The sequence below is a fragment of the Tursiops truncatus genome, chromosome 4, assembly GCF_011762595.2.
Source record: "Tursiops truncatus isolate mTurTru1 chromosome 4, mTurTru1.mat.Y, whole genome shotgun sequence".
Lineage (NCBI taxonomy): Eukaryota > Metazoa > Chordata > Mammalia > Artiodactyla > Delphinidae > Tursiops > Tursiops truncatus.
The window spans coordinates 119926205-119998293 of NC_047037.1; positions in this window are offsets into that span (position 1 = coordinate 119926205).

The window sequence follows — 72089 nt, forward strand, 5'->3', positions numbered from 1 at the left end:
ATGTTTTTCTCACCAGTCATATATAATATTTAGAACTCGTTTATTTTTAATTTCCAGCTGCTCAGAATGCCATATTTGTTATTTGAATGTGGTAACTTCTCAGTATTTATACTAATATTAATTAAATTTATGATGTTGATTTAAGGGTTTGTTTTGCTTTTTTGTTTTGTTTGCTTCTAGAATGATCTCTATGTCATTGGGTCCTGCTGTTTATTTTGTTTTTTCACCAGGTATATAAAGGTCCCACCAAATGTTTATACTTTCCATTCCTGTATCCTCCCAATTCTATTTCTCTTCTCTCCTCCAGAATTTTTAATCACCTGTTTGTTCTGTGCCTCACCCCCTCCTAAATTCTTTTTTTTTTTAATGTCTTTTATTGTTTGCATTTCTGCACAGTGCTAGTTTCTTATGAAAGATAAGGGGAATACATGTGAGCCTGGGCTGCCATCTTAATCTAAATGTTCTATGCTTAGTTTTTTATAAAAAAACATATAAAGAACAATATAATCTTAGCATATCTATTGAGTAAAGATAATATAGTTTATGGCAAATGGATATGCAGTTACCTAATATTAATTTTATATGATTTATGTAAGTATATCTGTACTGTTACTTAGTCTGTAAAAATAAAGGAATTTAAATCTTTTAGAAGATCTCAAATATGATGGACTATAAGATGTAAATGCAGGATAATGTTTAAAATAGTAAAATAAACAAAATATATTTGCCAAAAAAGGGAAATTTTTTGTGTGATACAATGATCAACTCTGCACCATTAAAAATATGTCTCTTTTGTGGGCTGAACTGTGTACCTCCACAAATTCATATACTCCAGTATCTTAAAATGAAATCTTATTTAGAAATAAGATCCTTGGAGATGTAATTAGTTAAGATGAGGCTGTAAGGGTGGACCCTAATACAATATGACTGGTATACTTGTAAAAAGGGGGAATTAGAACACAGACACATACACATGGGGAAGATGCCATGTGAAGCCTGGAGCCTTGTTGCCTGCCACAAGTCACAACCAGCAGTCAGGAAAGAGGTCTGGAACAGATCCTTCCCTAAAACTGTCAGAGGGAACATGGCCCTGCCAACACTTTGATTTCAGATTCCTGGCCTCCAAACTGTGAGAAAATACATTTCTGTTGTTCTAAGACACCCAGTTTGTGGTACTTTACTGTAGCAACACTAGGAAATGAATACATTTTATTTGTCCTCATGGAATATCATCCTTGCGTCTGTTAATTCCTATTTGCTAGTTTTTATCTCATCGCTGTTTTATAAAAATAAAAATATTATTGATAAATTCGAAGCTGTGCATGTTCTGGCATCTGCCATCCACTCAAGCTTTCCCTTATAATCTTCCATGACTTAACCTTCCCTGTCCTCTACTCCCTCCAGCCACACTGGCTCCTGGTACTACTACTGATTCTGCATCCCCCTTCTATCACCATTATCATCATCTGCTCCTTGAATGGGTCATTATTTTTCCTGTTAGAGTGTCTCTTCAAATGTTATTTTTAATCTGCTTAGAAAAATTTCTTCTCTACCCACTCATTTCATGTAGTTAACTACTATCTCTCTCTCTCTTTCTATCTATTGGCTTAATTCTTGGTCAACATCTATAAACTTTCTCAGAGCACAGCTGTGTCTGTTTTCATTCATCATTGCATTCCCCTGAATCAAAGAGAAACATTAACTGTTGTAGCTGAGGCTGTAGGAGAAGATACAATAAAATTACCTCATTTTGGTTACATGGGCTTTGAACTCTTTATATGTGAAAATAAACATACTCTAGCTACAAAGAAATAATAAATTAAGCATCATTAAAATTAATTAACTGCCATGATCTCACTGATAGCTATCATATTACAATAATGTGTCGTGGGCTGCAATTTAGGTAAATATAAAAGGCTTTGTAGTCAGAGCAAAGAAAATTTCATGTTTGAACAATGTTTGAGGAAAGATATAATTTTCCAGGAAGAGAATGGAGAGTAGGCAGAGACACTCTTGAAAGCAAGAGCAGAATGAATATTCAAGGCTGGCTCTTCCTCTTGAATCATCCCCACCAGTGAGCTTCCAAGAGTGAATGTTTCTTATTTCAATGATAGCCAGATATCGGTCATGTCTATGTCAATGAAGTCAACACATGAAAAGTACTTTAGTCAATTTCCTACATTATTGAATTAAACAGAGTATCTCTTGTGAGGATCTTCTATTCTGTTAAATTCATCTCTACCTGACATTTTAGTTACTTTGTACTTCTAAATTGATCACTCAGAAAATGTATGTGCACATCGTCTTTCATGTTTCTTTTTGATTTAGCCATTTTCTGGATGGTGATTTCACTTTTCCATATTTTGTTGTCACATATGCTTTTTGGAGTCAGAGTAACACCAGCAGATATACTTCCGGGGTCATGTAAGAACAATACAGAATGAAGATGGCACATATTTTTAAGGAGATGGATGGAAGGTATCAGAAATGCCTAACTTTTTTGATTCCTCCACATATTTATGCTTCAATATCCAGGCTTCTTGTATTTGTAACCAGAGAAGCCTCAGGCAGTAGAGAATTCAAGTCAGGCTGCAGTTAAGCAACATGTGAGAGCACTATTTGGGCCAAGTTTTCAGCAGGCTCAGAGCTCTGGCTACACCGGGGAAATGTTTCAGCAGCAACAACAGCTACAAATTTTGTGTGCTTATTATATGTCAAGCCATGTTTAAAATTTTCATATGTATAAACTGGTTTAATTTAAATATTTCCTTATCTACTTATAGATAGATAATATAAAACTAAACTGGTTTGACTTCTGCTTCAAATCACTTAATACAATTTAAAACTCTCATTCTTCTTTTTTTCCTTAAATTGCTCTAAAATCACCAGCAAAAAAGGTCTCTAGGTATCTAGATCACAACTGATAACCAGCAAAAGCTTTATTAAGTCCATCAGCAACACAAACTGTGGCACCATCAGCCTGGTCTCCTGGCACTGGAGTCCCTACAGTCTGCTGCTTTGGGCTGTAGACTTGTTCTGGAATTCCCCCCCTTTCGATAAATTCACTTTTCTGACTCTGAGGACGGACCGATTATGTATGGGAAGTGAAAAGCTATTGTTCCCATAAGCTTGGGTGATAATTGGAATCAGAAAACTGTCAGGGATTGAGTTATTAGGACCAGCTTTGCTATTTTTTCATTTTTACCAGTTGGAAATGTGCTTCATTCTGCATGTTTCCTCACACTATACTTGTTAGCTCCCTTCACAATACTTAGCTACTAAATGCATAGTTCTGAACCTTGAGTAGGGTATTATAACCTGGGCAATTTTAGTCATGGGGCAAGTTGGGAATTGTTACAGCAGTGATGTACTTGCCCATAAAATTAACATATGATCTGCATGATTCAATTACTGTAGTTGCTCTTCTTATAAGATATAAAATGCAAGTTTAGGAGTCATGCTTATCTGAAATTAGCAATAATTATTCTTTATTCCCAAAATTGCATTTTAAAAGTAAAAAAAAATTGTTAACAGTTAAATAAATCGTACACACATCACCAAGTATCAACTAAAGGTGAATACTGTGTTAGTCTTATACCAAAATGATTAAAATATAGATATTACCCATGTGATAATTGTTTGGAGACTAGAGACATACATAATGCTATGTTATTAATCATTATATGCTTCTTTTTCCCTTCTACTACTGTCACCTATAGAAGAATAGTGAGACAGAATAAGTGATGGAAAAAGAGATATGGGTCATGAGGTAGTGCTGGAAGAGGGAGAGACAAAGAAAGACTTTTGTTTTGGTAATGTTCACAAATGATTAGAGTTAAAAGTAAAGAAAACAAAACTAATTAGATCTGAAACAGGGAATTAAAAACACAGATCCATATGACAAAATGTCTTTGTTCATTCAGGCTGCTAAAAAAAAAAAAGTAACATAGACTGAGTGACTTAAACAAGTACAAGCTGAAGGATCCTTCAGCTTTGGTGTCTGGTAAGAGCCTGCTTCCTGGTTCTTAGGCTGCTGTCTTCTTGCTGTGCCCTTACTTGGCAGAAGGGATGAGAGAGCTCTGTGGGGTCTCTTTTATAAGGACCGTAATTCCATTCATGAGGACTCTGTTCTCATGACCTAATCACTTTCAAAGGTCACATCACCAAATACCATCACATTGAGAATTAAGTTTCAATTTATGAATTTTGGGTGGGGGGATATAAACATTCAGCCTAAAATACTCAAGATACAAAAGTAAGCAAAGATCAACATGAACACACATGATTATTTGGGAGTTGAGGAGAATAGCAGGCTGGTAAATACAGTAAGAGGTAAGGATTTTATATCCAACCTAGTTATCCTTCTAATACTAAGGCTATAAAAGCATACAGAAAAATACAGAACAGCAAACACAACAAATTTTAAAATACAACACTCGGAATACACTAGCCCACAATTCTTGAGAATCTACAAAAGGATGACCTTCATTCAAAGAAGAGATAAAGGAGGAAACACTGGCAAAAGTAATGATGGTTAACATTTCATATAGTTAAAAGTAGTTCTAAATTGTTTTAAAGTGGATACATATATAGAGGAAAAGTATATAAATATTATATGTTCTAAGAATTAATATAATAGCAAAGGGAGATGAGAGAAAGAAAAAATAAAGTAGGTAGGGCCCATTATCTGATGCATAGAAAATAGGGGTGAGTCAAAAATACCCAACAATGCAGTGTTATCAACTATAATTACCATGTTTTACATTAGATTCTCAGACCTTACTTATCTTATAACTGAAGTTTGTACCCTTTTACCAACCTCTCCCTACTTTCTCCAGCCACTAGTTCCTGGCAACCACTTTTCTACTTTCTGTTTTTATGTTTGTGTAAGTTCAACTTTTTTTTCACATATATGTGATACCATGCAGTATTTATCTTCCTCTGTCTGGCGTTAAACCTGACTAACCAGATATTCAAAGGCTAAATAAAATAACAGGAGTCTAAAGACAACTTTAAAAGGAGTCAGAACAGAGGAAAAAATTAGAACAAAAATGCAAACTTTCTTAAATATCAAAATTATTTTTAAAAACTATGTAAGAAATCACATTGTACAGAGAAAGAAAAAATAAATATTGTATAATAAACACAGTAAGTATAACATAAAATAATGTAAAACTTGAGCCCCATATTGGGGCTAATCACCTTATCCATAAATGTTAATGGGCTCAACTCATTTATTGAAAGGGAAATGAATCTAACTGTAAAATAAATAGACTGACAGATAGATAGAAATAAATTTTAAAAGACATGAAGCATTCAAATTGTGGGTGAATTCCTCTCTAACCTGAATTATGGGAAAGAATCTTTAAATCTGACTCGAAATCTAGATGCAATAAAAGAAAAGATTAATATATCTGAGATGAAAATTTTTGAAAAAGATTAAAAAAAAAAACTTGCATGTCCTAAATAACACAAAAACAGACAGAAAACAAATGACAGAAAGTAGAAGAAATTTGCAACATATATCAGAAATAAAGAGCTAATATATGTTTAAATTGTATAAAACATTCTTATAATTGATGGAATCAAGACCAACAACTATGTAGGAAATATGCAAAACATTTGAATAGGGATTTCACAAAATAATATAATGACCTTTAAACATATCAGAAGTTCTCATTCTCACATTACAAATCATGCAAATCAAACCTACACTGAGATACCATTTCTCATCTATCAGATTATGAAATACGAAAAGCTTTTTAAAATATTCTATTGGTGAGGCTGTGAGAACATGAGCATTCTCACAGATTCACACAATATGAAAGAAAATTTGGCTATATTGATTGTTTATGTATGTGTTTACATTTTGACCCAGAAACTTCACTGATGGTAGCCTTCTAATAATATGAAAATATATATTACATCATTCTTTCTAATTACAAAATTTTGGAAACAAACTAGATGCCCATACATAGGGAGATGAAGTAATCTGCAGCAAATCCTCAGATAGGAGTAATATGCAGCTGCAAAAAGGAATGTGTAGCATTTCCATTAACTAACTAACTGAGTGATTTCTAGGATATACTGTTACATAAGAAAAGCAAACTGCAAACGAGAGAATGTATTTTACATTTTTTTCTGTAAGAAAGAGGAATAATTAAATATTCATGTATCTGCTTAGTTACGCAAAAAGCAATCCGATAGAGATAAGCCAGACAAAATTTTAATTATTTATAGTTATTTATAGTGAGTGGGTGGAAAAATGTTTGGAAGTGTTGAAGCTTATGGTGTGAAACTTCTTTAAATATACCTTTATTGTAGTCTTTAATTTTGGAACCCAACCTACAAAATTAAAATAAAATCAATTAGAATGGAAAAAACCTGTCTGTATTTCAAATGACTAATATGACTACAGTAAAGAGGAGGAAAGAACTACCCAGAGTAATTTAAAAAGCAGAATTTTAATGATAATGTATCATCTACAAATAGAAAGAAAAAAAATCCAGACAAAATCTAAATTATAATGAACAGGCTTGGGTCTGGGGACAGTGATATGAGAAATAACTGCCCCCAGACCCAGTTTTGTTTTGTTTTTTCTTTTTTTGTTTAGTTTGAGCAAAAATAATTTTATTATGGATAAAGGGAGCCAGCTTTCTCATTGCTGAAGTAATACCTTATCTACATAGTAATGGAGACAGAATAAAACAACACCGGTGGTGCTCTACTGGGATTGGGGTTACCAGTGTGAACATATGATCTAAGGTTCCTTGAATAATTGGCTGATTTCAGGACTGGAGAAGTAAAGTATAAGATGAGCCTGGAATAGCTTTTTTTTTTAATTTTTATTTTTCATTGGCCAGAAAGTAAAGATGTACTCAAAGAAAATTAGGGCATGTAAAAGTAGGACACTGAAGGACACTGGATCCAGTTTGAAGGGGCTCCCACTGGATAAATCTGGGACTATCAAAATAATAACAATACCTATAAATTACAACCAAATAAATAAAATGAGAAATGTACTCATATTTAAATAAATAAATGGGTGATTATGTCAAGAGGGAGAAAAAATATTCATTTAGAGTTGACGTCCACCTACTAAATGTATGGGGATGATAGAATGTCAGAGATTCTTTAAAAATATCTTTAGTGACTATGATATTAATAATTGTTTCAGGTAAGATTCAGTAATGGATGCCAAGACTCATTGGAAAAAGGCTGATGAGAACCAGGGTACAGTATGTATTATATACCTATATACTACTCTCTCTCTCTCTCTCCTCTCTCTATCTAGACAGAGGAGAGAGAGAGAGAAACCAAATGTGATAACAAAGTTACCAAAATGGCAAACTGTTTAACACTTGTGACCTCCATTTTATTCAATACAAAATGGGAAATAGAGTGTAGTTTTGATTATAAAAATGATGTAGGTAAGTAACAGTACATATCTGAACCATTAGAGTGTAGATTCTAAGCATATAAGTTTCCCCCTCTTCCTCAAAAGTGTCAATATGGTTAAAAAACTGTCAACTCATGAATGATACATCATTTTATGTCTACAGTGGGTGCCATTACAACACTAACACATAAAACAATAATGCTTCTCTGCTTAAAAGCGAGGGTTATCAGAAATACACTTATACAATGGCAGAAGGTGTATGGCATGAAAGTAAGAACTAGTTTCTAGAAGCAGCAGACACAGGTTTAGATTCCATCTCAGCTGCTTTGAGCTCCTCGATATTAGAAAAGTTACTTAGAATCTCTAAAGTTTTGTTTCCTCATCAGTAGCATGAGGATAATTATAGTCCCTTCATGGAGTTGTCATAGGGCCCAAAGGAGAAAATTCAAGAAAATACCTAGCACAATGACTGCAACCATAGTTAGTTTTTCATACATGTTAGCTATTGTAATTAATAAGGATTTCACATAATAGACAGAGGTAGTTTGGTAATGCTTCTTCTCAAACCCTACATGGGAAACACTTCCATAGATTTGAAATCTTAACCAATTCAAGATCTAAAATTAAGTTGGTGATTTATTTCACTCACACATCAAAGAGAATGAACTTGGACTTCTTTTTCAGTACCTTTCTTGTAGAAGAAAAAGCAAAACAAAAGGAAAACTATATCTAAAGTAAGTTCCTCGAAGTGACACTTCAAATGATTTCCGCTGCTTCCCGTTGCTACTTTCGTTAGATATGCTCTGACAACATTTCACTTCCTCAACAACCAACCACTTGAGAGTTTTATATAAGTGCTTTTTCATATTATTTGCAGGACAGAGACATATTGTGCAATTGAAAATTTCAAAGCCTTTTACATTTCTTTTACTTGCCACTCTACAATTTTCTAAATGTCAATTTTAAAACATTTTTATTGTTATTTATTGGGCTTTACTCTGGAAGCTCAAATCCTTTATTTTATTATTGTTTCTCTTTGCTAAATAAAGCTAGTAGTGCAAGAAGAGCAGAGAAAATCAGTTTTCTTCTCAATTTTTCAGGTTTACATGATTGGACTGCTTCTCTGCCTCCAGACACTGCACACTCTGATGAATACTGACTTCAGGAGTTTTAGAACAAAGGTAAGTTTAGTCAAAAATAAGACTGGAAAAGAAACTCTATTTTAGAAACATCAAAATTATACAAAATGAAGAGATAACAGAGGTTTGATTATTAAGTTAGCAGCTATGAAACTAACAAACTGCTATGGTGCTTGGTTAATTTGTTGATTTAATTATTCAACACCCAATTATAGGAAGAGAACAGTACTATTTCAAGTGTTTTAAAAAATGAAGGTAGCATTTTTTTGTTACCATATGTTGCCATTTTTTTGGTAACAATAAGATAATGAATATCTTTACTGTTTTAATTATTTCATGGTTACTGTTTATTAGTAACACACAGTATTTGAAAATATATAAAGCCAGCTTTAAATGAAGTTAAGAGTTGCCTTACGAAAGCTAAGCTTTTTTTTTAATAAAATGCACATTTCTTTGAAAGACCTTTTAAAGGAGTTATTTTGTAGACCATCTTCCAAGGATCTATCACTTTCTTAAATATAGCTGTAATCACAGATTTATCATCATCAGGGTAATTTATAGTAATTTATAAATACAACAAAATACTACTGGGTCATTTAAGGGAACTTCAAGTATGCAGCTCCACTTATTTGCCTATGAAGCGTAGTCTGAGTTTGAACAACTGGTGACAGTTTTAAGTCTGCAGTGTTCCACTTCTTTGATTTTTACAGATTGGTATAGAAATCTTTATCCTAGAAAATTAGCCACTGAATTCATTTGGGCCAGCATGGGCCCTAAGAAATATATCTTTAGGCCTGTACATATCAATAATTAAAAATAAAAGGGTGAAGCAGTATCAACATTTAGGCTCTTAAAACATGGCTTTTAATTAGAAAAGGATGTTAAAATAGGGCAACACTTTAAAGTAGTAAAATGAAACCCATTTGTAAGATATTGGCAATTAAACTTATTCTTTTTTTTTACTATTCCTTAGAAACTCTGTGTTGCACTTACAAGGCCATCCTAATTCTTTAATGCTAGTTTTGAATCACAAGTTTAAGCTGCCAGTTATTAGGTTTCTTATTTCAGGTTTTTAAGTTCCCTTGTGCTGCTTTTAAAAACTGAAAAGCGATTTCTTTCTTTAGTTCTTACGTATTTCCTGAAAAAATATTTTTTCTGGATTTATAACAATCAATTTTTGTAGATTGTACTAAGTATGTCTAAAATACAATAAAGTGTTAAGTGAACTTGATATTCAGAAGTCTGACGCTTTTAATGAGGGTCTGAGTATTTTTATACATTACATGTAATACGTTTAAATCAATCAGAAATTTTTCTAGAGGTACAATGTGTAACCTTAATATTGCTGACAAACAATGATTTTAACCACTTCCTTAAGGTTAATTTTCATATATTTAACTACAATTTAATGAATGCCTACTATTTGGCAGCACTGAGAACGGAGGTAAGGCCATGATATAATAATCTCTTCAATCAAAAAATTATCTGCAGGGGAAAACCATTTTGCTTACATTGTATTTTTAGAAAACACATCAACACTTCCATTTCAAAAAGGTAAATGGAATTTGTACTTTAAACCACTTGCACCACTAATTAATATAGAGATCTGATGATACTGAACTGCTGATCTCAAAGCAACATTGGGTTTTTATCTAGAATGTCTATTACATAAGAAAATGCGTTCTGTGTTTAGCAGAAGAGTGATTGATCTAATGAAGCCCCCAAGAGTAGCAGGAGTGAATATTCTGTAGAAAGCATAGTAGTCTTTCTCTAACATCTGAGCTAATATGGATTGAGTTCTACTCCTCAATAACTCAATCTTCCTCTATATCCTGATATCTTTCATAATTTATCAGAGCCATTCTTAAGGCTATTCATACATAGAGTTGATTACTATGGGATTAACAAATGTCAAGGATTTATAATTCTATCATTTCTTTATTTGACTAATATTTAATGGGAACAATTATGCCCCTAGCATTTAGTTACATTTGCATGCACCTTTCTCATGTTTTAGATTTACTTTCATACCTCTGGGCCTTCACATGTGCCATTCCTCTTGTCTGCAATGACCTTTTCCTTATTCTTTACTTGGATTATTAATTTGCCTTCAGGTTTTATGCAAAGTTTGACCTCATGGAAGCCTTCTCAAGTTTTCCATCCAGTATAGTATGATTCAAAATGCTCCTTTTCTCCGTTCACAGATGATTCTTTAATACACTATGATTATTATTTTACTTATCTAACCTGTAGTCAGATTCTCTAAACAAACAGTTTTATACAACAGTTAAGATTTTTGATTGTTATTCATTGAAAAGAATTCACTCCATATTTTGGACAGTTCTCAAAAGTACTCACAGATTTAGAATTTTGCATGGCTCTCATTTACATGTAGTTTTAAGGGATTATCTTTCTAAGTGGTTTGTACATCCTTCATTAAACTAATATTCATTGAAGAGGTATGAGTGTGACACACTGTGGTGGGTACTAGAGGGGACGTTAGGATGGCACATAAAGAGACTATCACAAACTTTTGTTTCTGGAAATGACAGAGAAGCTGATATTAACTAACCTCACTGAGAAAAAAATCTGTGAAAAATTACCCCAAATTCGCCCCGCCCCCCCCAAAAATTACTCTCTTGATTGCAGAGAGCAATCAAGTCAGCCAGGAGACTGTAGAGAGAAGAGTATACAGTGAGTAAAGAGAATAGAGGCCAAGTGGGAAGCAGCAGCCATGGGATTCCATTTGTAACTGAATTGGAGACACTACTGAAATTTAGACTTTGAAAGTGGCTATGTGTTGAGTGGAACAAGATCCCAGAGAGATGAGAATTGAGTTTAAACTGAGCATGTATTTTTCCCTAGAGATACTTGCCTACCCCTAAGTGATATATATATGTGTGTATATACATATATATATATATATATATATGTATTTATACACATATTGTTTAAAAGTCTGAGCAGAGACATTGCCAATGTGATGGATGATGCAGAGACTCCTGAAGTTATAATTCTGGGTCTGAGGAAGTGGAGGCCCTAGTAACCATTCTATGCATGTTGTTAAGACCCCTTAGAAGAAAGGGTAAACAGGAAATCTGTCAAGGCCTACCAACAAATGAAAGAAAAGACCCAACTAGGTCAGAGTCATCTATATACATAGATTATTGTCCAGAAAAAAAATAGAGACTGGTTAAAGCCAGAAGACAACCTGGCATCTTTAAATGGCTGAAGGGTGAAAAAAAAAACAGAAAAACATATTCAGTCAGAATTTTATACTCAGAAAATGCCTTAAACCACTAAAGTAAAATAAAGGTATCGTTTTAAATTAAAACACACACACATACACACACAAATTAATTAGTCAGAATATAGGAAATTAGAATATAAGCCCTAAAGTAATGATTAACATTAAATAATTATTAACGACATTCTCCATACAAAGGGTAAAGGTCATATGTGGAACTATGTGGGAGCATGGTCATGAAGGAAGAAACTAACATTTCAATACGGTAAGTAGGTTGGTAAATAAAAATAAATACTGACTATCAAAACAATAAAAATAACGTCTTTCAGCATTTAAAATACATGTGAATTGAAATATTCATCAGCAGTAGGTAGATAGAAGGGAGCAAATGGAATTTAAGAGTTGTTTGCCTTAAAAATTCTTAGTATTAATTTTGGATGTACTGTAATGATTCAAAGATACATAGCTAATCATTATAATAAATATTGAAACTGTTAAAAACTATAATCACAATATTAATAAAATGATAAACAGAAGAATAATAACCATTTGATCTAAAAGAAGGTAAAGAAAAAAGAGAAAGAATAGATGAAAAAATAGCAAAGTATGGTGTTAGACTTGATTTCAAAAATACAGCTATGCTTTTAAGTATAAATAAAGGAAATACTCCAATTAGAAATATAAATTTTTAGCCAACAACTATATACTGTAAATGTACTACAAGAAGTATACTACACCACTAATTATATGCTGCTTATAAAGTATGCATTTTAACTATAAGGATACTCAGCATTCAAAGTAAAAGAATCATTTAAAAAATATACACCATGCTAGTACAAACAAAAAAAAATGTTACATATATAAACAAAATTGATAAAACTTGAGCCAGGCTCATTAAGAAAAAAAGGAGAAAGGACACAAAGAAACAAAGATATGAAAGAGGAGAAACTACAACTGGTATCACAGAAAGGCAAACAATTACAAGAGGACACTATGAACAGTTATATCCCAACAAATTGGACAACCTAGAAGAGATGGATAAATTCCTAGAAACACACAGTCTTCCAATCAGGAAGAAACAGATAATCTGAACAGACTGATTACTAGTATTGACATTGAATCAGTAATCAAAAAAATTCCATTAAACAAAATTCTGGACTTGATGGCTTCCCAGGGGAATTCTACCAAACATGTAAAAAAGAGTTAACGCCTATGTTGTGTACATACATATACACACAATAGAATATTACTCAGCCATAAAAAAGAATGGAATTTTGCCATTTGTAACAATACGGATGGACCTGGAGGGGATTATGCTTAGTGAAACGAGTCAGATGGAGAAAGATAAATACTGTATGTTATCACTTATATGTGGAATGTAAAAAATAAAACAAATAAATGAATATAATAAACAGAAATACACCCATAGATACAGAGAACAAATTAGTGGTTACCAGTAGGGAGAGAGGTGGAGAGGAGGGGCAAAATAGGGGAAGGAGATTAAGAGATACAAACTGTGAGGTATAAAATAAATAAGATACAAGGATATAATGTACAGCTCAGGGAATTAACTAATACTTTGTAATAATTTTAAATGGAGTATAATATATAAAATATTGAATCATTATTGATTGCACACCTGAAACTGATATAGCAATGTAAAACAACTATACTTTAATTAAAAATAAAGCATGTGATTATAGATGTACCAGTACTGCATAAAATGTTAGGCCAGATGTGTTACTAGAAATAAAAAATGATAATTTACATTGATAAGAGCTAAATGCTAGGAAGAAAAAAATACTATATTTTTATTTGTTCTACATAAAAAAGTGATAACTGTAATAGAAGGACAATTCCTTAATTACATTGCAGATTTTAAACACGTCTCTATCAGTAAATTATAGAACAATCAGATGATAATGTCAGTAAGTAAATTAGAGATGTCATAATATAACTGACTAGCTGAACCTTATTTTCATTTATAAAGCATTATACGCACAACAGCAGAACATTTTATTTTCAAGTTCACGTGGAGCATTCACCAAAATAGAATATACACTGCCTAAATTTAGACCACAGCAGACCATAAATCAGGTGTTAACAAAATTTTAAATAATAAAATTATTTAGAATGTGTTGTATTAGCACAGCAGAATTAAACTAAAACTTAATAATAATAATATAACCTAAACATCCACATATTTATTTATATTTAGGATATTCACATCCTTATTTAGAAAATAAGGAACAGACATTCACAAATAAAATAAGTACCAAAACTTATAAGTTAAGGAGTAAATCTAAAAATAAATTTGCATACAGCTTGATTACACATATAATGAAAATATGACATAACAAAAATGGTGGACACAGGAAAACCAATTTTACAGGGAAATTTATAGATGCATTGAATAGAGATAAAGAGAGACTGAAAAATCAATATTTTAAGCATCCATCACAAAAAGTAGGTGAATATCTCCCCTGCCCCCACAACACCCAGGAAATAGCAGAAAGGATATAATAAACGTGAGAACAAAATACACTGATTTAGAAATTGCTCATATAAAAGAGGAATCCAACAAAGCTAAAAGCTGGTTTTCTGAAAATATTAATAAAATGTCCATATCTTTAGGAAGATTGATCAAAAATTAAATCAAAACTACAAGTTATACTTCATTGGGATGAAAAACAAGGAATGCTTTCTACCAGTTAGATCTTAAAAGTTACCGGAGAAAGCAATTTTATACCAATAATTTCTTAAATTATATGAAGTAGAGAAATTTCTTGGGAAAAAAAACAGATTTTCAAACTAATTCAAAAAGAACTATCAATATAAATAGTTCTATATTTATAAAATACTTGAATCAATTATTTACAACATTGCCAAAAAAGTTCACTAGTGAATTCTTACAGTATTATGAGGAAGTATTGTCAGTTTAATAGAAACTCTTTCAGAAAACAGAAAAAAGGGGAGTATTTCCTAGACAGTCTATGAGGCTAGCATATCATGAATATTTAAACCTTACAACAACAGTATAAGAAAAGAAACTCTCAGCTAGCATATCATTAATACTGAAACCTTACAAACACTGTACGAGAAAGGAAACTAACACCAAATCTCTGGCATGAATATAAACCCAAATAGTTTAAGCGAAATTAACAAGTTGAATTCAGTAGCACATAAGAAGATAATATATAATGACCAAGTTTACATTATTGCAAGGCTGAATTAATGTTAAAAAAATAAATCAAACTCAGATGTTTATAGCAGTTTTCTTCATAATTGCCACAAGTTAGAAGCAACCAAAATGTAAGTGAATGGATAGATAAAACACAGTACATCCAGACAATGGAATGCTACTGGGCAATAAAAAGAAATCCATGGAGGGATCTTACATGTGTTTTACTAAGTGATAGAAGCTAATCTGAAAAGGCCACATACTGTATGATTCCAACTATTTACATGACATTCCGGAAAAGGCAAAACTGTGGAGACATTCAAAGGATCAGTGGTAGCCAGGAGTTGGGGAAAGGAAGGAATGAATAGGTGGAGCACAGAGGATATTTAGGACAGCACGTCTATTTTGTATGATACTACGATGGTGGATACATGCCACCTTATTTTTCTCAAAACTTATAGAATGTACAATAAATACCAAGAGTGAGTCCTAATGTAAACTACAGGCTTCAGGTGTTAATGATGTATCATATACGCTTCATCAGTTGTAACAAAAGTGCCGCTGTAGTGTGGGATACTGATGGTAGGACTGGCTGTGCACATGTGGGGGCAGTGGGTATAAGGGAATTCTAGGTACTCTGCTCAATTTTGTGTGAACCTGAAAATCACATGCCTATCACTAAATCTAACAAAATACATGGTAGAGCTCCACACAGAAAAATATGTAACAGTACCTAAAAAAAAATTAAAAATAAATGAATAAAAGGACAGATCATATACATGGAATAGAGAATTCAATACTATAAACATGGCAATTTTCCCCAAATTGATCTATATTGATTTAAATTAATTACAGCAGAGTGTGTGTGTGTGTGTGTGTGTGTGTATTAACAACCTAATTATAAGTTGTACACAAAAATGTCAAGGCCAGAAACAGAAACAATATCCTTAAAGGAGTACAAAGCTGGTGACTGAAAAAACAGGCTTTATCAGATATAAAGACTGACTATAAACATATATTTCTCACCAGCATTCGCAAAATATTCATTTAGAACTATGGTGATATGAATGGTTAAAGCAGGACACTTTTTTAACAGTTTTGGAACATTTGCATAGGTCAAAGGGATAATTTGTTAAAAAGTAGAGGGAATGTTTCTCAGATACTTCTACTACAAAAACAAACTATGCCCTTTTGTTTGTCTCTTAGAAATTCTAGAAATTCTACTCCTAAAGCCTGCTATTTCAGCTTTTCATTCATATTAGAAGATTTTTCTAAGTGTAACACCTCCTTTTAGTCTCAGTCACCCTCTGTCTCTTCCCGTCCTACACAGAGTAAAATTCAGAGGAGGCTATGTTAAGGTTGGATAGTAAGATTCCTTTAAACTTAAACTCTGATTATATGATATATCCTATATTGTATGAGGTATATTTTAATAAGGGGGGTCGGACACACCAGCATAATGATGGTGTTATCTGCCCTCCTTTAGAGATTTCTAGGGAAAATGGGGCTCTGTGTGGCGGACTGTTCCATTTTTCTGCATCCCACCTCTAGGCCAGCCTCTGTCTTCAGCAAGCCCACTCCAGTACATGGGCTACAGTTTTCTGCTTTCTGTCACAGGTTCCTTCCTCCCTTCTTCCCTTCCTTTCTTTTCTTTGCGGTACGCGGGCCTCTCACTGTTGTGGCCTCACCCTTTGTGGAGCACGGGCTCCGGACGCGCAGGCTCAGCGGCCATGGCTCATAGGCCCAGCCGCTCCGCGGCATGTGGGATCTTCCCAGACCGGGGCACGAACCTGCGTCCCCTGCATCGGCAGGCGGACTCTCAACCACTGCGCCACCAGGGAAGCCCTGTCACAGGTTCTTTAAAACGGAAACCACAGACAAGTGCAGTTGGGAAGTGCACTGAGTGCCTCTCCTCCCTCCCAACAAGAACCACTGGAGGAGAGGAGCCCTGTGATATTTGTCCCAGACAACCTTCCTTTGAACAGACAATCCTGGGAGGCAACTGTGGTTCTCAGATGTCCCTGGATGAATGGAGTCCTTACAATCTGTATGAGAAAAGTCACTTGCAGACCTCTTCTCTCTTCTCCTGTCTCTCTCTGACTTTTCCTTTTCTCACTCCTATTCACCCACAACACACATACTAACTACCTATGCCCTAGTCCTGTTTCATGCTGTGCTTTTAAGGTAACATGAAATAAAAACTATTGCTTCGAACAAAGCAAGAGGAAGTGGCCTTTGATTTAATATGTAAAAGGCAGAGGAAAGTTGAAAGTCTCTCAGGGGGTTATATTTTTAGGATAGTATAGAATAACTGTGGCTCTATCACAAGGAATGGAAGCACACCCATCCTCTTTCCTTCAAAACTTTAATGAAAATATAGGTCATACCCTTTGCCATTTTGCAGGTAATGAAATGCAAGTTGGAAAGTAGAATTCTTTTAGAGATGGATGCAGAATTCAGAAATTCTTAATCCTTGCCTGGTCTGACAGAAATACTTCTTTTCTGTGAACCACATTGTTTAAACATCTGATAAATGCTGTCATTTAATTGGAAGATAAAACAATGATTCTACAACAGAACTCAATGTTTTATTGCCATTTACAATAAATGTCACAATCTGAAACTCACTGTGATTTGTACGCAGTCCTCCAATTTGATTTTGGAATAAGCTCCTTCCATTTATTTATCTCTTCCACTCCCCTATAATATCGCTATGCGATTTACATGCATAGACCAATGAGCTTAAAAGCAAAATAGTCTTAGTGAAAAAATGAAAATTTCTCACAGATCCTTTTCAGTATATTACTACCGCAAGTGATTATTTATATGATACTTTTTATCCTTGTTGCATAAAGCAGAAAATATTATAGAGCAATCAATGGACCATCATTTATATTTTCCTCCAAATTACAATAATTAGAGAGCCTTACAAACTTTTATTGTACTGCCTACCTAATGTGCTCATAGTAATCATTTTATTATAGTGTTACTCAAGCTACTGCTATTTTAGGTGTTAATAGCCATATTATTTAATTAATGACATCAAACTGTGGTGTTCAGAGTATAACTGTACTTCACAAACTGGTAGGTTGTAGTGCTGTGTTAAGTAAAACAAGTACAATTTATGCCTGCTGTTACCACATATTTTTACTGCTCATTTTCTCTCAGTCTTTTCTGCTAAATCAATGGCAGGAGAGTATTTCATACTAATTTTTGTTTTCAGTCCTTAAATTGTATTAATGATATCTCCTGGTTTCCCTACTGAATCTCCTGGAATGGAAATTTGACAGCTAAGTGTAATATACAGTTCACTCAGTTTGAAAATAAAGTGAATATCTGTATATTTATAGTAGTACAATAATGGACTTATTCTAATTGCTAAGGTATTTTGAGCCAAAGCATTTAAAATATTGAGAAAATTTGAACACATACTGGCATAAATATTTGTTTTTTAGGACAGGGAAATTCTCAACCAAAATGAGCCTTGATATGAGTGGAAAGTGACTCAGGTGAGTAAAGGTGTCTGGTGATGAGCAATTTCCTCCTGTAAGGTAAATGTAAATGTTTCAGGAGAGCAGGGTACTACGTACAAAGGTAGAAAAAATGATTAACTAAATTACTTGCTGTCCTAGAGAAATTAATATGCTTTGCTGGGAAAGCCATTTATTCTCAGAGTATTTTACTTATTCAGATTCATGATTGGGTCATATTCTTATCTTCCTGCTCATGAGTCAACCCTACATTATTTGTGAAAGTTAAAAATAAATTTATTATCATTTATTCTTCAAGTTCTTTTGAAGGTAGCAAATAGATTAAACTGAGAACATGGAAGAGTTTAGGCTTCAGACAGAAAATGTTACATGCTTGTTAATGTCTAAATGTGTAGTTTTAATCAAAACCTTTATTCAATTTAATGACATTTCCAATTCTGGGTATTTTAATGGCTGAGATCAGAATAACATGAAATATTTGTGTCTTCATAATTATTAGAATAATTATTCTATTATTGTCATTAATGCTTTTCTAATATATAATTTACTGAGTTATGTGGTGTAGTATTTAATTAAAAATGAGAAATAGTTAAACATACAGACAGGCCCCTAGTCAGGGCCACCTGCCCACATGGACTACAGTTTCTATTCAGCCCAACACTGACACCATCTGGATGGAAACAGAAACGAAGCACAGTATTCAGTGGGCTAACTTCAGAGTGGTTTGGCTAGTGATAACTCAGGAACCCAGGCCATAATTCTAAAAGGATTAACCCTATGGCTTGGATAATGGGAAGTTGGGGGATGGAGGATGTTGAATAAACATTTATGGGATCAGGACACGTGGAAAACATGGTTTTCCTGCAAGATCCTCAGGCAGTTCTCACTGTCTTTTACATCCCAGCTCATAAGATGCTGATCCCCTGGCAATCACGAAGCTGATGCGCTAGCCTGAGTAAGAGCCCTAACAACTACCCTTCAGTAGAAACAGCAGATTGGGTGCACAGAAAGAGTGTCCACATAGCACCAGGATGGGATGGCATAATGCCAAAGATGCCGAATTGACCTTGAAATACAATGACTAGGTTAATGCAGTAACAGCATGTCCTGTGTGTTCTAAACAACGTCCAAAGCAATGGCCAAATAAATCTGGGGCCATCCGTCGGAGTTCCCAATCAGTGAAGGATTGGCAGACTGATTATATTGGCCACCTCCCACCAAGCAAATGTTTTAACTATGTCTTAGATTGTGTAGACACCATGTCTGGCCTAACCCAAGTTACCCCGTCACTGTGCAAACTGGGCTGCCACCATTAGGGGATGAGAGAAGCTGAGTACCATGTACAGATACCCTCATCAAATAGACAGTGATTGGGGATTGCATTTCAAAGGTCATGATGTGCAAAACTGGGCAAAAGATCATGACATTGATGGAGACTACATCTCCCCTATAACCTGCAAACAGCACGGTTGGTAGAAAGGAATAATGGAGTATTAAAGCAGCAGATTAAATTACCTACAAGTAAAACCACCTTGACCAGGTGGACTAAAGTCAAGCTTTTTTTTTTTTTTGCTTTTTTTTTTTTTGCGTAACGCGGGCCTCTCACTGTTGTGGCCTCTCCCATTGCGGAGCACAGGCTCCGGACGCACAGGCTCAGTGGCCATGGCTCACAGGCCTAGCCGCTCTGCGGCATGTGGGATCTTCCCAGACCCGGTCACACCCGTGTCCCCTGCATCAGCAGGCAGACTCTCAACCACTGCGCCACCAGGGAAGCCCTATGCCAAGCTATAATACATTTGAATGATCAACCAGTAGGGCCTTTGCCCCATATGCCAGACTCACCAGACTTGCCAGACTGGGGCACCCTGCTGAGACACACAATACTGTTAAGTTTTGCAAGTCACCAGAGACAGACACTGCCCCCATTCTCACCATGGATCAATGTGCTGAGAATACCAAGTCATATCACACCTGGGAGAGGAGGTATCTACTGGAATTTGCAGTGGGATGTCCCAGCAGGATGGGCGAGTTACTTCACACCCCTGGGCTAGGGGAACTACTTAATCTCCCCTGGGATCCCACTGTCCTGCTGCAAGCTAGACCTGTTGATACACGTACCATGGAGAGAAGGGACAAGGTGGGGGTCCTGGTCTGGCATTAGGTCCCATCCCCAGGCCATTTTCTCATGCCTGACAGCAGTGCCTCCCCTGGTCAACGTGCATGGTATGCACAACCAAGTCAAGTTCCTAAAGCTGCAGCCGCATTAATATCTAAGGACCAGGCCACAGTGTAATTCTTATTGAAAGGGAAGACCTTCCCATACAAGTTGCTACTAAATATCTATCTTTTCAACCTTAGTCTTCTGCTGTGATTTCCAGTCACAGGTTGGGCATCTGATAAAAACAGCTTTCAACTGTGGCCCCATTCATATGCCCAGCAAGGGAATCTATCCAACTGCTGGGTATGTGTGGGCAAGTGCCCTTCTCAGCTCATCAGGATTTCCATGGTGGTATCATCACTCCAGGGAGGGGATGGAGGGCCCTAAAGCAGTGCATTAAGGAAGAAGAAAAAGCTAGGACTAGTACTCTTAATTCATCTGATATTACTGATACTGATCCAGAAATCTGGCCTGCAGCACACACTATCAGTAACACTGGGCATGGGTATTCTTTTTTTTTTTTTTTTTTTGGTCAACCAAACTCCTTAGGCAGCACACCAAACAGCTGATCAGAAGGGTCCTAAAAATATTAGCATAAGAGCCATGGGTGGCTACACTCATATTTGGGACGGATTCATGTGGCTTACCGTAGGTTACAGACATTTGAGCACTCGTGCACACTTATATTGGGAACAGAAAAGGCACTGTAAACAGAACCAACCCAATTGTACCAGGGATATGGGGTGGATATCACCAGAACCAGATAGTCATTCTGCCACATTAAAGGATAGCAACTGGTTTGACAGCCCAGGTATTTATCAGGTAGCACCGAATGGGATCCAATGTTGTGTGGCACAAATCTTTGGCCCTGGCTTCCACCTGGGTGGTTGGGCTGCTGCACCCTGGGTTTTCTCTGGGCACAGGGGAGAATCTGCCCCATGGTAACAAAATTTGCCAACTTCCTTCTCCTCAAGGCCAGATGGACATATTCTGTTTTCCACTGGTACAATCATGTGGCCACTCTCTTTGTTCCCTCCATTGGCCTGGAGGCTGTCATAGCACACACAGAAGCTTTTACAAAATTGACCCAGCAAGACTTAAAGGTCAAAGCCTGTCCTTCAGAACTACTGAAATATCTCTAATGAGAAAAGCTGTCCTCCAAAATGGGATGGCCTTGGATATTATCACTGTCTCACAATGTGCCATTATCCAAACAGAAAGTTGCATGTTCATACCTAATGAGTCTGCTAATGTATCATCTTTATTAAGTCCCATGAGGACACAAATGAATGCCTTGAGTCATCTGCCCTCAGTCTAGGGGACTCAAATCAGTGTTTCAGATCATGGGGCTCTTGGTGGAAAAAAACTTACTTACTTTGGGAAGTATTACCTTAACATGTGTTTTCTCTTGTGTATGCCCATACCGTTGGTATCTGCCTCCAGTGTGGCCAGATAGCTGCCAAAGGAGCTACCTCCATGCTAATAAACCCACTTGCTGACTGCTCAAGGCACACTGCAGAAGAGGGGAGCACGTAAGATTGTAAGAGCGGGTCATCAGGGGTGGAGTGTTGAAGGAGGTCATCAAGAGGATAGGACCGCAAGTTGACTAGTGAGCTGGATTCAGGCAATTAGAGGCTCCTTACCCCCTCGTCTGTCCTTGCAATGTATGTCCCCATCCACTTCTCCTGCACTTGGAGTCACTTTAAGAACTCGGCCTTAAGAGAGTAATGTATTGTTGAGACAATCTGGATTGTATTCATGACTGAACCCTGTTAAGGCCTCTATGTAAACTCTTTAGATTCTGGCAGGTGGGGACAGAGATCTACACATTTTGAGCCACCCAAGACAAGCCTGGAAATTAAGTCCCTTGCTTATTAAAACTGCTTATTAAAAAGCTTATTAAAACTACCTACCAATCTGGAGCGGGCGGCCTCTTTCTTCAGTCTCTCTTTGCCTTTTGAGTTCGGGGGCCAGTTTCAGACTTTACCCCGGGCACTCCAGAGGTTTCCAATCAACACGCAGGGAGGAGACGGGCTGGGAAGCGCCGAGCATCGGGGCAGCTCAGAGAAACACAAAACCAGGCCGAGGCCCAGCAGCCTGTGAACCAACTTCCCAAAAGAAGCAAGATCTCGCGGGATCTCGGGGCTCTACGGGATTCTACAGAAGCCGGAAGGGGAGGGCCGGGATGATAAACACCTGGGTGCACCCGGTGCCAGAGGCCTCTTTCTGCCAAATTGGCCTGTAGGGAGTCTGGCTCCTTCCACCTATCATGCAAACCCCAATACTTGTGGGCACGTGGAGCCTCTCCCCCAAGTCAGTCACAGTGCCGTGGAGTCTGCGCGAGGCCTGACCAGGTACTGGGGAACGGGCACCGGCAAAGGCCGTGCGGGGAGGGACTGACGGAAGAGTCATTGACTCCCGAACGGGGAACTGAACAGTGGAGTAAAGTGTTAAAGCGAGGGCTGCAAACCTCATAGACTTCCAGGGTTGTATATGTAAATTTTATGTTTCTGCTTTACTGTAGTATATTAAGTGTGCAATAACATGTCTACAAAAATGCCAAACAATGTATGTAACTTAATTAAAAATGATGCTGTTGGAAAAATGGTGCTGATAGACTTGCTGGACAGAGGGTTGCCATAAACTTTCAGTTTGTAAAATAGACAATATTTTTGAAGTGCAATAAAGGAAAGTATAATAAAATTATAGTTGCCTTTATGCTCTTCCATAAGTCACCAAATTAATAAGTTGGTAATTGCTGTTAGGAACCTGAATAGAGCGTCATGGTATTAGCCAAATGTACCTAATATTCAGTACAGTGTCTGGCACATAGTAGGTTGGCAATAAACAACAGTAAAATAAATGTTATGAAATGAGGTTGCTAGATTGACTTGCCAAAATGCTTAGATTTATAGGAGGTACCACGTGGTTTAAATGAAATACAAAATATGGGTCATACTCACAAGCAATTTTTAAAATACATTAAGGACTTCAATCTATAATGCAGAAAACACTAATAAGCATCATGAATAACATTACTTAAAGATACTGTAAATCCCTATATTATGTTATATTATTCAAATTAAGGCAATACATGATGGTGTGATTTTGTAAAACAAAGAGGCAGTGTTTTCAAAAGGTGTATAAAATACTTGACTAAAATTTTCTCAGGCTATATGTAGGGTCCTCTAAGAATTGGAATCTGTGATGCCATGTTGGGCAGATTGCAAAGAAATGGTTGCAGTGATGAACAGTTTGGAATTGGGCAGTCTCTAGGCAAAATAGAACAATGCAGAATCATGGAAAGGGCTTGATATGATATGATAGCTTCATAAATACTAGTCAGATATTACAGAAAACGTTACAAACGTTTGGCCACAGCAGTATATTTATAAGAAATTTATTTCACCTGCCAAATAAAACAAAACCAGTGAGCAAGTGAGCACGCACCCGTGAGAGAGAGCTTGCAAATGTTTTTCAGGAATGTACAACTTTGTGTGTACTAAAATAAGAAGAAGCACCTGATACAAATGGTCTTCTAAGAATAGTACACCCAAATAATCCAGGTATAAAGTTAATATTAATTGCCAATTCTCAGTGTTACAAAAAAAATGCTGTCTTTGCACAGTATATAATTTAAGCTAATTTGCTTCTCTGACTAATATCTATAACAAAATCTCGCTGGTATAGTCATCAGTGACTTATTGGCAATATAAAATAATTGAAATTATCAACAGATAAAATTAAAGGAGAAGGTTTAAATGATAGAATTATAGTACATGCCAGCAATTTCTCAAAGTGAATTACCCAAATATAATTGCACATCTCTGCTGTGTTCTAAAGTTCAACAGCCTGAAATGTTATTGAACTATGCATGCATTAATAAGACACTGCATACCAGAAGGGGGATAATAAGAGAAATGGTTTAAAATCTATATGGGCTAGAAATCTATTAATGGTGTCTGTGAATTATATGCTCTATTTTCTGTTACATTCACTTCAGATGAATCAATCAAAAAGTGTGAGGATAATATTAATTATCCATTTATATAGTATCATAATAATCTCATCTCTAAAATCTTAAGACCTAAACTTCATGCTTTTTACATCATTTTGCTTCAAAAATTGACTTTTTATGTATCTGACCTCAATAGAGTTTTGTATTTTAACATAAATAAATTTGAATTTCTTAAGATAGCCCTTCATATGGCCATGCAGATAGGCGGCATGCGTTGGAAAACGTGTACTAACCAATTGCCTTTTTGAAGGGTTAAGTTTCTATAGAGGAGATGGAACATAGATGGTATAAAATGATGTTTACGGGTCCCTCCTTTTGCAATTCTAATGAAACCAGTATTGCCTAGTCGAGGGTCATTTCCATTGGCAAACTTATCAATTTATTACGTTTACTGCTTAGAAGGATATATTGATGTCTTAAATAATACTGATTAAGGCATTTAATAGTAGGGATTAAAATCTAGCATATTTTAAAGAAGAAAATTTATCTACAATATATTAATAGGATTTGGACATAATGGAATAGAAACTCTAAAATGCTAGGACATATACGAAGAAAAAATAACAACTGAAATTCAAAAATCATCCAATTCTAAGAGATTAGACATACACAATTTTCTGATGAATACAGGTTTTTCTCTCAAATTCTTAGACATAAAACAGTAATTCCAAACTACTTGAGAATATACATGTTTCCTTAGAACTGCCTGCAAACTGAATAAATAGCTAAGACATACATGTATGCTTATCTTTGAACATTCTCAAATCTTTATAAGATAAAATGTAAATCTGACCAATATCCTGCTGCATTTATGATGCTTTTATCTCAATCAATGTATACAGAAAGTATAGCTGCTAGTTAAGAAAAGATACGCAAGATAAATGACAAGAGATTATTTTGAAACAGGATAGTTGGACACATGTTTTGTGTATAATTTGGGGGACGGGGATACACATTGTAGAAGGTAACTGATTTGTAATGCAGTGGTCCATGTTTGAAAATAGAGCTGCTTTTTTAAGACATATATGTTAATGCATCAGAAAAATATTCAACAGTAAATTTTAAACTTTAAAAAAAATTTCATTGATGTAATATATCCTCATTGTTTTAAAAACATGTGTCTATGAGTCTTACAATGAAAACTTTTACTCACTTTCTCTATCTCTTCTCCATATTCATACATTTTCAAAGCAGCCATCCTTGATTCGAATGCTAACTTTCCATAGAACTTATCTCTATATTCTAGATTCCCCGATTGAAAGGCTATTTCGTGATTTATGTATTTTATACATAATCTCATGAGAGTTGCAAGGTTGATGAAATCTTCCCACCAACATTTTCATCCTTATCATCCCTCATACTTAAAGTATTTGGTTAAACAGATAATCTCTACAGTATGTCTACATAAACACTGATCAATAATGAGTCTGCGAAATATAATATCAGTACAATAACTTTTCCTTTCCATCTCTTTTTCTTTATTGTCTCATTATTTTGACTTACATGATTTTCTATGTGGTTATTATTAACTTTATACAAGTAAACAATTCTGCCACTTGCCTTTCAACAAAATAATTAAATGTTCAAACATGCCAGTTCTATTTGTTTTTCTTTTAAAGACCTCAATCTGGAATCCACCACCCTTGGACTGCTATTTGGATTGTATGCGCTCTGGGTCTGTAATATGGAAATCCAGTTGTGTGTTCTTTATATAATCATTTTGGGATTTCCAGTGACATATCTCCTGCATAGATACACTGTCACAAGAATTCCTTGTTTTTATATTTGATTTACATTCTATTTTTCTGGAGCACATCTTTCATAGCTTCATTAGCTTCTTAAAAAGGGCTAGAGATTTATAAACTACTATTTAAAGAACATAAATCTGCATGTAAAAGCACATACAGGGCATTATCATAAAGCATTATAAGGACGAGAGAAAGGAATATTAGCAGTAAGTTAATCACTTCTTATTGTTAAATTCACCAAAAATGCTTCTCACATAGTTTTTGCACTTTGGGGGGAAATAAGTTCAATTTCTGTAGGTATAATACATTTAATATTATCTAGAGATAATATATGGTTGCCACTTTTAAGGTAACTTGAAATATCTTACTAACAAAAGAGGCTAAACTTTTTGTTAGGTTTTCTGTCATCATATTTTTATACATTATTATATATAATTAGCTTTATCTTATTTTGTGTCATTATTATTCAATTTGATGAAGTCTTTGGTAATTATTTGCTAAATAAGTGATAAGTGACTTATTAAAGGACTGTTTGAGGCTTATTTTCCTTATCTGTAACATAGTGGAAGGAATACATAACTTCTAGGATCGTATATGTTTTTTTTTTTAAATACACATGCAAATATAAACAATTAGAATTTGTTGAGTGCTTACTAAGTGTCAGGCACCTTTCTATATAGTTAATCTCGATTAAATAATTCAGTCCTTACAATAACCTTATTACATTGGTACTGTTTACGTATTTGTAGATGAGGAACAGGCTTAGGTGCAGAGAAATTCAGTGCTTTGATCAAGGTCACAAATTCACAGCGATAGCCATGTACTTAATAGTTACTAGACAAATGATCGTTTGTTAGTATTGGTACCAAAACATCTACTTAGCTTTTACAAACATACAGATTTGGTATAAGTGCCATTATTTCCCCCACAGTCATATTTATTAAAATATGTATTGCTTTCAAAAAGTAAAATCTACATTATTCTTACCTACATATTGCAATTTTTTCTATAGTGATACAGACAATAACATGTTTTATTTAAATTTGCATTACCTTAGTGTGAATATAAATCGTGTTAAGAGAATCATTCTGTCATTCTTTTTTTTTTTTTTTTTTTTTTTTTTGGCGGTACGCGGGCCTCTCACTGTTGTGGCCTCTCCCGCTGCGGAGCGCAGGCTTCGGACGCGCAGGCTCAGCGGCCATGGCTCACGGGCCCAGCCGCTCCGCGGCATGTGGGATCTTCCCAGACCGGGGCACGAACCCGTGTCCCCTGCATCGGCAGGCGGACTCTCAACCACTGCGCCACCAGGGAAGCCCTGTCATTCTTTTGATCAAATGTTCTGACCAATGGAACAATAATTTAGTAATTTTAAGTAGAGTTTAGCCTTGATTAGAATATGCTATTAATGTTAAATTTAATCTAACTTGTAAAATAACTATAGTTATCTTGCATTTTCTTAAAAGCTGGTATAATTTCTCACAGTTACTTTCAGTCTTTTACTAATAAGGAGAAAGAAATGAGAAATGTTGTTTTTAACAATATAGACAACTCTCAAGGGAAATAAGAAAAATAAAATTTATATTCTGGGGCTTCCCTGATGGCGCAGTGGTTGAGAGTCCGCCTGCCGATGCAGGGGACATGGGTTCGTGCCCCAGTCCGGGAGGATCCCACATGCCGAGGAGCGGCTAGGCCCGTGAGCCATAGCCGCTGAGCCTGCGCGTCCGGAGCCTGCGCTCCGCAACGGGAGAGGCCACAACAGTGAGAGGCCCATGTACCGCAAAAAAAAAAAAAAAAATTCTATTTGTATAAAGTTATGGTATGTTTAATAATTGCATTACTTAAAATACATATGTATTTGTGGAAATGAATACATTATACAGGTAAATGAGATAGCAGTCTACTCTTTTGCATGCTGTACTATTTCTGAAACCAAGTTTGTATTAATAGAAGGATAAAAACATTTTAATAAAGAAATAACTGGATTTTTGCCAGAAATTTGCAGTTTGCTCACCATACTCCTTCATTCATCTGACTGGATGTATGCATAATTGGGCCACACTTACCACATTTCCTTGTATTCGGTGTAACCATGTGATTGAGTTCCAGTTAACTGGATGAATATACTAATGACGTATCCAGGCCACTCACATACCAAAAAAATTCCATATGTAATCCTATTTCTTGTTTCTCATTTATTCATCTCAGTGGTTAAGACCTCAAGGTCATAAGGAAGGATAGAGCCAAAGGTGGATGGAATCTTGGTCTCTATAATGGGTTTTATATGAATAAAAATGACAATACCCATGTATAAGCCAATGAGATGTTTGTGTTGATTGTAACCACATATTGTGTACCCTGACTAAAGAAGTTCAAAGAAATCAATCCTTTCCCGCTAAAATAAATATTCTCACGACTTCCTAAAATATCTACTAAGTCTACGTTAAAACTTTTCAGTATATCCACCAGACACTCACTATTCTAACAAAGAGAATTTTGAAATGTTAAATTTTACTGAAATTTTCCAAGTCTACAGATTTATTTCACTAAATAAACACTAATACATTGAAGTGTTTTACATTAAGTTGAAATTTCTGAAATCAAATTAGATCAATCCTCTAAACTATATAACCAATTTTTAAAGTATGAAATGTAGTTTATCAGATAGGGTTTATTGTTTTAGGAAAAAATTGAAACTTGCATATGAGATATGAATTGACTAAATAGCCACTCTCAAGAAAATTATAATCTCTACATTTCTTCTGTTTGATTTACTTATCTCCAAATAAGCTTGTTTTGTTTAATAGGAAACAGTATTTCATTGAATTCACAAAACTGTAGCTAGAAAATAAGTACCTTCTATAAATTGACTGGCATATTGGTAAGGAGGACAAGATAGTTTGTTTTAATATAGTTCTGTGTTCACTTGTTCCTTTCATTTACTTCCCTTCATATGATAAATTTCAAATGATGCAAGATTGTTGATGTTTTTGAGATGTTATTGTGTTCCTGTCTTCAATTTGAATCATACAATAACTTTGTTTCAGCAACAAAATACCTCTAATAGATTTGTCTTTCAGTCTTACTTACCTGGCTTGATAAATTTCAGCTTAGACAATTATGTCATCTAGGCTAAGTGAATTAAGTGCATTTTTTTTAATAGCAGAGCAAAATTTGTTTTAAAAACATAATTCATCATAGATACATCATGAATGTGTAAAGGACAGATTTATGTGCATCGTCATCTTTATGGTCAGAAAAATCATGACTCGATTTTTGTTCAACAATCTTGAATTTTATATGCTTTCTGTATCATTACTGTTCACCTGGCTGCTCTTATGATTAATTCTAGAAAGAACAACAAATCTTGCAAAAAAAATACTTTAAGAGCCTCGAGACATTTCCTTGGCTCGTCTGGAAATGAGATTCGAAAAGAGTTTGCTAGTGAATCATAGTATTTAAACAGATTAAAATAAGTTAGCAAATGGCATTAAATTCTGCTGTGCTTTTACTGAGAGACAAGAGGTATATTTTAAAGCCACAGTAACATTTTATACACTATGCTATTTATATATTTTTAAAAAATCTATGCATACTGATAGGAGCTCAATAATCACACTTCAGTTCAATGGACAGGTGGTAAAAGAAATGTGTGTGTGTGGTGGGGGAAGGGGATTGTGTGTGCATGAAAGTCAGAAAAGTGGAAGGTCAGCTTTTGGCCTCAACAGTGTATCAGGGCCATGTATATAGGGTCATGGACATACAGTATTGAACAAAATAGAGTCCCTTTTAGATAAGACAGAGTTGAAATGAATACTTTTCAATTAATTTAAGTAACAAATATATAAAAGTGCTTAGAAATGAAAATCAAGTCTCTTATAACAAGAAGATACAACTAACCATGTAGGCCTCCATAAGAGAGAATATATAAGGGAGATAAAGCATAATTAAAGTTTAAAGGTACAAAAGGAATTAAAGAGTCAAGAAACTAAGAAAAGTTCGTAAGTCAACAAAATGGTAAACATAGCACACTGAGAGTCAGCAGATGTGGTTAGAGAGAAAAATAGGGGCCAGATTACACTAACCTTAGTGTCTATTTGAAGGATGACAGAATTTGTTCTAAGAGCAATAGAATACATTTATTTATTTGAGTAGAATAAAATATGTTTGTTAGATGCACAATGTTGTCTTCTCTATCATATTTCTATCTTATGCCACTAAAATTTTTGGCTGATAATTTGTCATCTTTATTGATGGTGTATTAGTATCCTGATCCCAATTGTATGTTTTAGCTAACACTGAAATTGTATTAGTTGGCTGCTGATGAGAATGCAGAACCAGAAAATTCCTCAGTCCATTCATTATTCTCCACTAAGAATTTTATACCTAACAACATTAGTCAATCATAATGGTAAATAAAGGTCTTTTTTCAAGGGCACAGCAATTTTAGACTTTTAGATCTCAAGAACTATTTTTAAGAAAACTATAAATAAAATAATCTTTACCAGAAAGGGAAGAAAACAAATAGAAAGAAATTTGTAGGGTCTGTGGGCAAAGAATGACACTAATTTAAAATAAAGACATAAAAGAGAGTTGTCACTAAGGAAAACAGAACTGGTAAATTATTTTGTGTGTTTTTTTTCTTGAAGGAGAGAAGTGTTCCGGTTTTACAGTTTTCAAATTAGTGAGTGTTTATATGCAAGGAAAAAATCTAATGGAACATATAAATTATTGATTCTGAGTAAACGAGAACATTATATAAGTTAGGAAATATAAATGACTTAGTTATTAATATTCATATAATAGAAGTTAAAAACACTGAATATTGTTTCAGATATAGTTTTTAGTATAAGGATATTGGAAGGATAGAAAAAGACAGTATCTTTGATGGGAGATGATATTATAAGACATCTAAATTTTCTTCTTCTATAAGATTTAGGCACTAGATAGCATTAAAAAGTTAAGAATTAAGAGATAACACGATAGGTACATTAAACAGATAAAAGCAAATAGCATAAGAGAAACTTAAGGGTTAAAGTTTGTTAGATCTGGTGATTCATGTGCATGTAAAAGAAACTCTGAATAAACCTCATAGTATCTTTTGACTAAACAATATGCACTTAAGCATTTGATTTTCAAATTTAAACTAAAAAGAAAATTTATGGTACATATCAATTCTTCATTTGTTTAAGAGGTGAAGGGAACCACTTCCTTTACCTATCTACAAAATAAGAAACAGAGAAAACTTGCAAGGCTATGTTCCAGGTTGTATTAATCTTTCTTGATAGGAAAATCAAATGAGAAGAAAAGAATAAAAACAGGCTTTGAGTGTCTTATTTAAGTTGTCCTCTGATTTTTTTAAAAGGAAGTATTAATTGTTAAAACTGGATTAAAATGAGAGTTGCTGGGGTTTTTTCTCAAGGTAGCATAGAATTATGGATTGTTGATGCAATACACTTAGGCAGACATATATACATATACATACACATATGCATATATATGTATATTATGTTTCTATTGATTTTGAATACATAGTAATAGAAAATATCTGCAAAAATGCTCATTGAAAATTTGTTTTTCTGTTGCTTTGCACCAGTTACCTTCATAACATATGGGAATTAGTTTGATTAGTTTGATGAAATGTTCTGATTGAGACACCTCAGGTGTAAATCAAAACTGACTTAATTTAATTTCCATTTGTGATTTGATTAGAATCATATTGCAGCTAAACTTATGCAGACGGGCTAGAATTGACAATTTTTTTTTTTATTACTTGAATTTCATTTTTGGAAAACTTAATCCCTGAAAAGTATTAAGGGACATTTAAAGAGCATAAGTTTCATACAGCTACTGACTTAACTCCTTGGTTTATTTGGAGAATATTTTCTAATGCTTTCACTTTTTTTAGGTTTAATTTTTTTTTTTTTTTTTTTTTTTTTTTTTTTTTTGCAGTATGCGGGCCTCTCACTGTTGTGGCCTCTCCCATTGTGGAGCACAGGCTCCAGACGCGCAGGCTCAGTGGCCATGGCTCACGGGCCCAGCCGCTCTGCAGCATGCGGGACCTTCCCGGACTGGGGCATGAACCCGTGTCCCCTGCATCGGCAGGCGGACTCTCAACCACTGTGCCACCAGGGAAGCCCTAGGTTTAATTTTTTAGCATTATATCTCTACATCCAATGTTCTAAGAATTTGTCATTTTTTGTTTCATAATTTTCAAAGTCTGTAGCTTCCAATGCAAAAATGTTAAAATATTCATACTCCCAAGGAACTTAAACTAGAGATATGATTACTGTAAGAAATTACTCATTTAAGCATTGGGTTCTTGAGGGAACTTTTTTCCTAAACGGTGAGGGTTACATGTTTGTGGACACTGAAATATTAATTAGAAGTTTCTGACAAAATCCTCCTATATTCGTTTTCTGTGGCTGCTATAATAAATAACCACAAACCTGGTGGCTTAAAACAATACAACTTTTTCTCACAGTTCTGCAGTACAAAGTCTGAAATCAGTATCACTGGGAGGAAATCAACATGTCAGCAAGGCCTGGCTCTTTTGGAGGCTCCTTCCTTGCCTCCTTCCAACTCCTGATGTCTCCTGGAATTCCTTGGCTTGTGGCTGCATCACTCTAATCATCAAGGTAAGATCTTTAAATTTCTTCCTGCTCCATCCTTACATAGAGTACTCCTATGTGTGTGTAAAGTCTCCCTCGGCCTCTTTCTTATAAAGATACGTATGATTTAGGGCCCACCAGGATAATCCAGGACAACCTTTCCATCTCAAAATCCTTAACTTAATCACAGTTCCAAAGACTCCCTTTGTGACATATAAGGTGACAGAGTTTCCATGATTAAAATGTGAAAATCTTCTAGGGGGACACCTTTCAATCTCTTTTACAATCAGTTGGGCCCTAAGTCTCTAATTTCTCTAGAGCAAATAGAGAGTCACTTAAAATTACAACCATTTTAAAATTGCACGTTTTGTCTCCCTGTCAGAAGCTATTCTGGTCTGATAATGTCTTGAATCTTGCTACTCAGCATGTAGTCTCTAGATTAGACCAGTAGCATCAGCATCATAGGAGGCATGGTTAGAAATCCAGAATTGAGTGGATCCATCACAGACCTAATGCATCAGAGCTTGTTTGTTAACAGGGTGGCTCATATGTACAAGCTGTTCATATGCACTTTGGAGTTTGAGAAACACTGTGGTGTGTGTATGAACTTGTGTGTCTTTCTAGACGTAGTCTAAGAAAAAAAATCACAAACTTTTAAAAAAGAGGTGAAATGACTTACAGAAAGACAAATATTAATGACTCAACATGTTTCTGTCTCAACAGTCTTCAGAAAAATGGAATCATAGATAATCACACAAATAATTGGCAAAGTTATCATTGTAAATAAAAATAGTTTCATTGCCATTTCAGAATAAGTACTGAATAGTTTTCTTAAACATACAGTTTCACTAATGAAAATGGGCTTTATTTGTATTTCAGATAACCTGTTGTCCTTTGTATTATTTCTATTGTGAATTTTTTATCATAATTAGTTTTTCTTCAGGTCACGGTACATTAATTTCCATCAGCATACCAAAATATATTTTGTTTTGACCAAAGTGGAACTAAGCTGCAAAATGTTTAGGAGAGCAAAAATCTTTGCTCAGTAGTACTAAATGTTCACACCATGCTTCTCATTTATGAAGATTATCCATAGGACAATTTGTATGTTACAACAATATGTTACTATTAATAAATTATCAATTTAAGCATTTTCCACCTACTAATATCATATTACTGACTTTTCTTAGATGGACAAATTACAAAGACCTGTAAAATATGGTGCCTTCACTTAAGTTTTAATCTAGTAGGTGAAATATTGAAATTTGAACTAAGAAGTCATTAAGAAGTACAAAAGTTCAGATAAATATTACAAGAATGTAGAAAAGAAAATTTTCATGGGTACGTTAAAGTATGCTTAGTAGAAAAAGAATTCCAAATTATCTTTGTAAAAATGGAAACAAAAGCGAGAGTAACAAGATATTCAAGGTTCAGATACTGATTGGAAAAAAGGCAAAGGAAAGAAAACATGTAATATATTTAGGAGAGAATTAAGAAGACACAGAGTAATACATTTTCTATACTTTTATTATAATGTATGAATTAAATTCCAAATTATTTAACAAATATCTGCATATGTTTTACCTTCTTATAGGTGTGGTAACTTTTTATGCAGTATAATACCAAATGCATGGTCGAGTTAAATAAGTTAGTTAACAGCTTAAAAACAGTATGAAAATTTTTAATGATAAGTGTTTATAAAACTAATGTTGCATTAAAAGGGCAACACATTTTGAATTAGGAATCTTGAGGGTTTATTGTAGCTGAAGTATAGAATGGCACTTGGGGACTGTCAAAAATTTTAGACTAAAGAAAATGGAGGCCAGATATGAAGATTTCTTATGTACTAACGCAGGCTTCCGGAGTGCTTACTATACTTGACATTCCTTACAGCACTCTAGGGAAATTATTTAAAACTTCTGAAATTCTATGAGGTAGGTACAATATGAGCCTCATCTCACAGAAAGGAAGCCGAAAAACAAAATAGCAAAACATCAAGTTCTTAAAATGTTAACTAATGAATGAAATTACTGACATTCAATCCCAGAAATTCTAGCTCCAGCAGCTATGTACTAAGCCACCATGTCATACTGATGTCTGTTATTAGAATGAAGTTCTACTAGTTGGAAAAACCTAGTTAGTACTGACTGATATGTTACTTGATTTAGAGTTAACAAAGCATCAACAACTGGTGGACAAGATCTTTTGTGTATCAGTATAGACAGTTATATCGACTTGGGTATTAGAATACAATTGTGGTGGCAGTAGTGTCCCTGTGTACATTTACCACTTGAATATCAGCTGTCTAATTGACTCCTTTTATCCAGTTATCAATCTGTAGTCAAAATTTTGTGAAATTTTTGTGGGACACAGTTTTTCAATCACACAGTAAAATGAAATTGTATTTAACTTAAAATTTAATTTAAAATATCTATATTATCATAAAGAATAAAATAAATTTATTTTCATCCATGCAAAACCAAACTATAAGCAAACGTACAAGTGTAGGTTCAATATGTATTCAAGAAATCACATTATGTACTCATAGATTATAACTCAATATGAGTTAAGGATTTTTATAGGGGGCCTGAAAGTATTCTCAAACTTTGAAGTAGTCATCATAAAAGATCAATATTAAATTAACTCATAGAATATCTATGTATCCTATATATGCCAAAAAAGCACAAATGACACATCAGCATGTTGATCAGCATGACACCCTCAACTATGGAAAGCTTTATGATTCAGGGGAAGATAAATATATTAATATTTACTATAATTTTATTGTTTTCAAAGTAGTTTATCTCATGAACTCACCATGTGTTAACATTTCTTTGTTGTACAGGAAAATATGATGTCACCATATTTTGCTCTTAACTGGTAATGTAGAAATGAAAAATAGTTTTCACAGCCTTAATTTAACATATTAGGTTGGCCAAAAAGTGCTTTTGGGTTTTGGGTTTTTTTTTACTCTTTGGCTGAGTTGGGTCTTCGTTGCTGCGTGTGGGCTTTCTCTAGTTACGGCGAACTGGGGCTACACTTCGTTGAGGTGCACGGGCTTCTCATTGCAGTGTCTTCTCGTGGAGCACAGGCTCTAGGCACACGGGCTTCAGTAGTTGCAGCACATGGGCTCAGTAGTTGCAGCACACGGGCTCTAAGGCGCACGGGCTTCAGTAGTTGTGGCTTACGAGCTCTAGAGTGCAGGCTCAGTAGTTGTGGCGTGTGGGCTTAGTTGCTTCACGGCATGTAGGACCTTCCTGGACCAGGGATCGAACCCGCGTCCCCTGAAATCAGCAGGTGGATTCTTAACCACTGCGCCACCAGGGAAGTCCCTGCCTTTGGTTTTTAAGTAAAAATAAAAGACACATTTTTCAGTTTCACCAGGAACTTTATAGAACAACGTATTCACCCTTTTGTTCCACTACCTTCTGCGATTTTCCAGGCAACTTCTTAATTCTATCTTCCCAAAACTTTTTATCTTTTTGAGCAAAGGACTGTTCCAGGTGCCTTTTACAGTCTTCCAGGGAATTGAAATTTTTTCCATTAAGAGAATTTTGTAAAGACTGAAATAAATGGAAATCCAAAGGTGCAGTGTCCCGTGCATACAGCGGATGAATCAGAACTTCCCAGCCAAGCTGCAACAGTTTTTGCCTGGTCATCAAAGAAACATGCGGTCTTATGTTATCCTGATGGAAGATTATGCGTTTTCTGTTGACTAATTCTGTACGCTTTTCGTCAAGTGCCGCTTTCACTTGGTCTAATTGTGAGCAGTACTTGTTGGAATTAATCGTTTGGTTTTCCCGGAAGGAGCTTATAGTAGACGACTTACAATCCCACCATATACACAACATCACCTTCTTTGGATGAAGACTGGCCTTTGGTGTGGTTAGTGGTGGTTCATTTCGCTTACCCCATGATCTCTTCCATTCCACATTATTGTACAGTGTCCATTTTTCATTGCCTCTCACAATTTGTTTTAAAAACAGAACATTTTCTTTACGTTTAAGAAGAGAATCGCATGCGGAAGTACTGTCAAAGAAGGTTTTTTTTCACGTAACTTACGTGAAACCCAAACATCAAAGCGATTAACATAACCAGGCTGGTGCAAATCATCTTCAGTGCTTGATTTGGGTATTTTGAGTATGTCAGCTATCTTCTAAGTGGTATAATGTTGACTGTTCTCAATTAATGTCTTGATTTGATTGCTATCAACTTCAGCTGGTCTACCCGACTGTGGAGCATCCTCCAGTGAGAAATCTCTAGCACGAAACTTCGCAAACCACTTTTGACCTGTTTGATCAGTCACAGCACCTTCTCCATACACTGTACAAATCTTTTTTTGCATTTCAGTTGCGTTTTTACCTTTCTTGAAATAATAAAGCATGATAGGCCGAAAATGTTGCTTTTTTTCTTCCATCTTCAATATTAAAATGGCAACACAAAAGTTCACCAATTTTGATGTCTTTTTTTAATTGCACACTAATATGACAGCTGTCACATACAATCTAACAAAATTGTTTTGAATGAATTTTAAGACATCTAAGTGCTACTAGAGCCATCTTATGGAAAAAACCAAAGCAAACCTTTTGGCCAACCCAATATTTAGTTAACTTGATGAAGGAAAGTATAGAAAAAAAAAGTTTAAAAAAACTGAAGAAATGTTATATGGGGAAATTCTGCTCTAAAATTTCTATCACCACTTACATTTTTAGCAACTAGGTTACCACAGATCTTCATGTGGACCTTGAATAAAATAATCATTCCTCAGCTTTAAAATTCTTAAAAAACATATGTAAAAATAAACTAGTCTGGCCAGATGCTGAATAATTTTGTCATAGAAGAGAGAGTAGCTTGTTATGATACAGAGAAGGTTTTGCATTCCAACTTCCTTTGTTAAGTTATCTGAGCCTCTCTCTTGCATCATATATCACTTGAGGACATTAATAACTTACTAGCCTGGTCAAAATAATTTCCTTGAAATTTCCATCAGATCAGATTTAGAATTTCTAAAGAAAATGGTGAAAGTTTATGAAAGATAAGCTAGTTTTCATTGCAGAACATTTGAAATTCTTCACTGTGAAAATATATTTTATACATGCTGAATGTCCCAAGTTTTGTTTACTTCTTATTGCTATTCATATGTTGCATAACACAAACTGTAGATCTTAAGTTCGTCTAGAATATGATCTTTTATTTTGACCTTTCTCTTTAAGAATGAATATGAGATAGATGAGCATTTTGAGCATTAATATGGTCAAATGATGGTAATACATGAAATCTGGTGTTTTATTGTCCTTGAAATTATTTCCATTTGGAAGTTGGTACTGTGTACCATCATGGTTCAATGAAAGTTTTGCCTTTCAGAATCACAGTATGATCTATTACTTAGCAATAATTTTGTATATGTATTTACTTAGGAACGATTCTTGACCTTAAAGTAAAACTCCTAAGACACTTCAGTTTTCAATATAGTGGAGATTATCTGAATAATTTGAAGTTACCAGAAGGCAAGGAGAGGTGCGCTTTTTTTGGAATTCTTACTTATCCTGTTAGATCATAGGACAGAAATTAGGTATCCATAAATATAATATTGTAAGGACTATCAAGGAAGAAAATAATTTATTTGAATAAGATTATATATTCTAGACTATGAGAAAAAAGACTAAATAATATTGAAAGGCTTATATTGAGATATTTTAGTTTTAAAAATTATTAATTTTTAGGGAAGTAGTTATATATATGCTTAGCTCTACAAGTTATTATTGGTCAGTATATTTTCTCAAAATCTCTTTAGAAGATTAAAGACATATTCTTCATGCAAATAAGGCACCAAATTTTTAAAAATATTTATTTTTATAAATTTATTTTATTTATCTACCTTGGCTGTGTTGGGTATTCATTGCTGCATGCAGGCTTTCTCTAGTTGTAGCAAGTGAGGGCTACTCTTTGTTGCAGTGTGTAGGTTTCTCATTGTGGTGGCTCCTCTTTGTTGCGGAGTCCGGGCTCTAGTCACATGGGTTTCAGTAGTTGTGGCTCGTGGGCTCTAGAGCACAGGCTCAGTAGTTGTGGTGCACAGACTTAATTGCTCTGCAGCATGTGGGATCTTCCCGGACCAGGGCTCAAACCCAAGTCCCCTGCATTGGCGGGTGGATTCTTAGCCACTGTGCCACCAAGGAAGTCCCAAGCCACTGAATTCTGTTTCTCTCCATATAGGGCTCCTACTCAGATCTTTCAAGAGATTTTGTCTTCAAGATAAAATGTTGATCTATTTGTATTCTTTCCTAACAGAGCAACCACATGACCCATTCCCTAAGCGCTTTAACTAAAACAAGGCAACCTTTTTTTTTCCCAAAGAGGAAAATTTTACATTCAATGGCAGTGTTACCAGTGCTCGTTTTGTATCTGTTTATGATTTTTGCTTTCATTTTGTGATTATTTTTTGGTTGTTTATTTCAATGCAATTGTAATTCAGTTTCTAAGAAGATCAGCTAAGTCATTCAACAGTAAATCATTTTTATAGCAGGATATTGTAGATAAGAGTCATATAATTTTATCCAATTTATACATCCACCTATAGGTAGACTTATTTCCTTTATAATAGACAAAGCTACTCATGGAAAACATTTCCCTAAACTATCTACAAAATATCTCAATATAAAATTTTAACTTCATAAAATAGTTTAATGTCTAATTAAATAATTCTAGCAATTATAATCAATTTGTTCTTTAATTTAGATTGAAGATATTTAATCAACAGTTCTTTCATGACACTTGAATGTTTTCCATAGGTCCATATTCAGAAAAATAAAATATGTTGTTTGATTCTGCTATAAATGTTTACACATTTTTATTAATTTATTAACTGTAAGAAGTTACCCAGATCATTATATCTGATGACTACTGAAAGTTTAATCCTACTCTTATGTATAAAGTTCCCACTGAGATACCTGAAAAACATTTTCTACTAATCAGAACAGTAATCTAATTTAACTCAAACATTTGTAAGCAAGTTGGTCATGCTGTATCAAAGGGAATATTTTGGGTAAGCTAGTACATTTGTTCATAAACCCATCCCAAGCTTCTAACTGAAATACACATATAATAAATATCTAACTAAATATAAAATATACCTAAAATAAAAATTTGTAATAGTCCCAAATGTAAAAGGGAAGAGTCTAGCATATACCTGATTCTGATCTCATGTAGTTATTATTTTTTTTAAATGTTTACTTATTTATTTATTTATTTTGGTTGCGCCAGGTCTTGGTTGCAGCAGGTGGGCTCCTTAGTTGCGGCTCACTGGCTCCTTAGTTGTGGCATGCAAACTCTTAGCTGCAGCATGCATGTGGGATCTAGTTCCCTGACCTGGGATCGAACCTGGGCCCCCTGCATTGGGAGCTCAGAGTCTTATCCACTGCACCACCAGGGAAGTCCCTTATGTAGTTAGTTTTTGAACAACAGCAGGAGCCATGAAAACATCAGGACAAAGAAGAGAAGGTCTTGGACAATCTTAACTCCCAACTTTATTTATGGGAGAGTAAAATGTCACTCACTTGGGTAAGAGGTGACTGGCAAGGATAAAAAATTTATTAGAATGTCCCACTTGGGTTCTACAACCAATAGTGTTCAGACTTAATTTAACTTCTGTATATCAGCCAGATTAAATTCTTACACTCTGGCTGTAAATAAGATAAACCACAATAGTTCATTAATCCATTTGCACATACTGTTATTTCAGTGTGAAGTACTGAGCATACAGGTATAAAAAAGGCACAGACCTTGTCCTTGAGGATCTCAGGCTAACTGAATAGAGAGAGAGAGATCCTCAAGAGTATTTCAGTATTACAAGATGAATGAAATAATAAGAACATGCATATTATAGAGCAGAATAAAATGAGATATACTTAGAGCTAGATATGTGTTTGCTTTTTACTAAGGGGCTGTCAATTTGAGATATAAATATGGAAGTAATCATAAAATACTGGATAGTTAAAATTTGTTATACAGAAAAGCTAGGGGTGCTTAAAAATGTTTTAATATTATGGATAGTGAGAGGAAATGAACACTTAGTTCTCTTTGCTAAGTGCTTTAACTTTCAATGATGGACAAAAAATGGTTTAAATAAAAGATAACTATTTTTCATGTTATCCAGACATTAAATACGGCTATGAAACCAAATGAATAATTCCCCAAATATTTAAAATGGATTCCATACATTAATAGAGAGAAAAACTTGATCTACATAAGAATATCAGTGAACACAGCAGGTAACATAGTCCTAATTGTGTCAGGTGCCTGAAAGCCAGGGTGCTGGTGCCTACAGAGTGAGGGGAGTTCCCATGGGACGTGTGCTGGGCCTGGAGTCAGAAATCTTGGATTGGATTTGGAAATCTGTTACCTGACATTACAGTGGCACTTAACCTTCTCTGAGCCTCTATATCTATGTTTGAAACTATATGTTTCTCTCTTTCATATAACTGAGAATTAAAGATCACTATTTATTGAAAGCATTAAGCAAAGAGCTGTTACACAATGGCTACTTAATAAGAGTATGTTGACTTGAATTATGAGTAATCTCTACTGTGTCTATATGTTTACCTTTACAATTAAATAGAAAGACATTTTAAGTTAATGATATACATTTCAAGTAGCATTTATTCATTACTGTTAGGCATATGCGTTTGTTTAAAAGTATAAAGCAGTTTAATTGTCATCTTATTTATTCTAACATGCTGGAATAAGAGTTAGTAGAATTTTACAGTGTCTTATATTATGATTAGAATGTGGTTAGAGCATATGGTATGAAAAAAGTATTGTAACTGTCACATGTGTTCCTTTTAAGACATGATTATTATCTTTTTGGAATTAGATGATAGGAAATATTATAGTCATTCTGCTTGGGTTTTTGTTTTCCTCAAAATTTCATGAGTTAACAGAAATTGTCAGGCTAGGGAAAATGAAACAAAAGTAATTTGTGTTTAGACATGTTTCCTGTTTTTCAGCCTTCACTGCAGAAGGTGTCACAAAATCTTAACAGATACAGTTGCTTGCCTGCAGTTGAAGCTGTAATAGGTCTCTCTGCTAAGCAAATTTCTGTGTGTCCTATGTCTTATCCTGCCCAGGTCAATAGATACACAACCACTGTAAAATTAATTTGTTGTATTTCAAGTGAAATTTTCTGAAACCCAGATATTTGCTGAGGTTGTTTTAGATTATTTGTTTTATATGAAATTTCAGTATTTTTGTCCTTAATACTTTGAATTTTCATTTGCACACCTTTCCTTGCTGTTTTCTTATTTTATAATAAATTAAACATATTAGAATTTATGTGACTGAAGTTTTTCAAATCAAGGTAGGTGCAAACTGCAGCAAGATGTGAATGTGTTTTGAATTCATTTTTGAATCAATTTTGAGATGCTGAACAACTGTTCTTTACAACATTATGCAACTTATTCTGAATTTTTCATTTCATGTCATAGGTGAGTTCCATAATTTATCCATTTATATTTTCCTTAAAGTGTGTATGGATTATAGAAGGGAGTTCTTTAGTCTAAAATCAATGTCCTTGGCATTAACTTCTTGATTTATACATGAAATAAAGACTTTTGCTTTATCAAGAATGTCAGTGAAGTAGTAGAATAAAAGAATTAATCTGTGCATATTCCAAACACAGAATAATGAATTGGCCCTTTGAGAATTTCATGCTCGTTAAAATTTATCACCATGTGAATCCAGAATGCTCTCAGTAGCATACCCTAATCATATGAAAACCCTATACATTCTTTGCAAGACTCTTTAATTTTAACTCTTTCATAACTACCATAATATCTTTCTACATATTTTCATAGCCAATTTCACAAATGTTCATATGTTTTGATTCAGTTTTGTATAAACAATTCAATTTGTTTAATTTATATAACTTTTACCTCTTTATCAAAGTAATTTTGTGTTTAAAAAATAAGTCCTTAGGTTTCATTTTATTTTTGTTTTTATTTTCATTACTCTAGGAGGAGGGTCAAAAAAGATCTTGCTGCAATTTATGTCAAAGAGTGTTCTGCCTGTGTTTTCCTCTAAGAGTTTTATAGTGCCCGGTCTTACATTTAGGTCTGTAATCCAATTTGAGTTTATTTTTGTGTATGGTATTAGGGAGTGTTCTAATTTCATTCTTTTACAGGTACCTGTCCAGTTTTCACAGCACCACTTATTGAAGAGGCTGTCTTTTCTCTATTTTGTATTCTTGCCTCCTCTGACATAGATGAGGTGATCATAGGTGTTTGGGTTTATCTCTGGACTTTCTATCCTGTTCTATCGATCTGTATTTCTGTTTTTGTGCTGGTACCATACTGTCTTGATTACTGTAGCTTTGTAGTGTAGTCTGAAGTCAGGGCTTCACAACAAGGGAAACATAAAAAGTTGAAAAGACAACCATCAGAATGGGAGAAAATATTTGCAAACGAAGCAACTGACAAAGGATTAATCTCCAAAATATACAAACAGCTCATGCAGCTCAATATAAAAACAAACAAAAAAAAACAACTCCATCAAAAAATGGGTAGAAGAGCTAAATAGACATTTCTCCAAAGAAGACATACAGATGGCCAACAAACACATGAAAAGCTGCTCAACATCACTAATTATTAGAGAAATGCAAATCAAAACTACAGTGAGGTATCACCTCACACCAGTCAGAATGGCCATCATCAAAAAATCTAGAAACAATAAATGCTGGAGAGGGTGTGGAGAAAAGGGAACCCTCTTGCACTGTTGGTGGGAATGTAAATTGATACAGCCACTATGGAAAACAGTATGGAGGTTCCTTAAAAAACTAAAAATAGAACTGCCATATGACACAGCAGTCCCACTACTGGGCATATACCCAGAGAAAACCATAATTCAAAAAGAGTCATGTACCAAAATGTTCATTGCAGCTCTATTTACAATAGCCCGGAGATGGAAACAACCTAAGTGCCCATCATCGGATGAATGGATAAAGAAGATTTGGCACATATGTACAATGGAATATTACTCAGCCATAAAAAGAAACGAAATTGAGCTATTTGTAATGAGGTGGATAGACCTAGAGTCTGTCATACAGAGTGAAGTAAGTCAGAAAGAAAAAGACAAATACCGTATGCTAACACATATATATGGAATTTAAGAAAAAAAAATGTCATGAAGAACCTAGGGGTAAGGCAGGAATAAAGACGCAGACCTCCTAGAGAACGGACTTGAGGTTATGGGGAGGGGGAAGGGTGAGCCGTGACAGGGCGAGAGAGAGTCATGGACATGTACACACTAACAAACGTAGTAAGGTAGATAGCTGGTGGGAAGCAGCCGCATGGCACAGGGATATTGACTCGGTGCTTTGTGACAGCCTGGAGGGGTGGGATGGGGAGGGTGGGAAGGAGGGAGACGCAAGAGGGAAGAGATGTGGGAACATATGTATATGTATGACTGATTCACTTTGCTATGAAGCAGAAACTAACACACCATTGTAAAGCAATTGTACCCCAATAAAGATGTTAAAAAAAAAAAAAGATACATGCACCCCAGTGTTCATTGCAACACTATTTACAGTAGCCAAGACATGGAAGCAACCTAAATGTCCATCAACAGAGGAATGGATAAAGAAGATGTGGTACATAGATACAGTGGAATATTACTCAGCCATAAAAAGGAGCAAAATTGGGTCATTTGTAGAGATGTGGATGGACTTAGAGACTGTCATACAGAGTGAAGTCAGAAAGAGAAAAATAAATATCGTATATTAATGCATATATGTGGAATCTATAAAAATGGTATAGGTGATCCTATTTGCAAAGCAGAAATAGCAACACAGACAAAGAGAACAAATGTATGGATACCAAGGGGGAAAGGGGGGGTGGGAGGAATTGGGAGATTAGGATTGACACAAATTCACTATTGATACTATGTATAAAATAGATAACTAATGAGAACATACTGTATAGCACAGGGAACTCTACTTAATGTACTGTGGTGACCTGAATGGGAAGGAAGTCCAAAAGGGAGGGGATATATGTATATGTATAACTGATTCATTTTGCTGTACAATAGAAACTACCACAACATTGTAAAGCAACTATATTCCAATAAAAATTAATTTAAAATTGAAAAAGAAAATTAAAAATAAGCCCTCATAACAGATTTCTTCACACATGATATTATGTATAACACTCTTAATAACATGGAATGATTATTTAGTCACTCCATTATGATAATTATTCTCAGTCCTCCATGGGGCTGTGGAAAAATTAGGAAAGATAATTACTTTGGTAAGGCTGAGAAAAATAAAAGTGTTTTTTAGTATACTGATGCATCTGAGTTTGGCTAAGAGGCTATCAATTTTCCCTGAATTTCCAGTCTACCAAAAAGATAGAATAGTGTTCTTTATAATAGTACAGAGGAGTTTTGCTAAAATTTGAGTGATAATAGTTATAAAATTCACCGGTACTGTAAATACTATCTGTAATGGCCTGCATATTTTTGTCTGCCCAAATTTGCATGTTGAAACCCTAATTCCCAATATGGTGGCATTAGGATGTGGGGATTTGGGGAAGTAATTAGATCATGAGGGTGGAACCCTCATGATGGGGGTGTCCTTATGAGAAGAAACAGGAGGATTTGCTTCTCTTTCTGTTCTCCACCATGTGAATATACAAGGGGAAGGCCACCATCTGCAAGCTGGAAAGAGAGCCTTCACCAGATAACAGATCTGCGTGCACATTGAATTTGAACTTCCCAGCCTCCAGAAATATGTAAAATAATGTTAATTTATTTCTCTAGTCTATGGTAATTTGCTGTAGCAGCCAGAGCAAACTAATACACCACCAGAGGCTCAAAACAGTATTTCTTGGGAGTTGCAGAGTGAGAGGCTATAAAAAGGAAAGTTTGAAATGTGGGAGAGCAACATTCTTCTTCTTATATCCTTGAGTGTTATGAAGTTGATTCTTCTGTAATAGATTAAAACATCTGCATTAAATACGAGTAAGAGATGAGTAGAGATGAGTAGTAAAGTTGTATTTTATTTACCACAAGACTCACCAGTAAGCTGGGAATGCAGTGTATTAGTGGATATGAACATTCCTGAAGGTCCTACCTTTCCCAAGGAGGGGCATGACTGACAGCTCAGAAGTAATTGATTTATAGAACCATCTCCACTTGGGGATGGAGAATCACCATGGAGTTCAGGAAAAAAAAAAATGGAACTGCAGAAATTGGTAGAAGGGAATATGTGGTCCTTCGATGAGAACAAGTGGTTTCCCCACAGGTATGACTGCTTTATCTGGATATAGAGAAGAGAGCTTTTTAATGGGGTCTTGTACAGAGAACTACACTGCCTCATAATTGTGCTGTGGAAGCGGTTGGTCCCTTGGAGTGTGATGTGTGAAACTTGAGTATTTTGGTGAAGCTCCTAGAGCTATTTAGTGAACAGGTAACCTAGCACCCAAACTAGTACACTTTTTTTTTTTAACTGAAGTATAGTTGGTTTACAATGTTGTGTTAATTTCTACTGTACAGCAAAGTGATTCAGTTATACATATATATCTATATATATACTTTTGAATATTCTTTTCCATTATGGTTTATCACAGGATGTTAAATGTAGTTCCCTATGCTATACAGTAGGACCTTGTTGTTTATCCATTCTATGTAAAATAATTTGCATCTGTTAATCCCAGACTCCCAATTCATCTGTTCCCCTTGGCAACCACAAGTCTGTTCTCTACGTCTGAGTCTGTTTCTGTTTCATAGATAAGTTCATTTGCGTCATATTTTAGATTCTGCATATAAATGATATCATATGGTATTTGCCTTTCTCTTTCTGACTTCACTTAGTATGAAATAATGTCTTTTGCAGCAACATGGATGGACATAGAGATTATCATACTAAGTGAAGTAAGTCACACTAGTACACTTTTGAGAGTAAAATGGGGAATTATTACTATTAATGATTATGCTAGGATAACCAGCATAAACCAGAACTAGGCTGGGCAAGCTGCAATCTCTATGCATTCTAAGTTTAGAATAAGATTTCTTTGCTCCAAGATGACAATATTTAAGCAAAAGTAGAAAAATAGTCTTACTTAATTCAGTGAAAACAATGTTCAACAAACAAGATCAGGAATCTCTTAGACATAGGATACATTTATTTTTGACCCTAGAACCATATATCCCCAAATGAGGTAACATACCTGTGTTGATCAAATAATGTATTGGCTAGAACTCTGCATATCCTGTGTAAAATCAGGTTCCTTCTATGGAGTTATTTAATTTTTTTCTCTTTATGAGTGGCTTATTTGCATCTGTTGTGACCTAGGCACTATAGAATTCATTGCAAAATAGAGTGATTCAGTTGATGAGAATCCAAAAGATTGAGAGTCCTTCATTTAACAAAAATTAAGATAATTTTCAGCATGGCCCTCAAACTGTGAGATTAAACAAAATTTTATTGAAATGCCAGGAACTCTTTGCTTGGAAAAATAACATATAGATTGCCTAGTTCACATTTTTGAGGGCAATAAATTATGTCTCTGCATCTTCATATGTAGGAAAGAACCATGGCTCTCTATTATGTTTGGGAACAGAAGAGCATATTGGAGTATTCTCCCTAAAACAGAACGTTTCCATTGGGTTTATTGTTTGTCTGCTATTGCAATTCACATGTATAGGAAAATAAATACTCTGATACCCAGATAATGGATAGAAATTGAGATTGGTATTCAAGCCTTGGTATGAAACTGGGAGCAGTTATGCTAACAGGCAGTGGGAAAGGACCCTAACATTTGATAATGGATAATAGAATAGCTTCCAGTTTAGAAATTACTGCAAGAAGATATTGGACCTACAAGGTAGTACATCAAGCCAACATTCTAAGCCCCTGAAAAACTAGAATGGAGTATTCCCTCAAAACAGAATGTTGAGTGTTAACAACATGATCACAGGAGTGTACCTTGTTTTGTCAGTGAAGAGCTGCTACTATTATTATTATTATTATTATTATCATCTTGCCTAAGGATAAAAATCATATAGACTGACAGGATAAAATTTGATAAAGAAATAACCAGAAGTGTCAATAACCTTTTTGTCCCATTGGCTGGCATGTACATGGTTTTTATTAACTGATTCTAAGATCTTTCTAATAGTGACATATACCTTCTCACCCTTTTATACGTTAAGGGATTATACAGCAAAAATGTGACACACAGGAAGTCAGACATAATATTTTATTTTCAATTTTTTTTTGAACATTAACACTGGTAAACATCACGAACATGAATTTGGGGGGGTTTCACGTTGCAAACATGGTATGAATGCTTGCCTGCTAAATACAGTGGGAATGCGGGATAAGTTGTTTAGTGTTAAGATATTTAAAGTATACCAGGTATTAAAATTCTAGAGTTTCATGTTCTAGCCTCAGCAAATATTTTCTGTAATGAATTTTAATACTTTGTAGGTCTCTTTCCTTCCTTAATTCACTTGTCTAGGGAGGTCATAATCTGTTTATAAATACATAGCCTCTTGTGCCTTTTCAGAATCATCAATGCATGAAGAAAAGCAAAAATGAAAACACAATTTAATTTATCAAGTACAGTTTTTTTTTACAACCCATGAATATTGAAAGAGAAGTTTAATTTTATTTTAAAATAAATAACTGCAATTAATTTTCTCTTGTTTTAGTATTAATTAGGAATTTAATTAGGTATTTTCTGTGAAGTTATATTTAAAATTTGACTTCAGAAAAGTGTTTTCAGTATATTTTATGTATTATAATAAAGTAAGAATTCAAGGCATTTTGGAAAACTGGAAAAACTAGCCAAATGGTGTCAACTTTCAGTTTATCCTTCTATAGAAAGAACTACCTCATATTCCATTTTTTGTTTCTTCATATTTCAAAGTTAAAATTATTTTATATTTTAACTTAGAAGTTTTTCACTGTAGAAAAAAATGGATTGTATCTGGTTCTAAAAGGCTTTTATTTATGTAACCTTAAACTTACTATTTTATTATTAAGATATGGCTGGTTTAATTTTAATATGAAAAACTTGTTTTTAATATACTCTCTTAGGAAACCTGCAGTGATATATTGGGTATTGTTGAAATGGAATAAATAAGATTTTGATTAAAAACCCTTATGTTTGGGGCTTCCCTGGTGGCGCAGTGGTTGAGAGTCCGCCTGCCGATGCAGGGGACACGGGTTCGTGCCCCGGTCCGGGAAGATCCCACATGCCACAGAGCGGCTGGGCCCGTGAGCCATGGCCGCCGAGCCTGCGCGTCCGGAGCCTGTGCTCCACAACGGGAGAGGCCACGACAGTGAGAGGCCCGCGTACCGCAAAAAAACAAAACAAAACAAAAAAAACCTTATGTTTGAAGCTTATTTATTATATGTAATTTAAATTTTGTATAATTTAAATGATATATTTTTAAAGACATCAGTTACCACATTTGTGGTTTTTTTTAAACTGGAAGTTTAAAAGTTTTCATATTGTAGACCTTGAAATATCTACAAATGGACCACCTCTCAAGTTCCTTTAGATAAACTTGATTGGATCATAATCGTCTCCATTTGGCTATTAAATATGATATTTGTAATATGTTTGTAGACTCATTACAATGATTTTCCATTTGAATCACTTACTTTCTCTTTCTTGAGGCTTCCTCTTCTCTGGGGTCCTCCATCATCTTATTTAAGCTGTATGAACTTTTAAAAATACATTCTACCCGTCTCCTTGGATTATCTTAGGTTGGAATTTTTCCTGTTGTTGGAATTTCCTATCTGGTGTAGTATGTAACTTTCTATTTGTATTTTTAAAGCACCCTCATAGTTAGCTTTAAAAAAACTACTTGGATTCCTTATTTGCCAAGTTATCTATTTGCATCACTCTTCTTTCTTTCATTTATCTGATAGGAATGGGGCACTTAACAAGTGTTCATGTATGATGAGAATATCATCCATGTATGATATTCCATTTATGGAATATTCTTTAAATTCTTAAGTTAGGACATGTGGTTACAATCAGGTCAGTCCTAGTTTACATGCTCGAAATTACATTGGAGTAGCTTTTCCAGTAACTATGGCTATCAGGAGCTGGACTTAAGGTCTAGAAATCAAAAGTGTTTACTTTTTATTTAATCTGCTTTCCATTAGATTGGACTCTTACTTCCAAAGACATGTTTTTATGTTCTTTGAAAAAAGCCAACAGTCTCAATATGTTTAAAATAGTAGAAGATAATAGATATTTAAAGTGTAGGCAACTATAAAAAAAAGTTCTAATTTTATTTTTTTGGAATGACTGCAGTTTGAGATCTTTTTTGAAATTGTTTTGTAATAACAGATCTCTGTATTATGGAATTCATTTTTTCCTTACATTCTATAATATAATGATTCTGACAGTATTTCTAAGTCTTGGACAAATGAGTCTTAAGTGTGTTCTTTGTATATCCATTTGACTATACGACCCAGAAATACAATATTTCAATACACCTTTAACAAAATCAATAAATGTATGGCTACCTAGAGGATAATTTATCAAGGCTATTGCATTTTCAACTTTACATGAAGAATTTGCACAGGAGTTGGATCCATCACATTGTGATAGAATACTCTATAAATGTATAGTAAATTAGATATTTCTGTTTTATTTTAGTTATGGCATTAATCCTTAATGTTTTTCCTGTAGGCAATAGGAACATTTTTAAGATTCAGAATACTAATTTTAAGATAATAAATTATATTTTAGCTTATTATTTAGCTTGTTTATTTAGCATATAATTTAATCACTACATTTTATTTCTACTTCCAACAACTATAGTTGATCATTTCAATAGGGAATGAGATTTTAACCACACTAATATTAATTTTACCAGCTGAAATTTTAACCCAGCTCAATGCTAAAATGTAAAACTGGATTGATTTTGACAGATGAAAATATGTGGTAGTTTACAAATTATTCTCAAACGTTCAATGTCAAATAATCTTCCCTTTAAATGAAACATAGATTACATAGATGTATTTATACACAAAAGTAGTTTGGCAATGAAAAATTAATTTTTTCACATAACTGGTTATTGTGACAATATCCCATTATATGTATATATATGTATATGAAATTTCTATTACTAATCTAAATAATTGTATACTTGTGATGATTCATATGTTAAATTCCTTTACCTATTAAATGGTTTTTCTTTAGTTTTAAGAATTCCGTCTTGACAGTCACACATTGTTTTCTTATCTGTTGAATAAGAGCAGCTTAACAAAGAGCAGGTAATATCTCTTTCACAAGGACATCTAACCTAAGATCAAACTCAAGATCCTCAATTCCATCTTCCATTTGTTGACATGCACAGGTGGTGAATGAAGATGACCACTCATTTCTGAAACAACAGATTAACATTAAGTTGTCCAGGGCCTTTGACACCCAAATTTCCATACCAGGTATAAGATGACTAGACAACCGTCAACTAGTTGGCAAGGAATCCTTGACAAAGCTGTAAGTCTCTTAGGATTTTCCTCTGGTCAGTGCTGTTGCCAGAATCATGGCTACATTATCCTCTGTCCCATACTGTGTAATCTTATAGTACTCCTTAGCTTTTGAAGGTAAAATAAATTGTTCTGAGACAAAGTCTTTCTTCATTATTATCTGTTCACTTATACAGGCGAATCTTAAGTGGTTAATATAAAGCACTATCTCCCTTCTCTAAAACCTATCAGTAAAAATATTGGGTTGGCCAAAAAGGTCGTAAAATTTATGAAAAACACGAACAAACTTTTTGGCCAACCCAATGTATTGGCGATGCCTGGGGAGGTGATACAACATCTGCTTTGGTATATAGCTGCAAAGTTCTGACTTCAGACTAGAATTCATTGACCCAACATCATGACTACATCATCTCAAGCTATTCTCAAATTCTTAAAGCTCATTTGAGCATCTCTGAACTAGTTTCTTGCATATTCTAACCTTTTCTTTTTCTTGTGTAGGAATTAGAATATTTGGAAGGTCTTTAAACTTTAAAATGAACAAATAACTGTACTTTTTGAAGAAAGACAGTGATTTGGCAAATCATATTTTAAATCAAAGCTAAATTTTTGATTGATGCAGATATGTGCTCAAACAAGAATGATCAAGTTTTGCATCATACAAATGAAGATTTGTATCATATGAGAAGAACAATGTGTAGCTGACCTGTCACAGAAAAAATTTTAAAGTATTTATTCATTTATACTGCTGCATGTTAAAAGCTCAAGCTATAATTTAAATGTTTTCAATGTGAACCGATTTCCTATTAACTGCAATAAACCCTATTTTTTATTTGCAACTCTTTGTAAAGTCCTATGTGTTCAATTAAAAGAAAGAGTATTACCCTTAGATTAGAGAATGACAGGTTTTATACTGGTATAACTGGACTATCAATTGAGCCTTTGAAAGAAGGAGTCCAAAATAATCTACTGAGACATTTTTATGTCATATTTCAGTCTCAAATATGTGGTTTCATTAAATCATTTTAAATAGGTTCAACCTTAAACACAGTATCACACTTTTTTATTTGAGACATTATAAAAGTAAATACAATAAATTTTAACATCATATTTTTGTTTTAAGGGCATCTCAATCATTGTTTTAAAAATAATTTATGACAAAGTATTCCAAAGAGTGAATAAGTTAGCAATGGATCACTGCTGCAGAAAGTTTGGAACTTGTTTTCTACTGACTGTCTTACCTATTTAACTTCAATTTCAATATAGTTATTATTGTTTGGGAAATGATATGCAACAACTATTTATTATTTTACCGTGTATTATAGGGTTATTTCAATGTTTTCATTTTAATTCAACTTAAAAATATTAAAGATAGAATTTTAAAGAATTTTTATCCTCAAACTAGTTGGTCAATAATAAAAAATAATAGCATTGTGTGTTGTACTAAAGTTACAAGCATTATGCTATCCATATCTCTATACTAGATACAGTTTGATGTAGTATACTGTTATACAAAAGATGACATAGGAAGAATGCAGCTCAGAAAAGCTAATTAGCTTGTCCATGGTCAAGCTTCTAGTAAGTAACAAAGTTGCTATTCATAGTCGCATCTGTTTTACTCTGCATGTCTTATGGTGCCATGTCCTTTCATAATTTCATGGAATTATACTATCCAACATACCTTGAATAATCTGATCTACTGATAAAACGTTTGTGGATTCTATTCTGTATTATAAAGCTTTAATATCCAACTCTTTTCACCACTGGGGTCTATACAAACATGAACATCCCCATTGAACCTACTGGTGGGAGATAAATGAAAACCCTATATGCTTTAGAGATTTCAGAATTTTAATAGCAGATAAAGCAAAACTTTGCATAGTTTCATACAATATGTTACCAAAACTTTCTCACTCTCTCAGTTTTATATCTGGGATTCCCAGTCATTATATAACTTTCAAATAATGTATTTGCTTTTATAATTCTATAATGCTCCTTCCTTTTATTTAAAGAATGGCATTATAAAATTTAAAATGATTGAATTATTTAATAATGTCTTAGGATTAGAGAAATTTTAGAGTAATTCAAACAGGTAGGTGACAGAGACTTTTACTGCTGCCAAATTTCCATTTATTCCCTCTCCACTGATTCTCCATTCCTTTTAGATATAGTCATGTGATCAGTTGTGTCCAGTGGACATTGACAATAAGTGTGTTATTCCCAGGCAAAAGCATTTAAGATCTAGTGTGTGACCCTCCAGCTCTCTTTTCCTCTGCTTTGAAGAACTCTGAAATTGTATATTGACACACGAGACTTATGTATACAACCTGAAAATGAGCAATAACAGAACTTAATAGTGTTATGCCATGGAGATTTCAGGGTTCATGTTTTACTGCTGCATAACTTAGCTTGTTGACTAATACAGATTTTTGTTTGTTTGTTTTTGTTTTTATAGATTATGTTATTGTTTAGGAGAGGAAAAACTATTTTACCTCTACCCAACTTAGGTTTATTGGCTGGGGCCCAGAGAATTGAAAAGGATTGACAGAAGACAGGGTAATAAGGGGGAAAAAAAAAAGAAGTTTATTAACATGTGCATCTTCATGCACGTGGGATTACCCAGTTGTGAGTAACTCAAAGGGGTGGCCAGAACTTGGGTTATATAGAATCTCAACCTAAGAATATTATGTCTTATTCTTAAACAGGGAGAAATTACACTGATGCAAGAGAAAATAAATCTCCCCTCATTACACAACAGTGATTTTCATTTTAAATCTATTAATCCTATTCATTTAAATTGGTCAGGAATTTTTAAGGCATGAAATAACTAGAATGTCCTAAGTTTAAAAGACTTCTTTATTTACCTACTTTTTGTCCAACTAATTATTTAATCCAATCAGTAGAATTTTTTTAACCATCGATTGAAGGTATATTTAACTGTATTATATGCAGTATTTCCAGGTAAATTTTAACTTAGCTGTTCGTAAGTAAATATAGAGAGGTTCATTTTATTTTCTGAGATATTTGAAGAAATTGAGAAACTATTCAGTTACTTGTAAATCATGCACATTTCTTATGAAAATAAAATATATATCATCATCTAAACAAATTTATTGTGAAGCTCATCCTTTAATGTGATGTGACGATAATTGGAAGAAAAAGGATATGTTTATGAAGAGAGATACCAAAGGTGAGGTTAGACTAATGCTGAACTGTGCTTACACCTCTTTTAAAAACTAAAACCCAAGCTAAAACTTTCATGTAGCTGCACTTAGAAAATTATTTTACAAATTAGTCTATAAAATTGGGCTTCCCTGGTGGCGCAGTGGTTGAGAGTCCGCCTGCCGATGCAGGGGACACAGGTTCGTGCCCCAATCCGGGAAGATCCCACGTGCTGTGGAGAGACTAGGCCCGTGAGCCATGGCCGCTGAGCCTGCACGTCCGGAGCCTGTGCTCCGCGACGGGAGAGGCCACAACAGTGAGAGGCCCGCGTACCACAAAAAAAAAAAAAAAAAAAAAAAATTATACAATGATCTAATTAAAGATAAATTTCAAATTTTATGGCACCAAATACTCCCTTTTCTTAGAAAGAGAAAAAAGATGTTTTCACAGAAAAGTAGTCATAATCCCAGGAAAATTGAAAGTGTATTACTCATAACAGGAATGTTAATTTACTTAAGCTTGCTCCAAATAGTGGTATTTTGTCTTATTAAAGTAAATTATTAGTAATATTTATATTCTAGCTTATGTTCAATTAAACTGTCATTCTTAAATTACTGGTTATATTTTATAGGACTAAGAACCAGAACCACTTCTTAATTATTGTTAATTTTTTTGCTGTGTAATCTTGTAAGATTTGTATGGTCATCTTTTGAATACAGCAACAAAACCCTTCCCTGTAATGCCATTTAGCATTGTGTTTTCACATTTCAATTTCATCATGAGGTCACAATCAACTACTTCTCTGCATGCTGATGCAAACAGTCTTTCCTTGGATAATATAACTAGTACATGTCGGTATTAATATGAGCCCTTGCCCTATCATACTAAATAGTACTTCAGGTTTTCTTAAATGATCAATTTCAGACTAGGCTATTCTCCTAATCCATCATGACTTGGCCTTATAATTATAAGGCCTTATATGGCCTTATAATTATTGTGAGTAATCAGTCTTCCAGGAATGAACTCCCTACATAAAAGTTCAATGCACCTTTCATGCCATGCACTTACTCTTTTGGAAAAGGTATTAATACTCTAAAGTCACGTAGGCACCGTTTGTTCTATACAACCACACAGTCATTGCACATCATTTTTTTTTAACATCTTTATCGGAATATAATTGTAATAAAATGGTGTGTCAGTTTCTGCTTTATAACAAAGGGAATCAGCTATACATATACATATATCTCCATATCTCCTCCCTCTTGTGTCTCCCTCCCACCCTCCCTATCCCACCCCTCTAGGTGGATACAAAGCAACAAGCTGATCTCCCTGTGCTATGCAGCTGCTTCCCACTAGCTTTCTATGTACATTTGGTAGTATATATAAGTCCATGCCACTCTCTCACTTTGTCCCAGCTTACCCTTCCCCTTCCCAGTGTCCTCAAGTGCATGCTCTACATCTGCATCTTTATTCCTGTCTTCCCTTAGGTTCTTCATAACCTTTTTTTAAATTATTTTTTTAGATTCCAGATATATGTGTTAGCATACAGTATTTATTTTTCTCTTTCTGACTTACTTCACTCTGTGTGACAGACTCTAGGTTCATCCACCTCACTACAAATAACTCAATTTTGTTTATTTTTATGGCTGAGTAATATTCCATTGTATATAAGTGCCACATCTTCTTTATCCATTCATCTGTCCATGTACACTTAGGTTGCTCCCATGTCCTGGCTATTGTAAACAGAGCTGCAATGAACATTGTGGTACTTGACTCTTTTTGAATTAAGGTTTTCTCAGGGTATACGCCCACTAGTGGGATTGCTGGGTCATATGGTAGTTCTATTTTTAGTTTCTTAAGGAACTTCCGTACTGTTTTCCATAGTGGCTGAATCAATTTACATTCCCACTAACAGTGCAAGAGGGTTCCCTTTTCTCCACACCCTCTCCAGCATTTATTGTTTGTAGATTTTTTGATGATGGACATTCTGACTGGTGTGATGGACATTCTGACTGGTGTGAGGTGATACCTTATTGTCGTTTTGATTTGCATTCCTCTAATAATTAGTGATGTTCAGCATTCTTTCATGTGTTTGTTGGCAATCTTCTTGGGAGAAATGTCTGTTTAGGTCTTCTGCCCATTTTTTGGTTTGGGTTGTTTGTTTTTTTGATCATGAGCTGCTTGTAAATTTTGGAGATTAATCCTTTGTCAGTTGCTTCATTTGCAAATATTTTCTCCCATTCTGAGGGTTGTCTTTTCGTCTTGTTTATGGTTTCCTTTGCTGTGCAAAAGCTTTGAAGTTTCATTAGGTCCCATTTGTTTATTTTTGTTTTTATTTCCATTTCTGTAGGAGGTGGGTCAAAAAGGATCTTGCTGTGATTTATGTCATAGAGTGTTCTGCCTATGTTTTCCTGGAAGAGTTTGATATTGGCCGGCCTTACATTTAGGTCTTTAATCCATTTTGAGCTTATTTTTGTGTGTGGTGTCAGGGAGTGTTCCAATTTCATACTGTTACATGTAGCTGTCCAGTTTTCCCAGCACCACTTATTGAAGAGGCTGTCTTTTCTCCACTGTATATTCTTGCCTCCTTTATCAAAGATAAGGTGTCCATATGTGCATGGGTTTATCTCTGGGCTTTCTATCCTGTTACATTGAGCTATATTTCAGTTGTTGTGCCAGTACCATACTGTCTTGATTACTGTAGCTTTGTAGTATAGTCTGAAGTCAGGGAGCCTGATTCCTCCAGCTCCATTTTTCTTTCTCAAGATTGATTTGGCTATTCAGGGTCTTTGATGTTTCCATACAAATTGTGAATTTTTTTGTTCTAGTTCTGTGAAAAATGCCAGTGGTAGTTTGAAAGACATTGCATTGAATCTGTTGATTGCTTTGGATAATATAGTCATTTTCACAATGTTGATTCTTCCAATCCAAGAACATGGTATATCTCTCCATCTGTTTGTATCATCTAATTTCTTTCATCAGTGTCTTATCATTTTCTGCATACAGGTCTTTTGTCTCTTTAGGTAGGTTTATTCCTAGGTATTTTATTCTTTTTCTTGCAATGGTAAACGTGAGTGTTTCCTTAATTTCTCTTTCACATTTTTCATCATTCCTGTATAGGAATGCAAGAGATTTCTGAGCATTAATTTTGTATCCTGCTACTTTACCAAATTCATTGATAGGCTCTGGTAGTTTTCTGGTAGTGTCTTTAGGATTCTCTGTGTATAGTATCATGTCATCTGCCTACTGTCTGTTTATATTTTCTGTTTCTTCCTGGTTCAGTCTCGGAAAGTTATGTTTTTCTAAGAATCTTTCCATTTCTTTCAGGTGTCCATTTTATTGGCATATAATTGCTTGTAGTAATCTCTCATGATCCTTTGTATTTCTGCTGTGTCAGCTGTTACTTCTCCTTTCTCATTTCTAATTCTGTTGATTTCAGTCTTCCTCCTTTTGTTCTTGATTAGTCTGGCTAATGGTTTATCAATTTTGTTTATCTTCTCAAAGAACCAGCTTTTAATTTTATTGATCTTTGCTCTTGTTTCCTTCATTTCTTTTTCATTTATTTCTTATCTGATCTTTATGATTTTTTTCCTTCTGCTAACTTTGGGGTTTTTTTGTTCTTCTTTCTCTAATTTCTTTATGTGTAAGGTTATGTTGTTTATTTGAGATGTTTCTTGTTTCTTCACGTGGGATTGTATTGCTATAAACTTCCCTCTTAGAACTGCTTTTGCTGTATCCCATAGGTTTTGGGTTGTCGTGTTTTCATTGTCATTTGTTTCTAGGTATTTTTTTATTTCCTCTTTGATTTCTCAAGTGTTTCTTGGTTATTCCACAGATGCAGGGTACATCAAGTTGATTCTGGAGATTTAATCTGCTGCTTCTGAGGCTGTGGGAGAGATTTCCCTTTCTCTTCTTTGTTCTCACAGCTCCTGGTGTTCAGCTTTGGATTTGGCCCCGCCTGTGTGTGTAGGTCTCCTGAGGGCGTCTGTTCCTGCCCACACAGGACAGGGTTAAAGTAGCAGCTGATAAGGGGGCTCTGGCTCACTGAGGCCAGGGGGGAGGGGCGGAGGGAGAGGTATGGAATGCGGGGCGAGCCTGTTCCGGCTGAGGCCAACATGATGTTGCAACAGCGGCTGTGTGTTCTGCCTGGGACGAGTCCCTGGTTCACAGGACCCTGTCAGTGGCGGACTGCACTGGCTCCCGGGAGGAGAGGTGTGGAGAGTGACCTGTGCTTTCACACAGGCTTCTTGGTGTCTGCAACAGCAGCCTTAGCATCTCATGCCCATCTCTGGTGTCTGCGCTGATAGCTGTGGCTCCTGCCCATCTCTGGAGCTCATTTAGGCAGTGCTCTGAACCCCCTCTCCTCATGCACCCCGAAACAATGGGCTCTTGTCTCTTAGGCAGTTACAAGCTTTTTCCCGGACTCCCACCTGGCTAGCTGTGGTGCGCTAGCCCTGGCTAGCTGTGGTGCGCTAGCCCCCTTCAGGCTGTGTTCACACAGCCAACCACAGTCCTCTCACTGGGGTCTGACCTCCGAAGCCCAAGCCTCAGCTCCCAGCCCCCACCCATCCTGGTGGGTGAGCAGATGAGCCTCTCTGGCTGGTGAATCCTGGCCGCCACCGATCCTCTGTGCAGGAATCTCTCCACTTTGCCTCTGCACCCCTGTTGCTGTGCTCTCGTCTGTGGCTCTGAAGTTTCCCCACCATCACCACCCCCCACCGTCTCCACCAGTGAAGGGGCTTCCTAGTGTGTGGAAACTTTTCCTCCTTCACAGCTCCCTCCCACTGGTGCAGGTCCTGTCCCTATTCTTTTGTCTCTGTTTTTCCTTTTTTTCTTTTACCCTACCCAGGTACATGGGGATTTTCTCGCCTTTTGGGAGGTCTGAGGTCTTCTGCCAGCGTTCAGTAGGTGTTCTATAGGAGTTGTTCCACGTGTAGATGTATTTCTCATGTATTTGTGGGGAGGAAGGTGATCTCTGAGTCTTACTCTTCTGCCATCTTGATGGTCTCTCCTCCCGTTGCACTTCTTAATGCAAGTTTTTTCATGTAACAGGGTGAAATGAGGTCATAAATAAGCAAAGGGTGAGTTTTTTATAAGCTTGTGAGTTCTAGACATAAATGTCTTCTTTGTGTCCTGTTAGGTATCAAATTATTCCTTGAGACTAAAGTATTGCCCCTATTGACCTTATTCTCTGAACCTTATTTAGGACTTCTTAATTTCGCCAGACCAATAGGCCAGTGCTGTATACTTGAATACTCAATTAATTTCTCTGAGAGTGATTGCCATGCTTCCAACAGTACATGAAAACTTTGCATTCTGCTGCAGAAATAGGTATGCTTTTACAGCAAATTTACCTCCCCTATTTTGAATATTACAAGAATCAGTGAAGTCACAAACAGGAAAGGAATTTGCTAACGCTATGAGAAATTGAAGATTCTGTACACAAATATTTAATTTTTAAACATTGAGGAGCACTTTCAAACTGTTTTTATTGACTTTTTTACATAGTTGAATTCCTCTAACTGAACAATGTATGGAATGGATTAATAAGGGGATATTTTAAAATGTGGATATTAAACCATCACACAAAACCTTTGAAATACAAAGAAAATATGGCCTGTAAGAGGCCAGGAATGTTTTCGTCAGCCTTTCTACTCTATGTATAAGCAAATTCCTAATGTAGATAAATTTGGTTTAGAACAAAAGGAGTGAACAGTGATAATATTTTTCATGGCTCTCTAACCTTCAAAACAGTTTGAAAAATTATCATGTATAGAGTCATAGAATAAAGGTCTATTTGGTTTGTTTCACTTCATGCTACTTCTAAATAAGACACTCAGAGTAAATATAGCTCCTTATTTTCCAAATCATCAAAGAGTTGCATCCAGTGTTGTGCTGGTGTTTCATAACCTAATTTCTAATGTAAAATTTATTGAATTTTACCCTTTTCCATTTTATGTATATAAGTTCCCTCCCATGACCGATGTCATGCAACCAACTTGACGCCTCTTCAGAGTTGTGGCGAGATGACCTCAAATGGGCTCTCAGGATGTGAGAAACATCTGTACCAGCCCAACAGTGGATTCAGTCATGATGCAAATTCATTAGAATATCATTGTTGTGATGGCTAAAGTCGTAATTAAAAGATTTACATTTATTTTTTTCTAGTTGTTTACGTTTTCTAAACCCCCATGTCAACATTAATTTGGGGTCTCCTCCATACTTATGTCTGTTACCTGTAACATACCTTTATTGCATTTATATTTAACAGTCTGTCCTATTGGGAAATGATACTACTATGCAACTGCCAAAAATGCATGGAGTGGAAAATACCTTTCCAGTAGCATTAGCAAATTTAAATGAATCAATCCACAATTTTAAATATATATATATATATATATATATATATATATATATGTGTATATATATAGGGTTGGCCAGAAAGTTTGTTCGGGTTTTCCTGTAACATGGAATTTATATATACATATATATTTAGCTTGAAGTATTTTTCCCAGTGCTGTATTCTTCCAAGCGATGGAGTGACTCACCTCATTCCAATGACTTCTTTCTGAATTGTAGTCTTTATAAAGTTTGGCTTTATAAAGTTCTGGTTCATTTGTACTTTTTAAATGTGTCCTCTGGGATTCCATCTGAGTTTTGTTTTTTGTGTTTCATTTTTCTCTTTATTTACTTGTTTGTTTGTTTAAATTCAGGACCACCCTCCTTTCAGAGTCCTAAATTTCAATTTTTGTTTCCTTAGCAACATATGACTGCTGAAAATTCTGCTTTACCTTTTTTTCTGTTACTTTTTACTTGGCTTTCTTCCCCATGTCCTTCTAAGTTCAGGAATCAGCAAATGTCTCTGGGAAATCCAAGTACCTGTCTCCCTTCTCTGCTTCTTTCTTCTATCCAAGACCTTGGATATTTATGTCCTAGCACTCTAGAAAGCCTGGAGTGCCACTTTTAATGTCCATGTGACTGTGATTAATCTTGCGGTGTACTCTGCATATTAGCAGCTATCTCCTTTATAGCTTGTAAGACAAGAGTTGGCAAATTCTCCAAGAGGAAAAGCAGCGTGCAGAATACTGCGCTCAATTCAATAAGTTATTCTTCTTTGTTGGATCTTCCTTTAAAATACTGTGTGAACACATTGCTAGGACCCACTGAAAGATTCCACTGCAAGGAAAGAGTCTTGAAACTTAAGATTTATTAACTTCATAAACCCAGCTGTGATTGAAATAAATATTTTAGTAAATTTCCCAGTGCTCCCTAAATGTTGATAGGTTCCATAAAATGCTATGGGGAAAAGGGTAATGATACAAATTCAGAGTTCAGTAAAGGTTTTATATTAGAGGTCATTTTTAATTTAAATGTTAAAAATCATTAACATATAGAGTTAAAGAAGTTTGAAAAGAGGGTTGAGTCTGAAAGAAATAGCAGCCTGTATAAGCCTGAAGAGGTGTGAAGCAGTATGACTAGTTGCTCTATACAGCTGGAGAATAGAGTATGACTGGGAAATGGGTGGGAATGATAAACAGTGATGGACAGTGAGCCCAGAAGGCAGATCACAAAGAACTTTGTATGTTATGATAAAAGTATGGTCCTTTAGCTGTTCTTAATATAATCATAATAGTAATAATAATAGTAGTAGTAGTAGTTATTATTATGAAGATAATTAAAAGTGTTAAGGACAGGTAAAACTAGTGAATTCATTGTTTGTTTTTTTAAACAAAGATGAGATAATGCTGGAGGACATGGGTATCACAGTTGATTATTATGTTTTTAGTCATTTGAAGTAAGGCAAGCTGTTTAATGTCTTTGAGATCTTGTTCCCTATCTAGGATAGTGTTATTTTTTCTTTCTCTATTCCTCTCATCTCATCTCATTATATAATGTTCTATTATGGACTAAAAGAAATTAAAATATACCTAAGGAACCACATAAATGCAAGGCCTTAGAGAAATACGTTGGGCTGACAGCACAAAATCTGATTGTTTTTTTATTAGGGTCTAGACTCTCACTAAAAGACAGTGAGTTTATGGTAAGTGTTACTACGTTAGATTAATTGCAGAGGAACTCAATTCAGAATCACATATACTTGAGGATAATGTGCATACAGCAGTCAGAAATCATAGGATGTTTACATATTTAGCAAAGACAAGGTCCAAATTCATTTAAAATGCCTTGTCAGTGCTCAGATGCAATAATCCCTCATGCACATTGTAGGGAAGGTCATTGAAAAGAGTAGCTCCAATTGCCTTATTAAAATGGCAATGAAACCAGTCAATGTTGCCAGACAAATGAGAATTTGAAGAAGTGTTTAAACTTTCACTGGAGCATGTCCAGATGTTATGTGCCTACCTCAAATAGCTTGTGTTCTGATTTCATTTCATTGACCCTCGGGAATATTTTCACTTCACCACAGCTCTTACATTTCAAAGTGGCACAATGTTAATTTGTACTTGACTCCAGTTAATTGTGTGGTTTCTCTCTCTTAAATCTCTCTCTCATCTATTATCTCTAATTCCTGCTTATATTGTTATCATCTTGCCCTTAATTTTTTTGATTCAGTGGATTATTTCTTGTCAAATATGTACTTTTTCGGGAAAAACATACCACATCGTGAAAAAATATATAGTTCTATATATGAAAGAGGATATTTTTTCTTTGCTACTTGCTCTTTAAAAATTAAGTCTTTGTGTTTTTTCTTCTCTATTGAAGCTCACCTTCTTAATTTCTATATTTAAATTTCTATATTTATAAGTAAGATAATCTAGGCAAAATGATTTGCTATGAAATCTTCTCAATGGTCTAATAATGAATAGGCTAATTGAACATCTATCTGATTTCAGAAAGTTGAAGGATGAATGGAGCATAAAACAAATTAAAAATATATATTGATAATCATACAATATAAAGGTTTTAAAGTATTATTTTATGAAACAGTAATATAAAATGTAAACATTGTCTCTAAAATGAATCATTTTCATAATTGTATCATGTAGTAAAAATTATAAAAACAAATAATGAGTAATCAATATTAGGCTTATAATTAACAAGGAGAGACAAGTTATCAAGAAAATGAGAAGAGGTCATTCCAAAACAAATATGAGAAAAGGGAAAAATGGCTGATTATCTTCTGAAAACATATTTAACCTAACTAATAGTTTAAAAAATAAAATTATAACAACAACAGTGTGGTATTATTTTCAGTCCAAATCACCCAAACTTAGAGTCCCTTTGAAAATAATAACCCTCCACTTGGCTTTTTTACAGTAAAACGGTCATTTGTATGAAGATAGTGGAAATTTAGATTTGCATAATCTACTTGGAATGATATTTGGCAAAGTACATTTTTTACTTCAAAGGCATTAAATAATTTATGGTACTTCTATTGGCTGCAATATAATTCAGCCATAAATATTATCCTCTGAAAAATGGTTGATTGACATGGGGAAATTATCACCACATGAAGTTTATTAAAAGAATAGCTACATTATATTAAACATAACATGATCATAAATATATAAGAAGCCCTTGTTCATCTCTGTCTCTTCAGCCATCCATCCATTCATCTATTTGTCCTCCATCTGTCTGTCATCAAGATAGAAGAAGTAACCCCAAGGCATTCTTTTTTTCCAGATGGTCTTGCTGCATTCCTTTTGTTGCATTTGTTTTTTCTAGAAAGGCATGTATTTTTATAGCTTTCTTTTTTTCAGTTAAATTTTATTGTGGTAAAAATACTTAAAATGAGATCTACCTTCTTAGCTATGTTCAGTGCTGTTCAGCAGATCTATAGAACTTACACATTTGTGTGATTGGATTTTGTCCATTGATTAGCAAGTTCCCATTTCCCCATCCCCAAAAGCCCCAAACCACCATCCTATTCTCTAATCCTATGAATTTCACTGTTTTACATACCTTATATAAGTGGAACTGTGCAGTGTTTGTCCTTTTGTGACTGGCTTATTTTACTTAGTGTAATGTATTCAGGGTTCATATGTGTTGTCACATATTGCAGGATTGTATTCTTTTTGTAAGACTGAATAAATATATACATAAATATATATAAATCTCACCGTATTTTTTATCAATTTAGCCGTTGATGTGCATTTACATTGTTTCCACATCTTGACTATTGTGAATAGTGCTTAAATGAACATCTCTTTCAGATCCTGATTTCAGTTCTTTTTGGATAAATACCAAGAAGTAGGATTATTGGATAATATGATAGGTCCATTTTTAATACTTTGTAGGTATTTTTTAATTCAAAAAGAGATAACTGTACCCTAAACATGTTTAAAAGTTAAGCAGCAAAAATACATTTAAGAATCTTCCTCCTAAGCTAAAATTTCTAAAAGTGGAATTTCTGAAAAAAAGAGATATTACAGTTTCAATTTAGAAAGATATTGGTTCTTTGCCATCCAGTGAAGCTTCACTAATTTAAACTCGTACAGTGTGCGCTTGTATCTACGTCTTATTACACATGCTAACATTATTATCAAACTTTTGAACTTTTCTACTATGGTAGGTAACATTTCTTAAATTCATTATGTCTTTAATAATGTATGAGGTTAAGCACTTCATGTTGTAAGGCTTTTGAATATATTTTTCTTACATAATGCCTATCCCTGTCTTTTACCATTTTCAAGTTGGCTGCTATTCTTTTAAAAAATTGATTTAAGAATTGATGACTCGAGGACTTCTTTCCAGCATGTGTTCTGTCTCTGCTCAATCATTAATTTCTCCTTCTCTACAGAATTAATACCAGTGGCATCTAACGTACTTTAGTATTTCTCTGCAAAAATATTTTCTCAACTTCACATTCCATTGGATTTACTTTCCCATCAGCCACCATGTTTATGGTGACATTTATAATAGGCATTTATAAATCCTGTCTTTGCCTTCCCATCACCCATTCTGTCCATATGTAATTCAATACTGTCTCTCATATCTTCCAGTCGATTGAAATATCCCCTGTCAATCAAACCAACTTTATCATGGCTTCTTTCTATATATCTTATTCCAGTTTCAGTCTTCTTCTTAGAGGACCACTCATTCTTCCTAAACATTTTCTTAATTTGTGTTTAATAATATCATATTTTGTTGGTTTGCTTCCTACTCCCAAACCTTTCAGTCTCCTTTATTGGATCTTCCCTTTCAGACTAATCTCTAAATATTTCTTGATCAAGACTCAATTCTTATTTCATCTATTCTCTTTCTAGGTGATCCCTTCTACTGCCATGAGTTTAGTCTCCATCAATATGCTGATAATATCCAGGGTCCTCTGTCCATTGCTGACTTGATATCTCCACTAAGATGTCTAAAAAGCACCTTAAATTCAGCATTTCTGAAATAAAACTGACGCTGCATCCAAACATGCCCTAGTCTTCCCAAGCTGAGTTAATAGAATTACCATATATTTGCTTGCTTAAGCCCCAGAGACAAAAAGCTATCCTTGATTACTCTATTAATCCTCTAAGCCAAAATCATTACAATAACCTAAGAGTCCTAGCAGTATTTTTTCCAAAATATGATGTGACTTCAAGCCAAGAAACTACCATAGCTGACTGGTATCCTTGTGTTTTAGTCTGCTTGGGCTTCTGTAACAGAATGCCATAGACTGGGTCAATTAAACAACAAATTTTTATTTTTCACAGTTCTGGAGGTTGAGAAGTCCAAGTTAGTATTAAGTGTCTGGTGAGGGTATTGTTTCCTAGTTCATAGACATCTGCTTTCTCACTGTAACCTCACATGGCCAAGCAAGATAGGGATCATCTCTATCATACCTTTTTTTATAAGGACATTAATCCCTTTAAAATGTCTCCATACTTATGATTTAATTACCTATCAAGTGTTCCACCTCCAAATACCATCACATTGGGTGTTTGGAATTCAACATATGAATTTGGGGAGGACACAGATATTCAGTCCATAGTGCCTTGCTTCTACTTCTAAACCCTGTAATAAACTCTTTGTCATATAGCCTTTAAGTGGGTTTTGTACAACTTAAAAGAAGACAGCATAGCACAATGATTATACATGCAGCATTTGGACACAGACTGTGGCGTTCACTGAATACATTGCCCTTTCAGTTCCTTCTGTCAGGAACATTTTTCCATCAGTTCTTTGCATGGCTCTCTCCTTTCATTCAGGCCTCAGATGAAATGCCACTTCCTCGAGTGGTTAAGTCTTGACCTCCATTTCTAATAGTCATATCCCATGACACACTATTATTTTACACAGTTTCATGTGTAAAATAAATCATATTACCATCTACAGTTAACACTTATTAATCTGGTGATTGTTTTTTGCCTGTGACCTCTAAGAGTCTAAACTCCAAAGACAGCAGGACTTGTCTACCATCTACATCATCTGTTCCCTGGACTAGAGTGGTGCATGTCATATTGTAGAACCACCATGGATTTTTGTTGAAAGAATTGATATATAAATGAATAGCTTGATGAATAAGTAGATGAATAAATCTCCTCTACTAAAACCTTGAAATGAGCCTTTATGACCACCTTGTCCAGTTTTCTGAGATCATATTCCTTTATTCAGGGGTTCTGCTACAGCCCACAGTTTCCCTTTTTCAACTATTTAGAACCATGCCCACTTCTAAAGATGATTTACTGCGTGTATGAGAGATTTTATCTCTTTTGGTAAATTCCATGTTAGCAATATACCTATAAAATTATGCTATATGAACTTTAGAAAAGTACTATTGATAAAATAACTAATTTACCAATCTATTTACTTGAACAGGAGTGTTTCAGATAATGGAAATAATTTTTAGATGCATTCTTTCTTCAATTACTAATTTGTTGTTTACAGAAAAGAAAGCCATCTATTTACAAAAAGAAGAACATAAAAATTCCAAGGAAAATACATTATGCTGTTGTAAATTAATGTTAATGTTTATTGGTACAAAAGGTCAGGTTTTATACTGAGAGACAGTATACTTTTGTATAGAAAACATTTAAATATTCTACTTTCTAAAATATACAGAAATGTCAACTTTTGATTCAACAGGAATAAAAGGCTAAATATTTCTACTGGTTATGGTATTTATTCAACTGCTAATCTGTTAAAAAAAAATCTGTGTTTATGTATATACAGTTGTACAATAATTTCCTGTACAGGTTAGCCTTTTGGGAGTGGGGGTCTTATGTGCTTTACAGAGAATATTTTAGCATACCTAGGAGTTTCAAAGAGTATAAACAAAGAAAGAAAATGTGTTCTCTCTAAAGAAATTAAAACTCCCATAATCAAGTAGCTTTAGAAATAGACATGAGATTAATTTTCCTTACCATGAGATTGCTTTGCCAGGATTCCAAAGGACACGTGTCACTTTGCATAATAACTTAAGTTCAGAAACACTACAGAAAAGGTAGCACATTAGCAAACTTTCATGTTTACCTTTTTATAATGTTTCTCCATTTCTAACAGTAACTAGTTCTGGGCTCCTGTCATACATTTAAGTTTTCAATAGAAATAATGCTCTGCAACTATGTCCTTTTCTGTTGTTCTCTATGCAGTATAACTTGCTTTACTAAGAAAAATAAGAGTTAATTATTTAAAAAGAATAACATATCTTTAGTATCTGGATTTGAAAACTAAAATATGATTATGTAATCTGTCAATATTCTTGGAAATCAATTTACTTAATAAGTTTCCAGTATTAAAAAATATAAAAGAATTACTGGCTTGCAAGAACAATATACTGAAGGTGTTGCTTAGTAATTTGAATTACTAAAATAGTGGGATGAGTTTTAAAATGTCATACTGTGCTCTTGTGTTCACTAATTGTAGATATTCTGTTAAATTATTTTCTCTTTGTTTTAGGAATTTAAAATCAATAAAAGAAGTGTATTGAGGTTCTTTGTCAGGGGTACTATATTTTAAGGTTATAAGTGCTATCAAATCATATAGAACAAAGGATTTGTTTTTATATGTTTATGATTTTTAGTGCTTGATTCATACTTTGAAAAATCATGAAATGTTTTTAAAAAGAAATGATTGTCCAAAATATCCACATTACTGCACTGTGACTATTTATGAAATAACAAATCAAATAGACCCGACTGTTTTTCTGAAGTGCTTAGTTGGAAAGGAAATCAATGGCAAAAAAGCACTCATTCTATACAAAATTCATATTAAGCATGGTAATTTCACCACAACGTTGTGAGTTAGATGCCATTATTATACCCATGTAAACATAGGGAAACTGAGGTACACTTGCCTAACTTTACCAGGATGATATAGCTTGAGTTTAAATAGAGTTGGACTCTGAGCACAGTCCTCAATGTGTATCTGGTATAAGCATATGATATAGAATATATATATTTTTATCTATTTATTATATATATTTCTCTAAAATTGTACACATGCACATGCATTTTCTGGGAGATATATATATATATATATATATATATATATATATATGTATGTGAGAGAGAGAGGGAAACATAATTTTGAAATTATGTGTACATATTTAAAAATAAAGGCAAAAATAATTGTTATATTTTACAAAGTTTACAATGATTATTTAATTATTACTCTACAGTGGAAGATAGAATATTATGGTTATAAGCTTCAAATTTAATTTTCAAATGAACTACAATTTAAATCAATTATTTAACAATCTATTGATTAGCTTGTCAAATACTTTTAAATTTTAACTGTCCATGATAATGCTATCTACCCTAGAGTAATGGCTTTTCAAATTACTGTATCAATCAGAAGTTAGCTGGCGCAAATCATTTGGTGGGGCATTCTAACTGCTACTTTTCTTCCTTTTTTTAAGCGAGAAAGATTATTCAGCAAACCTATCTATACTGAATATGCTGGATGAAAAACTGAAAAGTTTTTTTTATATATGTATTATTTTATTACATAATTCAGCAATAATTATTAGTGATGGCAAGTAGAAAATAACAGATATTTTTTCTTTAAATACTTCCCAGCCACATATGTTCCTTTTAAGCTTTTTCTATTTATATGTTTAGATTTGTTAATATTTCCTCTCAATCCCTTCCTTCTTTTCTTCCTTCCTTCTTTTATTTCTTTCTATCCCTTTGTTTTGTGTTTCTACATACTTTGCATGTTTGGTTATAGTTCTTTCTTACAATTTGTTTTTAATTTAAAGAGAAGTATGTATTCTCTGAGTAGTATTTTAGATTTTGAAAGCACTGAAGCTTAGGGGTTAGTAATTTACAGGAAGAGAAGATACTGGAAATTATTTATCACATATATAGAGAATTAAAAAATACTCTGGGATCTTAGATATAATTCCAGTGGGTTTTTATTTTTTATCAAAAAAATAATAACAAACATGATATTTTTAAAAGGTACATTATAAAATGTTACTTTTGAAGTTTGATGATTTAGGAAATCCTTACAAATAATGTTAGATAAGCATGCAGATACAAATGTAAATGTACAAATTATACATAGTTTTATAAAATTATTTTACTTGCTCTACTTCTTGTCCCCAACCTGCCCCTAACCCACGCTCCCACTACCAAACATGACCCATTCATTCTCTTAATCCATAGAGGAAAAAAATCTTGATATAAACTAAACTAAAGATGCTAACAAAGAGTGAATTTATTATAGGGATGATATTGAATTTAAATTTATTTTTTAATTTGCAGTATGCTATCATTGTTAGCCATTACAATATGAAAGAAATTTAATGAAAATTAAGAAATGAGATATGATTGATTGATTTTAAACTGTGTTCTTATTCTAACAATATATTTAATGCTTCTCTCTTTATTAAAGTAGTTTGTATGGTTTAAATGCATAATCAACACTGATACATTGTTACATAGTGTGTGTAATATCTAAGAACTCAAGCAAAATGATAAACAATCAAGTTACTATTATACTTATATAGTGCATTGTTGTCAAACAAGATACAAACAAAATAAAAATAATTGCTATCATTCTAAGGATTTCTATTTTGGAATACAGATAAAAATTATGGGTATATGAGAGTATTTTTTAAAATATATGTTACAGGAGCCCTTAAATATATTTGTTTCAGTAATGATTCATACAAACACACACACATGCATATATGTGTGTTTTGTTTCTTTCAGATCTGACCTCGACGGTATAAAGACTACCAGTATAAATCAGATATATTTTTGGAACTCAAAGAAATTATATCCTAGTAAGAAATCACACAATACATCTATGAAAAAGAACATTAAATGTGTGTGCACTCACACACACACGTATGCTTTATTAACCACCTTGATGGTGCTTCCATGTTAAAAGCATGCTGTTATCTCATGATTACACAGTAGGATCTTCTTCCATTATCACTCTCTTTAGTGCTGCTATGAGCTCGTATGTTATCTCTGGAGCAAAAGTCTCATCCCTTGTTTCTAGGACAGCCAGAGAGACTCTTGGTTTGGAGAGGCCCTTACATTTAAAGAAAAGCCATAGCTCCATGCCATGCCCAGGCACAGGCTTCATTTCAGGCACCCTGCTTCCTGAGTGTGCTGATGATGGGTTATTACTCAATACTTCCAGGACCTACTGTACTCCTGATTCTAATACTTTGTGAGATTATTAACTCCATGTTAATAAATATATAATTTTAATTTTAAAGAATTATTTTCAAAATGTTTCTTTGATATTATAGAAATAAGTAGAGATGCAACTGCTTCATTTGGGTAAAATGATGTAACCACAGTATTTGACTTAGTAGCAACTGAAAAAGCTTCTTTATTTTGTTAATATGAATTTTAAAATGGAAGGGATAATTTAAAGTTAAAAAACAACTGTTTCATAATCCAGTTTCCTAGATTGTTTTTAATCAGAATTTTGAAGGGCATTGGTTACAGTGAATGCTTATGTCCATTAGGATTTGCACTAGTATTTGTTCTAATTATACCTGAGGTTTCCTGTCATATCCTGAGCTTTCTCAGAGGAGAAAATTAGCAGATTGTCTTCTGGAACAGAAATTTGCTCAGCATTATTGTATTTTCCTAAATAATCATTGGGGAATATCCTAACAGTAGTTGGAAGGAATGGTAAACACAACTACCCAGTAGCATTGTCAGTGTCAGTATTTAATTAATTATTACACTGGAAGTTTCATTGGTCTTATGAAAAATATGCCTTATTAAAAAATAGAAAACTTTACATAAAGAAAGGATGCCATCATTCTTTCTCATCAAAATATCACCAATTTATTTTCTTATATTGGGTATTATACTCTGTTCTGTATAGTTTTTATAGGCTTAATGTTATTTAGATATAGTATATGAGTTTAACTTTAATTTATTATATATTATTTAAACCTTACAAAAATTTTAATTTAAAAATTATTCATGGATCAAAGAAACTAAAGAAGTCAATCTTTTTTTAAAGAGTCATTTGTAGTCAGTTGCTAATTCACCTTTATATCATGTTTTTATAAAT